The sequence below is a fragment of the Callithrix jacchus genome, chromosome 3 (genome assembly GCF_049354715.1).
Source record: "Callithrix jacchus isolate 240 chromosome 3, calJac240_pri, whole genome shotgun sequence".
NCBI classification, from domain to species: domain Eukaryota; kingdom Metazoa; phylum Chordata; class Mammalia; order Primates; family Cebidae; genus Callithrix; species Callithrix jacchus.
The window spans coordinates 72,759,775-72,831,863 of record NC_133504.1 but is presented as its reverse complement, the minus strand read 5'-3'; the positions used below and the strand labels follow the sequence as shown (position 1 = coordinate 72,831,863).

General features: G+C 36.2%; 1 long non-coding RNA gene across 1 annotated transcript; it reads left to right on the top strand.

Moving 5' to 3' along the window:
- The first annotated feature begins 43,090 nt into the window (after positions 1 to 43,090).
- On the top strand, positions 43,091 to 56,319 carry LOC144581871 (uncharacterized). The gene is made up of 3 exons (XR_013533286.1): positions 43,091 to 43,482; positions 55,630 to 55,884; positions 56,220 to 56,319. It is a non-coding gene; the product is annotated as an uncharacterized LOC144581871 (long non-coding RNA).
- The last annotated feature ends 15,770 nt before the right edge of the window (positions 56,320 to 72,089 follow it).

Genomic DNA, 72,089 nt, shown 5'->3' with positions numbered 1-72,089 from the left:
ACCACCAGTGTAAAAATGTTCCTATTTCTCCACATCCTCTCCAGCATCTGTCTCCAGATTTTTTAATGATTGCCATTCTTACAGATGGTATCTCAATGTGGTTTTGATTTGTATTTCTCTAATGACCAGTGATGATGAACATTTTTTCATATGTTTATTGGCTTCATAAATGTTTTCTTTTGAAAAGTGGCTGTTCATATCCTTCACCCACTTTTGAATGGGTGTTTTTTTTTCTTGTAAATTTATGTAAGTTCTTTGTAGATTCTGGATATCAGCCGTTTGTTAGATGTGGTAGATTGCAAAATTTTTTCCCATTCTGTTGGTTGTTGATTCACTCTGATGATTGATTCTCTTGTTGTATGGAAGCTCTGGAGTTTAATTACACCTCATTTGTCTATTTTGGCTTTTGTTGCCAATGCTTTTGGTGTTTTAGTCATGAAGTCCTTGCCTATGCCTATGTCCTGAATGGTTTTGCCTAGGTTTTCTTATAGGGTTTTTATGGTGTTAAGTCTTTAATCCATTTGGAGTTAATTTTAGTGTAAGGTGTCAGAAAGGGGTCCAGTTTCTGCTTTCTGCACATGGCTAGCCAGTTTTCCCAATGCCATTTATTAAACAGGGAATCCTTTCCCCATTGCTTGTTTTTCTCAGGTTTGTGAAAGATCATATGGTTGTAGATGTGTGGCATTTCCTCTGAGGCCTCTGTTCTGTTCCATTGGTCTATGTCTCTGTTTTGGTACCAGTACCATGCTGTTTTGATTACTGTAGCCTTGTAGTATAGTTAGCCTTGTAGTCAGGTAACATGATGCCTCCAGCTTTGTTCTTTTTGCTTGGAATTGTCTTGGTTATGTGGGCTCTCTTTTGGTTCTATATGAAGTTTGTGGTTTTTTCCAGTTCTGTGATGAGGGTTATAGGTAGCTTGATGCAGATAGCATAGAATCTATAAATTACTTTGGGCAGTATGGCCATTTTCACGATATTGATTCTTCCTAACCATGAGCATGGAATGTTTTTCCATCTGTTTGTGTCCTCTTATATCCTTGAGCAGTTGTTTGTAGTTCTCCTTGAAGAGGTCCTTTATATCCTTTGTAAGTTGTATTCCTAGGTATTTTATTCTCATTGTAGCAGTTGTGAATGGGAATTTGCTCTTGATTCGATTTTCTTTTAGTCTGTTATTAGTGTATAGGAATGCTTGTTATTTCAGCATATTGATTTTGTATCCAGAGACTTTGCTGAAGTTGCTTATCAGTTTAAGGAAATTTTGGGTTGAGATGATGGGGTCTTCTAAATACACAATCGTGTCATCTGCAAATAGAGATAATTTGACTTCCTCTTTTTCTAATTGAATACCCTTTATTTATTTTTCTTGCCTGATTGCTCTGGCTAGAACTTCCAATACTATATTGAATAGGAGTGGTGAGAGAGGGCATCCTTGTCTAGTGCTAGATTTCAAAGGAAATGCTTCTGGTTTTTGCCCATTCAGTGTGATATTGGCTGTGAGTTCATCATGAATAGCTTTTATTATTTTGAGATATGTTCTGTTGATATCTCATTTCTTGAGAGTTTTAGCATAAAGGCTATTGAATTTTGTTGAAGGCATTCTCTGCATCAATTGAGATAATCATGTGGTTTTTATCTTTCATTCTGTTTATGTGGTGGATTATGTTTATAGACTTGCATATGCTGAACCAGTCTTTCATCCCCAGGATGAAGCCGACTTGATTGTGATGGATAGGCTTTTTGATTTGTTGTTATAATTGGTTTGCCAGTATTTTATTGAAGATTTTTGCATCTATGTTCATCATGGATATTGGCCTGAAATTTTCTTTTTTTGTTGAGTCTCTGCTGGGTTTTGGTAACAGGATGATGTTCATCTCATAAAATGATTTGGGAAGGGTTCTCTCTTTTTGGATTGTTTGAATTAGTTTCAGAAGGAATAGTACCAGCTCCTCTTTGTATGTTTGGTAGAATTCAGCTGTGAATCTATCTGGACCTGGGCTTTTTTTGGTTGGTAGGTTATTAATTGCTGACTCAATTTCAGCCATTGTTATTGGTCTATTCAAAGTTTTGACTTCTTCCTGGTTTAGTCTTGGGAGGGTGCAAGTGTTCAGGAATTTATCCATTTCTTCCAGGTTTACTGGTTTATATGCATAGAATTGTTTGTAGTAATCTCTGTGGAATCAGTGGTGATATCCCCTGTATTGTTTTTTATTGCATCTATTTGATTCTTCGCTCTTTTCTTTTTTTTTTAGTCTGGCTAGTGGTCTATTTTGTTGATCTTTTCAAAAAACTAGCTCCTAGATTTATTAATTTTTTTTTGAAGGGATTTTTTTGGTGTCTCTATCTCATTCAGTTCTGCTCTGATCTCAGTTATTTCTTAACTTCTGCTAGCTTTTGAATTTTTTGTTTTTGCTCCTCTAGCTCTTTCAATTTTGATAATAGGGTATTGATTTTATATCTTTCCTTGCTTCTCATGTGGGCATTTATTGCTATAAATTTTCCTTTAGACACTGCTTTACATGTGTCCCAGAGATTCTGGTACATTGTGTCTTTGTTCCTGTTGGCTTCAAACAATATCTTTATTTCTGTTTTCATTTTATTGTTTATCCAGTCAACATTCAAGAGCCAGTTGTTCAATTTTCATGAAATTGTGTGGTTCTGAGTGAGTTTTTTAATCCTGTGTTCTAATTTGATTGCACTGTGGTCTGAGAGACTATTTGTTATGATTTCTGTTCTTTTGCATTTGCTGAGGAGTGATTTACTTCCAATTATGTGGTCTATTTTAGAGTAGGTATGATGTGGTGCTGAGAACAATGTATATTCTGTGGCTTTGGAGTGGAGAGCTCTGTAGCTGTCTATTAGGTCTGGTTGGTCCAGATCTGAGTTCAAGTCCTGGATATCCTTGTTAATTTTCTGTCTCATTGATCTGTCTAATATAGAGTGTTAAAGTCTCCCACTATTATTGTATGGGAGTCTAAGTCTCTTTGTAGGTCATTAAGAACTTGCTTTATGTATTGGGTCACCCTGTATTTGGTGTGTATATATTTAAAATCCTTAGCTCTTCTTGTTGTATTGATCCTTTTACCATTATGTCATATCCTTTGTCTCTTTTGATCTTTGTTGCTTTAGAGTCTATTTTATCAGAGACTAGGATTGCAACTCTTCCTTTTTTTTTGCTCTCCATTTGCTTGGTAAATCTTCCTCCATCCATTTATTTTGAGCCTATGTGTGTCCTTGCATGTGAGATGGGTTTCCACAATACAGGACAGTGATGGTTTTTCACTTTCTGTCTAATTTGCCAATCAGTTTCTTTGATGGGGCATTTAGTTCATTTATATTTAAGCTTAATATTGTAATGTGTGAATTTGATCTGCCATTTTGATGCTAGCTGGTTGTTTTTCCCATTAGATGATGCAGTTTCTTCATTGTGTCGATTCTCTTTACCATTTGGTATGTTTTTGGAGTGGCTGGTACAGGTTCCTTTCTATGTTTAGTGATTCTTTCAGGAGCTCTTGTAAGGCAGGCCTGGTGGTGACAAAATCTCTCAGCAATTGTTTGTTCATAAAGGATGTTATTTCTCCTCCACTTATGAAGCTTAATTTGGCTCGATATGAAATTCTAGATTGAAAGTTTTTTTCTTTAAGGATGTTGAATATTGACCCCCACTCTCTTGTAGCTTGTAGGGATTCTGCCGAAAGATCTGCTGTGAGTCTTATGGGCTTCCCTTTGTGGGTAACCTGACCTTTCCCTCTGGCTGCCCTTAGCATTTTTTCCTTCCTTTTGACACTGGTGAATCTGACAATTATGTGCCTTGGGGTTGCTCTTCTTGAGGAATATCTTTGTGGTGTTCTCTGTATTTTCCTAGACTTGAATATTGGCCTGCCTTGCTATATTGGGGAAGTTCTCCTGGTTAATATCCTGAAGAGTGTTTTCCAGCTTGGATTCATTCTCTCTGTGTCACATTCAGGTACACCTATCAAACGTAGATTAGGTCTTTTCACATAATCCCATATTTCTTGGAAGCTTTGTTAATTTCTTTTCACTCTTTTTTCTCTAATCTTGCCTTCCCATTTTATTTCATTGAGTTGATCTTCAATCTCTGACACCCTTTCTTCTGCTTGGTTGATTTGGGTATTAAAACTTGTGTATGCTTTGCAAAGTTCTTATGTTGTGTTTTTCATCTCCATTAAGTCATTTATATTCTTCTCTAAGCTGTTAGTTCTCATAGCATTTCATCAAATCTTTTTTCAAGATTCTTAATTTCTTTGTATTGGGTTATAACATGTTCTTTTAGCTCAGAGAAGTTTGTTATTACCCAGCTTCTGAAGCCTGTTTCTGTCAGTTCATCAGACTCATTCTCCATCCAGCTTTGTTCCTTTCCTGGTGATAAGTTGTGATCCCTTGGAGGAGGAGAGGCATTCTGATTTTGGGTGTTTTCATCCTTTTGTGCTGGTTTCTTCCCTTCTCTGTGGATTTATCTACCTGCAGTCCTTGTAGTTGGTGACTTTCGGATGGGGTCTCTGAGTGGATGTCCTTTTTGTTGATGTTGAAGTTATTTCCTTCTGTCTTTTAGTTTTCCTTCTAACAGTCAGGCTCCTCTGATTTAGGACTGCTGGAGGTCTACTCCAGACCCTTCTCCTGGGGATTACCTGCAGCAGTTGCAGAACAGTAAGTGTTGCTTCCAGTTTTTTCTTCTGTTATTTTTGTCCCAGAATGATACCCGCCTGATGTCAGCCTGAGCTCTCCTTTATGAGGTGACTCTTTGGATCTGTGGGGGTCAGGGAGCTGCTTGAGGAGACAGTCTGACCCTTATGGGAGCTCAAGTGCTGAGCTGTGAGCTCCATGGTTCTGTTCAGAGCTGCTGGGCAGGTACATTTAATTCTGCTATAGTGGAACTTAACTGCCTTTTTTCCCAGGTGCTCTGTCCTGGCAAGGTGGGTCTTCATTTATAAGTTCTTGATGTTCTGCTGCCTTTATTCAGAACTGCCCTGCCCAGCAAGGAGGTAGCCTAGTCACAGTCTACCAGCATAGGCATTGCTGAGCAGCTGTGGGCTCTGCCCAGCTGCTGTGTGAATTTCCTTGTGGTTTTGTTTATATAGGTGTAGTTAGAGCTGCCTTGGTAATGGCAGTCTGCCTCAGTAGTGGCGGACTGCCTTCGTAATGGCAGATGCCCTTCCCCAACAGAGCTGGACTGTCTTGGGTCCAGCTGTGCTTGCTGAGAAACTCTCATTCGAGAGCGTTTCAGATTGCTGGTCTTTGTGGGGGGTGGGTCCCGCCAAGCCAGATCACCTGGCTCCCTGTTTCAGCCCCCTATTTTTCAGCTCTGTCTCCCAGGCATTCCAGGCACCAGTTGAAATGGCTGTCCAGATTTTGGTAAGTTTTGTATGGAGACTCAGTGCACCATGCTGGAAACTCATGGCACTTTTCTCCTGGAAACCTCCTGGTCTGTGGGCAGTAATAACTTGTTTGGATATGCGGTGTTCACTCTGCCTCTGCATTGTTCTCGCTGGGAACTGTGCTCCAGAGATGTTCCTATTGAGCCATCTTGGATCCACTGACTGATAATATAACTGTTTATGTAGAATTCTACATAAGTTGCCTCACCTCTACTCCTGCGTATTAACGATTTTAGCCTGGTGTTCTGTGTAGTCTGTTGCTACTGATAATGACTTAATACAGTCAATCTAATGGCAACTTCTTTTTTCTTATTGGTAGCATTTAAAATTTTCTTTTTATCCTTGCATTCTCCAGGTCTGTGATGTGCTAACGATGGTATTTATTTTTCACTCTGCTCAGCACTTTCAGTCAAGACTTTCTTTTTATTATTTTGCCTTTCTTTAATTCTTAAATTCTTAGCCATTTAAAAAAATATTTCTTCTCTGTCATTTCTACTTTCTTCTCCTAGAAATCCTGTAGAGTTATGTTGGAGATTATCCTACTTGTTTTCTAAATGTGTCTTTTTCAGTTGTAGTTTTTTTATATTTTATTTTTTTTTTGGTCTCCTTCTGGTAGAACTCTAGAGTAATATGTTCTAATTTTTGATATCAACATGTGGTGGACACAACCCAATTTGGCACCCTGAAAGATGTTCTATTATTTGCATCTCTTGACTGTGGGCAGAACCTGTGATTTACTTTTAACCAATTGAATATGACAAAGGTGATGAGACATAACTCCCTTGATTATGTTTTAAATAAGACTGTCTTTGAAGACTGGAATAATAGACTATCCTACATGCCTTGAAAAGTAAGCTGCCATGTTCTCATCTGCCTGTGGAAAGGACTACATATCAAGGAACTGTGGACAGCTTCTGGGATCTGAGGGCTTCAGTTCTACAATTGTAGGGAAACGAATTCTGCCAATAACCACATGCACTTGGAAGTTGACCTTCAAATACAGAGAGGACATAGCCCAATCAGTACCTTATTTGCAGTCTTAATGAGTTCCAGTTAAACCTTGCCTGGACTTGTGACCTGTGGAAACTGTTAAATAATAAATGTTTGTCATTTTCAGCTGCCCAATTTGTGGGAATTGGTTACGTAGCAACATAAAATTAAGACAGGCCAGGCACAGTGGCTCTTGCCTGTAATAGCACTTTGGGAGACTGAAGTGGGTGGATCACCTGAGGTCAGGAGTTCAAGACCAGCCTAGCCCACATGGTGAAACGCCATTTCTAATAAAAATACAAATTAGCTGAGTATGGTGGTGCATGCCTGTAATCCCAGCTACTCAGGAAACTGAGGCAGGAGAATTACTGGATCCTGGGATGCAGAGGCTACAGTGAGCTGAGACTGCATCACTTTACTCCAGCCTGGGTGACAGAGTAAGACTGTCTCAAAAAAAAAAAAAAAATTAGAACTAAGACAAACTGTTTCCTGCCTAAAGTTTATTTTTTGTTTGCTTTTACTTTAGTGGGTATATTTTCTTTGTAAAAATTTCTAATTTTATTTCAATTTTACTGTAAGCTTTTTAGATTTTCTTTCATTTTCATTTATCTTAATGAGGATATTAACAATATATACCTTAAAATCTATATCAAGTGTTTTATTAAGATAGTTACATCTAGAACTGAATCTTTCAGGGGGTATTTCTTGATATTAGATTTCATGTGCTTTGGGATTTTCGTTAGCATGCTTATCCCATATGTGGTTTGTTCTTGCTGTTGTTAATATTTCCGCTTGGTCGTATGTTTGGCTTTGGCTGTCTCCATCCAGATTCTCCTGGAGCTGTAACTCCAAAACCAAGTTTTAGTATGGCAGTATCAGGAGTTCTGCCATAGATGATTTCAGAATGATCACAGATTTTGTTACCAAGTCAACAGTGGCTTGGCTCACTTTCTAGTGGAAGGGCTTCGTTTGTAAGCTCCCACCTTCTTAGGCATGCTACATTTTCTTAAACAACAACAGCAACAAAAATCCCATAAATCCTTTATTTTCTATGGGAAAATAAAAAATTTTCCCATAGAAAATTTTGTATGAAAAATTTTCCTTTTCCTAAAAGGAAAATTGTGCCCTGACCTCTGTCAGCAGTGAGTGGAGTCCAGCCTCTGCAAGTGTGTGGAAGCTTTTAGTCCCCTTCATCCCAGTGCAGCCAAACACCTGGTGCTTCTGCCCACTTTTCTCAGTCAACACAGGACTCCAGTAATATTTGTTAATTGATGTTTCTGTTTTTCTGATCTACACAAAAATTTATCTTGTTTTCATTATGACTTTTTAGCTTTTGTATTAGTTTGCTACAGCTGCCATAACAAATACCACAGACTGGGTGGCCTAAACCAGGAGTCCCCAACACCTAGGTCATGAATTAGTACTGATCACTGGCTTGTTAGGAACCGGGCTGCACAGCAGGAGGTGAGAGGTGGGCAAGGAAGCATTACCACCTGAGCTCTCCCTCCTGTCATATCAGCGATGGCATTAGATTCTCATAAGAATGAGGATCCTTTTGTGAACTGCACATGCGAGGAATGTAGGTTACATGCTCTTTCTGATAACCTGGGGCCTGATGATCTGAGGTGGAGCAGTTTCACCCTAAAACCTGAAACCATCCACCTCCCCACCCACTGCCAGTCTGTGGATGACTTGTCTTTCACACATCAGTCCCTGGTGCCAAAAAGGTTGGGGACCACTGGCCTAAACGATGGAAACTTATCTGCTCATGATCTGAAGACTGGAAGGCTAAGATTAAAGTGTAGGTAGGGTTGGTCTCCTCTAGGGCCTTTCTTCTTAGCTTGGAGATGGACCTCTCCTCTGTGTTTTCACATGGCCTTTCATCTGTGCCCATGTCCTTTTTTTATAAGGAAATTGGTCATATTGGATTATGTTCCATTCTAATGACCTCTAAGTTTCGTTTTTGAAGGCCCTGTCTTTAAATACAGTCATGTATGAGGTAATGGGGACTTCACTATATGAATTTGAGAGGACATAATTTAGCCTATAATAGTCTTTTTTTTTTTTTGGAAATGATCCAGCATTGTTAGAATATTGAATGTACTGTGGTGGGGATGGGAAATGGAACATTTTATTTACCTATTGCATGTAGTATAGCGGTATATAGTTCTGAGTGAACTGAAAATCTATTTCTTCTTTTTTTTTTTTTTTTGTTGAGTAAGAGTTTCGCTCTTGTCACCCAGGCTGGAGTGCAATGGCACGATCTTGGCTCACTGCAACCTCCGCCTCCTGGGTTCAGGCAATTCTCCTGCCTCAGCCTCCTGAGTAGCTGGGATTACAGACACGTGCCACCATGCCCAGCTAATGTTTTGTATTTTTAGTGGAGACGGGGTTTCACCATGTTGACCAGGATGGTCTTGATCTCTTGACCTTGTGATCCACCCGCCTCAGCCTCCCAAAGTGCTGGGATTACAGGCGTGAGCCACCATGCCCGGCCTAAAAATCCATTTCTTTTGAGATCTACTTATTTCTTTTCCCTAACTTAAAACATATAATATGTATCTGTTTATTTTTATACTTCTGATTAATAGGTTAATATCAAATTTATTATTCTCATTGCACAAGCTTGTTGTGTACTGTATAAGATTTGGAATGGTAAAAACTGATCATACGTTACATAAGATAAAATAATCTCACATTGTGCCATGTGGCCTCTTTTTTAGGGAGTATAATCACTGGGGCTTGGGGTTTGACTAAGAATAGGACATGGACTGCAGCCTACCCTCCTCACTTACTCTGAAGCTGGATGGAACTTAAAGACTGCTTTGGACCACCTCCATTCTAGTTTGCTGCACCTTTAACTTTGAGCTTCTTCTTCTATTAAATAAAAACACAATTGAAAAATTAACTATAACATGGTGTCCTAACTTCTATCTTCAGCTATTCCTGGGTGATTAGAGCAAAGTATTAATGCAGTACTTCTCCAATTATTACAATGAAAGTGAGAAGTGCAGTTAATTACAAGGCTTCTGAATTTTTATAAATCGCCGACTTTTCAAATTTCTCCACTGGTTTTGCAGAAGAAGCATCCAGTACACTCCCAGCACTTGTCTGATGTCTCTTCCCAAGATGTTAGGCGCATTGCTGCCACTGTGTTCTCTACCCATAGGTGCCGAGGAGGCTGAGACTGGTGAAAGCTGTACCAAAGAGTAGGAAGGACGATCAAGTGCCAAGAAGCTCTTCCTTCTCTTAACCTTTCCAGTGGTTAGCAGATTACTGTTTACCACTGCCCTTTTAAAAAAGTGTATTCAGTTACATCTCTATCAGGATGTATCAGTGTCTTGCAGTTATTGTTGGCAGTTGTGTTGCATTTGGCATCACAACAAATGTCTGCTTCTCATCCTCCACTTTTCTGAGTTTGCTTTTTCCTTTAATAGCTGAAGAAAATGGCTCTAACTCCCATTTGTCACACTGTGTGGAAACAAGAGCTACAAAACTCTCCTTTTCCTTTCAAATGAAAGGACAGAGATTATCTAGAGGGTATACATTGTTTAAATCATGCTTTTACCACTTCTCTGTCATCTAATCCAAATGTTGCTTGTGACATTAGAGATTTTTTTTGAAAGATCTTCAGCATTTCCTACACATAAAAAAAATACTGCTAAAATAAAGCTAATGTTTAAAGTAGACATTCAGTAAAGTTTTTGATGTAAAAAAAATCAGTTAAAACAACTAAAGTAAAAAGTAACAGCACAGATCCTCCAATCTTTTTTCTTAACGGAATTGCTAATATGTGATGTATTTCCATAGCCTTTAGCTGGGATTTTCCCTTTTCCTTATCCTTTATGCTAGGACTTGGTCCCTTCTCTAGGTACTAGCAAACAGCTCTAAAGCTCTTGTTATTTGCTGTCTAGAGTGACTTAATTTCAAAATAGAAATCCAAATAGCACCTTTTTGACTATATCTGATAATAAGGAAGTCGTGCCTCTTTCACCTTGTTACCCAGAACAAAGCATTTGCTTGCCAAAAGAATCCTCTCTGTTGGAGACAAATTCTTGCCACTCTTAGAAAGCATATGAAACTGAAACTGTTTTGTTCTTTTTAAAATACCTATTTTTTTCCCCTTAAATTTATCTCTATAGACACAACTGCTTATAGACTTACCTCTTGGTTGCCCTGTCATTAGTTATCTCGAACTACAATGTTTAGAACTCAGATTGAAACTGTTAAACTGAACTTACCATAAAGACCTTCAAAGCTTGCTGCTCTTGTTGAATTTCATCTCAGTGATGAGCACTCATCTAGTTGTCCAGGTTTGTTATCTTAGATTTCATCTTAGATTTCTCCTGATTCAATCCCCAGATTCAGTTACTATATTCTACATGCTAGAAATTTCTGGACTCTGGAAAACTTTTTCAAGTCCCCTGTCTTAGTGTAGGTTAGTATCAACTATACATCTTGACTCCATCTTTTCATAATTTTTTTCACCTCAAGTGAGGGTCTGATGGGTAGAGTTTAAGGTAGTTCCATGACTGCCACCTTCTAGAGTCAATGCCTGTATAATCCTGTCCTCTTGGATATAGGTGGGAATCTGTGATTTGCTTCTATTAATAACTAATAGAATTACAAATATAATGGGATTTTACTTCTGTAATTATGTCATATACAACCATCTTTCAAACACACACTCTGTCCATTTCTGGCTAGAGTGAAGCAATCTGCCGTGTATTCTACAGATACAAAGAAGTGAATCCTGGTAGCAACCTGGGGAAGCTTGGCAGAGGATCTTTCCCTAGCTGAGCCTCTGATGAGAACCAAGTCCTAGTAGACAGCTTGACTGAAGACTTGTAAAATCATAAGCAGAGGACCCAGCTAAGCCATGTCATGACTTCTGAGCCACCGAACTATAAGATAATGTGTTGTTTTAAAACACTACGTTTGTGGTAATTTGTTACATAGCAATAGATAACTAAGAGATTCCTTACATAAAATGTGATTATGTTACTACTAAGCAAAAAAATAAATAAAAATAAAGCCTATTAATGTCTGTTATGGCTTGAATGTATGGGGTTCTAACACATGAACCCCAAAGTTCATGTGTTAGAAATTTGATCCACCATGTGGGGGCCTAAAGAGAGGTGTTTGGGTTATGAGGACACCTCCCTCATAAATGGATTAATACTGTTTTTGCAGGAGTGAGTTTGTTGTTATTGCAGTCATGGGTTAGGTCCTCTCTTATTCTCTCTTGTCCATGTGATGCCTTTGCCATGTTATGATGCAGCAAAAAGGCCCTGATCAGATGCTGCTGCTTTGATCTTAAACTTCCCAGCTTCGAGAACGATAACCTGATAAATTTTTGTTTCTGTAAATTACCCAGCCTTCAGTATTCTGTGATAGCAGCACAAAGAGAATAAGATAATGACTTAAAATTTTCCCCAGGGTTGAACAAAAACTCTTTTTCTTGAGTCAGTCTCACTTGGTCGCCCAGGCTGGAGGGTAGTGGTCCGATTTCGGCTCACTGCAACCTCTGCCTCTTGGGTTCATGTGATTCTCCTTTCTCAGCCTCCTGAGTAGCTGGAACTACAGGAGTGTACCACCCCATCCAGCTACTTTTTTGTGTTTTTAGTAGAGATGGGTTTCACTGTGTTAGCCAGGATGGTTTCAATCTTTGACCTTGTGGTCTGCCCACCTCAGCCTCCCAAAATGCTGGGATTACAGGTGTGAGCCACCACACCCAGCCAAACCAAAACTCGTAACAAGACCCTTTACTCCACCACCCTTACTTAAATTTCCATCGTTGTTGAAATATTTTTCAGCTTATCAGATGAACCATTCTCTCCCTTTCTGCTCCAGATGTTTGTACATATTCTTTATACTTTACATTCTTTTCTGGCTGCTTGTCTCTTCCCAACATCTTCTCTTCTTTTAACTAGTTCTTACACATAAATTTAAGTCCTAATTTAGATCTGACTATTTCTGGGAAGCTTTCCCTGCAGTTGGGTTAGGCGCCTTATTATTTTTTCTCTCATATTTCATTATAATTGCTTGTTTGTCTCTTCTTCTCAGTAAAGTCAATGAACCACGAGGGGAAAGATCGTATCTTTCTTGATGATAAGTATATCATCAATGTCTGACCCTGCGTTAGGGCTCATTAATTATCTGTCTTATGCATAAATGAATGGTTTATGATAAATAGAAACTAAATTTGACACTTCACTTGTGGTGTCGATAACTAGAACCACAGGATTGTCTTGCTGGGGAATCACAGGAGTGTTCACATTATGCAGCTACAGGGTGACTTCTAAGACTCAGGGTGCTTTTCCCATTCTCTTTCTGTTCTCACAACCTCAACTAGCTTTTGTCCTTCCCCTATAAAGATTCTTGCATCTACTTTATTTTTTGATATTCTCACCGTCAAGATAGTATTTGTTTCTTCCACAAAGTCATGTTTATAATCCTTTTCTTTTAGGAAGGCAATTGTTCATAATAACAGAAGTTGAAGAGTTAAAAAAAAAATCACATTTACATAGCTCATACAGTCATGGTCCAAGATCAAAATGTACTGACTCCTTTTCAAAAAGTAACTGAAAGTCCCCTTTAGACTTCTAACTTTTGCATCTATTTTCAAGGACAATACTCAATAAAATATTCATCCTTAAATTCTGACTTAGCAGTAAAGATATACTTATTTCTTTCTTTTCTTCTCTTTCTAATAAGAAATCAAGGTGGAGCCATACGTATCTTGACAAAAATGAAAATCTTACTCATTTGCATTTCAGAAGATTGCCATTTTTATCAAGACTTTTACCCAGAACACATCTCTCGTATCATTTCCCTTGGAAATTCCATGGAATTACTTCTAAAATTTATTAATAGCCTGTCTAATCAGGATGTATCTAGAACACTTTGAATAAACTTACTTTGGTTGTAATATGTAGATATTGTGATGATGAAATAAGAAATACTGAAATTAACTAGCATAATTAGGGATTCATGAAAATTGTTAGTCAAGCTTATGACTTTTCCCCTAGTAGCTAGAAACTAAAAAAAACTGTTGAAATAATAAAGTGGTCAATTCACATTAGAAAAGAACATACTCTTTCACAAAGTATGTAGGAAAATGACATTTGTGTTATTTGTGCAGAATAAACTGTTCACCATGAGGTAACTAACTACAATGGTATTATAACTCAGTCAGGTCTGGGAAAGAAATATTAAGCCAGAAGTAAATAAAAGCCTATGAATAAGTAATTCTCTTTCTTACATGTTGTCTTGTGTTTGAAAAATAAAAATTATTTTAATTTTCTAAAGCATCAAAGGTTTCAAACTGTGAAATAAGCAAAAATGATATCCTGCTTTCATAAATATCATTTCTTCATTTGATAGCATTCTTGAACATTTTCTTTTTGACAGTTATTAATATCTAATAGCCTAGTTGGCAGGATGTTGTCTCTTTTTTTTCCTGCTTCAATGGTTCAATATAGAGATACATATTTCACTTTGCTCTTAATAATGAAGGCCCTTCTGTGGCATAATTTATCTCATATGTATAAAAGAGTTTTGGCCAGACCATGAGGATTAAATTTTTAAATAACAAAGGGATCAGTGTGAGTACCTCTGGTCTTCAGCTTTGAAAACAAATCATATGAGTCAGACTACTTAAACCACATGCTAAATTAAAAATATTGTGTCCTGGTAATACATATTAAATAGCTTATTGATTTATTTTCAACATTAGCATTTTTCCCAGAGGATTCAAACACCCTTAAATGTGACTTAGGAGAAATGTGCTCAAAATTGATTACTATTATTATCCACTATGCAGAGTACTTGAAAGTTCATTGTTTATCAAAAAAAACAAAACAAACCTTACCAGAGTAAATCTATATTTAGATTGTTATAATTTACTTTTAAAGGTAATCTTGAAATAATATATTATTTGTATATACAGTAGTCTTCTTTATCTGTGGGGGATACGTTCAAACATATTGCCATCAATCAAAATGTTTTCTGTTCATGTTTTTTATCCACAAATTTAAGGACTTATTTACTCTAAGTGCTTATTATACACTGTGGCTGTTAACTTTTGCTGAGGTGCACAGCAGAACTAACACAAGTTCATTTTTTCCTCTTTACAATTTTGCAATACATAAATTAAAAAACTCATTTGGATGACCTAATCCAGGATTTCTTGAGACTTAAGTCAAAAGAAAGTCATGCTTTCTACATGGTAAGAAATCACTGTGTTTTTATCTGTAAAATGCATACTTAAGCATAACCATAGAAATATTAACCAGAAACGCATTACTCTGTGGACCGATTGGGCACTTAGAAGTCAGGAATCTGGAACTCAAACCTAATTTTGAATTCAATTCCCACATCTTTCACAGATTCAATCTGACACCATGGCCCAATAGCCTCAACTTGGTTATTGTGGCCAAACCAAAATGTATGCCAACTGAACATTGATTTGAAGCCTGTTCATTTTAGTGGTTCCTCTAATAATCTTGTTGGGTTGAAGAAGAATACCCTAATATCCACACTTCTGATTCTCTTGTAGAGCTGGATAATAAATATCAGAACGAGGCAGAATCTTAACAAAGTTCTTTAGCTTTACTTAATGGATTAAGAAATATTTCACTGTCAAAGCACAAATATGACACTGTTTCCTTCTTCCTTCTTCCACCTTGAAGTTTTCTATGTTGTCTCAGAAAAACAAAAAAACAGTACTGTAATATCATGTAAACTGGCTTGTGAAACTGAAAGGATGTGCATATAAAAAATCCATCAAGTGAAAATGTTCACCAAATGGTCTGCTTTAAAACCATTTGATGTAAAACTGCCATTCTATAGTAAATTCTAAATAATTAAGAAGTTTTCATAACAATATAAAGCTTCTATTCAGTTTATGTTAAAATTATGGAGATGGATATGGTACTTGTACATATTACCTACCCCAGCTGAGATTTTTCAGATTTTAGAACACACTATTTAGAATTTTGTTTTTTAACTGAGATTTTACATTCATTCTATTTTTTCAGTAATCCATTATAAATTGTTCTATGCTACTTAACATTAATTTGTCAGGCGGAGATGTAAAAGCAAAGATTATGCTTCTGTAAACATTAAATTAGGAAACTCTGAGGAGGTCCTTTACTTTTGTCCCATTCTGATTTCTCCCCAAAATATCCATTTGGCTTTGGAATTTATGTGCTTCTCAGATATGGAAATAACTCAATTTGGCATGACAAATAATCAGTAAGCTACATTCTTATTACCTAGTGAATAACTCACTACAACTGAGTGGAAATTAAATTAATTGATTTCAGGATCCATGGATCCTTGATTATAATATACAACCTAATTAGCATTAGTAATTTTTATAGTGAGCTAGAAATATGTATGTTTGCCAAATAGCATATTCGTTCTTGACAAGTTATTCTCATGTAAAAGCAATACAGTTTAGAATGTATCACGTCCATAAAAATTCAGGTTTCAACCTAAGTAAATAGACTGAATGCTTCCACTGTCATCTTTTTTTATAGCAATTGCAACTAATAGGAAATAAGTTGCTATCTTCCATTTTACTCATTGTTACTACTTGGAGAATCTATCATTTGGGGATTATGACGATTGAGAGTCTGTAGTCTCAGAATATCCAGGTTAAAATTGATTAGCGGCCTAATTTTAGTTAGGAAACATCAATTTATATATTATTGGTTAACATTGTGATGTTCCCTAGGAAGAAATCCAAGCCTTATTTGTCTTTGTGACTCAAATCAGTGCTAAATCCAAGGCTTTTCATAACTTAGATACCTAACTTGAATATTCAAAATAATAACATCACACATGCTTAGCCTACTTCAAAACATTTCTGAACCCATATAGTCTCAAAATAAAACTGGCAATTCTTTCTAATCTGACACAACATTATGTAGAAAAATCTCAGTAACTACCAGTACTTTGAAAAGAAACCTCTTTAGAAATAAAATAAGTCTGTTCCACAAATGCAGTTTTCTGCTTCTTATGTTGCTGAATTTTAAAGCCTCACGAGAACATAGATTTTTTTCTATTTCAGAATAACAGGAGTGGGATTCTCTAAAGATCTGATTTAGTAAATTACTATACAGAGTAAGGGCTTGATATTGGCAGTGAAAATTTTTAAATTATCAATGGCCTAATGTATATATTAATTATAACCCATTACTCAGATGGTGACAAGAATTGAAAGATACAGTCTCTGGGATTAATAATGTTTATTGTAAATGTATGACATTTACTCATGAAGCCAAATTTGAATCTGGTTCAACATTGGCTTACTTATTTCAAATTTGCATAAAAATTTTAAACTTTAATTTCACCTGCATTTTATTGTTATAAATTGGTTGTATTACATTTCAAATTGCATGTGATCATAGCCCAGCTCAGTAGATAGAAATTTACTTAGAATTGTTATTTTATATTCCAAGGATAAATTATCTTAGAAAATATTAAGAGCATAGTAAGTAGTTCATTTGTAATCACATATTTTAATATTACTTCAGTTTAATATTAATCTAAACATACATTCTTTTTTACTTTTTAAAAAAAATTCATGAATGGTCCTATTGCAATATAAACACACATTCTTAAATCTGACTGTAAACAAAAAAGAAATAGTCCTTTCTGTGGAATTAGTAAGGAGAAGAGGTATTTTTAAGAGTCATTTAGTTGAAGGTAGCCTGTTTAGGAGTCACTAAACTTTAGGTTTCTTTGTCTGTAATTAATTTAAATAATGTGCTGGTTATTGAGTGGGTTATTGGTGTTAGAAATAGAGATAAGGGAGGCCGAGGTGGGTGGATCACGAGGTCAAGAGATCGAGACCATCCTGGTCAACATGGTGAAACCCCGTCTCTACTAAAAATACAAAAAATTAGCTGGGCATGGTGGCGTGTGCCTGTAATCCCAGCTACTCGGGAGGCTGAGGCAGGAGAATTGCCCGAACCCAGGAGGCGGAGGTTGCGGTGAGCCGAGACTGCGCCATTGCACTCCAGCCTGAGTAACAAGAGCGAAACTCCGTCTCAAAAAAAAAAAAAAAAAAAAATATATATATATATATATATATATATACATATAAATATTCCTGGGCTCAACCACATGCTCACACTATAGTGTGCATATTTACTCTGTTATCCCTACGATAGGGATATTTACCTACACATAACTTAATGAACAGGCACACTAAGTGCCTGATGGAGCTACAAAAAATATTGTGAAAGTATGATAGAAAAAAATATAAAACTTTTCCTAAGGATTAGGAAAGGCTTCTTGGGGGAGGTAGAATTTGAGTTTTAACTGTCAGTGGGGATAGGTAAATATATTAAGTAGAGAAAAATTGACCAAGAGTGAAAACTGATTCTGATTGAGGGAAAAAAAAGTGAATATGTATTTTTTAATTTGGAACAAACAGCAATAAGATATTCATATAAAATAATTTTTGTCCGGGCGCGGTGGCTCAAGCCTGTAATCCCAGCACTTTGGGAGGACGAGGCGGGTGGATCACGAGGTCGGGAGATCCAGACCATCCTGGTCAACATGGTGAAACCCCGTCTCTACTAAAAAATATACAAAAAATTAGCTGGGCATGGTGGCACGTGCCTGTAATCCCAGCTACTCAGGAGGCTGAGGCAGGAGAATTGCCTGAACCCAGGAGGCGGAGGTTGCCGTGAGCCGAGATCGCGCCATTCCAGCCTGGGTAACAAGAGCGAAACTCCGTCTCAAAAAATAAATAAATAAATAAATAAATAATTTTTACAAATCCAGTTTTTTTGATGCTGAAGCAGCATGATTTATTATTTTTCTAATCAAAAGAATTTGCATGTGGTTTTAGAGGGTAGGAGGAGAGAGTCGAGTACAATGTGTTTAAAACCCAATAATTTTCAATAATTGCTGCAATTTTCTGCCTGCTTAACGAATGCCAACTGGAATCAGCATTACCTATGAAACACAATGGTGGGTAATGTAGAGTGCCTTACCCTAATTATCATGGTTTAAGCCTTCAGATAAAAAATGTATTCAAGCAAGTGTGTTTTTTGCTGTGTACAGCCTATCAAGTGGAAAAGAGCATAGTTCTTAACAATTTGCACTATAGGAATTCTTACTAAGACTAAAATAACAAGCACGTTATTTAGTCAAGATAGTATTTTATCTATTTCCCTTGCTTTCAGAACTCATACCTCCCCAATTTCTAAGCAGACTTCCAAGAACTAAAATATTTGCCACTTATTTGACATTTTCCAGATTCCCATTGTATCTAAAGATTCATAAATTATTCCTAACTACAATTAGAATTATCTAAAGAGCAAATAAACTTCTTTCATTTATGCTGGATACAGAAGACATGATTGTTCAGTTTTCCTTGAACTTTAGCTTTTCATAATGCATAGTATTTGATAGTTTCACTAATATTAATAAACCTCACTCCCCAAGTAGAAAGTAAATATACCTACCCCACTTTAACAAACATGAAAATAATTTCAATTATAATTATTGAAAAATAATATTCAATAATGAATATTGTCAATATTTTAAAAGATCTCATTTAATCCAATTATGATTTATACATATAAATTTACATATATGTACATATGTTGGTATATGCAAATATTTAATGTAGGTAATGCAGCTGCAAATCTCAGTATTAAAAATGGTATTTGATGGCACAAAACCAAAGGTGTTAAATCAGCATCTCTCTATGTCTAATTTCAGGAAAATGTAAGTTAATACAGGCTAATTTATATAGGGTTTTCTTCCTGAAAGAGAAGTGTACTAGTGTCCCACAGTGCAATAATCAAAGCTTCATTCAGTATGGGTCAACTAGTTTTGATACACATTTTGACACTTTTAGTTGCATATGATTTCTTGTTATGAAAACTTCTATCTACTGAAAACTATTTATGACTGAAACGTACTGGCTTTCAACTTTCCCACTCAGACATACTACTCTTAGGTATTAGGATCTTCTGTGAAGTGTGTTATTTCTGTGAAGTGTGTTATAAGTAACATGCTATTAGTAGAAGTTAAATACTTACATATTTTATGGACGAGGTGCTATTCACTTAAGGTTTTCCCTAAATTAATGATCTGTTTACTTCCGTTTTACTATCCTTTCTTAAGTGTGGAGAAATGAGCAACAGAAACCAATAGGATGTAGTGTAATCATGAGATTGTCCTACTTATGACATAGCTGTTAATTTATCAAGTGCATCAGTAATAGCTTAACAATAGGGTACAGAATAAGTGCTATGTGGCACAGAGAAGAAAATATATTCTGTTGTTGCGTAGAAAGTTCTGTAGACAGCTAGCAGGCCACTTAACCCAGTGCTGAGTTTAAGTCCTGAATATCTTTGTTAATTTTCTGTCTTGATGATCTGTCTAATATTGACAGTGGAATGTTAAAGACTCCTAGTATTGTGTGGCAGTCTAACAGCAAAAGAAACTATTATCAGAGTGAATAGACAACCTAGAGAATGGGAGAAAATCTTTGCAATCTATCCATCTGACAAAGGTCTAATATTCAGAATATACAAGAAATTTAAACAAATTTATAAGAAAACAACTCCACTAAAAAGTGAGAAAAAAACATAAACAGACACTTCTTGAAAGAAGGTATTTATGTGGTCAAAAAACATACAAAAAAAAAAAAAGCTCAACATCACTGATGATTAGAAAAATTCAAATCAAAACCACAATGAGATACCATCTCACATGAGTCAGATATTAAAACGTCAAGAAACAATGCATACTGGTGAAGCTGTGAAGGAATAAGAACAATTTTACACTGTTGTTGGGAGTATAAATTAGTTCAACCATTGTGGAAGCCAGTGTGATTCCTCAAAGACCTAGAACCAGAAATGCCATTTGATCCAGCAATCCCCTTACTTGGAGTATATATGAAAAAATATAAATCATTCTATTTAAAGATATGCACACAGGTATGTTCATTGCAGCACTATTCACAACAGTGAAGACATGGAATCAACCCAAACACCCATCAATGATAGACTGGATTAAAAAAAATGTAGTACATATGCATCATGGAATACTATGTAGCCATAAAAAAGAATCAGATTATGTCCTAGGCAGGCACAAGAATGGAGCTGGAAGCCATTATTCTCAGCAAACTAACACAGGAACAGAAAACCAACTTGTAAGTGGGACCTGACCAATGAGAACACATGGACACAGGGAGAGGAACAACACATACCAGGACCCGTCAGGTTGAGGAGATTGCAAGGCAGGGAGAACATTTTGAAAACAGCTAATGCATGCTGGGATTAAATATCTAGGTGATGGGTTGACAGGTGCAGCAAACCACTGTGGCACACTTTTACCTGTGTAACAAATCTACACGTCCTGTACATCTATTCCACAGCTTAAATAAATAATATCATTGTGCTTTTAGTGTGCTATCTTTTTAAAAGCAGAAATATTATTTGAATTGTTGGTCTTTTATACTTTAGTCTCATTTTCCATTATATGATATAGAAATAATAGGTGGTCCATTTATTTTAAGGGAATGAGACAGAATGATCCTCATGCCACCAAGTGATTAAAGCTCCAAAACAAAATTGACTTCATGAAGCTTATCTCTAGGTGAATCGGTTATGGCACATTGTAAAGGGTGCTTTTATCCTCTCTGATAAAAGAGCACAAAAGGAGGCCATCTGTGTTTTGATTTTCCCCAGTACATTTGTTACTGGGTCATCTTTGGTCACCCTTACTAAGCGTAGTGATTTGCTAGCCATTGACACAATCTTCTTTTCTCATCGTGGGTGCTGCAGTCTTTTCTATATCCAAAATATTGTCAAAATGAAAACATAAATGTGTTCCCTCCTTGGAAATTATTGAATGATGATGATAATAATAATAATAACAGGGTTATATAAATCTGTCCAGATTTTCACTGAATTATGTGAAAACAATGTCTGATGGTTTTTTTTAAAGCATAGCTTAGGAAATATTTCATAAAAAGCAAACCAAACAATTTACAAAACCTCACTGTTTCCCAAGCCCTATTCTATAATAAATACATCTAAAAGGCAGTCAGATGAAGAAGAAATGGTTTTCTTGAAAGATTCCTTTAGCAAATGAAAAATAGAAAGATTTCTTTTTTGTGTGTATGTATGATCTTTTCTAGCATATTCACAGTATCCTAGATACAATTGATATTTCTATTATTCCGTCTGTCTCCTAGAGTTAAAAAATTGATCTAGAAACAGTATTCTTTTTTCTTAAAATTGTCATTTATTTCAAACTCATTCTGAGTTGTTGGTAAGTTCAGATTCATTAAGGAAACGTTTATTAAATGCCTTTATTTTTGTACCAGGGATTATTTGCAAGGTATTCAGTATGCATGAGAAAGATGTGATCTCTGTCCTTACTATCTAAAAAGCATTTAATTAAATATTTAAAAATTATAAAACTAAACATCTTACAAATCGAGTTCTGGAAAATGTTTGACTTACTTGCTGTAGTTTTATGATTTTCAAATAGGAGTGAAGGAGCCTTTAAAAATTGATAATTGACTGCTTTTTAAAGTAGAGATTTAGCAGAAATAAAACTATCCTTATGTTTAAATAACATTTCAAACAATTTAGCAATGACTCAACAGTCCCAAGGAAAGGCTAAATATTTCTCCTTGACACTTAAGGATTTTTAACTGGAATATCCAAATTTAGAAAGAAAAATAGTGCCAAATAGCACAGTTCTGAACACTGAGCAGATGCTCCATAAATAATTGTTGGAGCTGACTGCAAATAATTCGCTCTTAAGTTTATATGAAGACTTTTCCCCAATATGGTCCCAACAACTGTGTTTTATCTCTTCTATCATCTGTTTTACTTGGCTAAAACCATCACTATCATACAGGCATATACTTAAAATTAGGGGGTTTCAAAGACTGAAGGCACTCCCAATAAAAGTCCAAATGTAAGACTAAGGCATGGATGATCTATACCTTCCAATTAGTATATTTATAACACATCCTCAGATGTGTCTACAGTTATGATTTATGAAATAAATTTCGTATTATTAGATTTGTCCTTTTGTAAAAGTAAATAAATTTAACATAATTTCATATGGTTAAAAAAAGATGTATCAATATAGCCAATAAATGAAGTGAATTTGTAGTCCATTTTAGCTCAACTTTATTAGATACTTTACATTTAACAAAATTAGTATGACTACTATTTTCACCAAATTTCTTTCTACTTTTTTTCTGAATTACTTCTGTATATTTCTTATATATAAAAAATCCCACTCATGAAATGTGTGGGATTTCATTGTAACACCATTAAAAATTTTCAAAAAAGAGTACTGTGTAGTAAATTTCAAATGAGAATTCAGTTATTTGTAAATGTCGGTGTCATTGGAATACATGCCTAATGTATTCAAGTTATAAATGAAGGTAGGCTTTGTGGGGTTCTATGTGTGCACGTTGAATTTTATTACCTTGAGTTTTATTGTTTATAGAAAAGAAAAGAAAGTTTTTTTAAACAACAAAAACAACAACAAAACCCTTTGATTTCCAACCTCAAATTTGGATGATGAAAAATGCTAATGTCTTTTTAAAAGTAAACAAAGTCTTTATGAAATGTAATGGTAGATAATGTTTATCGTATTTCAGTTATGTTAATGATTCTATTGTATTGTTTGTTTTACAAATACTTTCAATAATTACAACAGGTAATTTTATCTCCAGTTTATCACTGTGTTCTCAAAGTTGTATGTGTCCTCATAAGTTATGTAAGTAGCCAAAAGAAGTAACTGACAGAGCTATTACTGAAATTTGGGTCTTCTTGTATCTATGATCCCTTTTTTTTTGAGGTATCTCATGTAGTCACTTGAAACATAAATATATCAACAATCAACAAACATATACTTAGTCATAGATCCTGGAGTTTCATCATCTGATTATATGAGCATGGTTTTCTGAGAAGACTAGAGTAGTGAGGATGTGAAGCAATAGAATAAGCAATAGATCCTAGAATAGTCTGGGATCTATATATGATGACAATTTATCAGCATAGCTGGAAGAAATAGAGGACCAACAGTGAAAATTATATTTTGAAATTTTGACTAAAATTCTTATTTGCCCGATGCCAAATTTTTTGATGGTCGAGTATGTAGACTTATGCTAACTTGCCTATCTTTTCTATTTAGCTTCCTTTCAAGAAAGAGAATTATAAGAGTAACATATCACTGAGATCATTTTCGCACACATACCATCTGGGAAAATTCATATATCAGCCTGTTTATTGCAAATGATATACCATATGTTAAAAAAACTGCTTTGAAATATACTGAGTGATTTAGCTTTCACATGGTAAAACATGATTACAGTTCATATATCATACATATATAATTCAGAGTTCTATTTCTGTCAGTTTTAATCAACGATGATTTCTTCTTACTGATTGGAATTGTGTCATCTAAAACTAAAAAAGAAATTCACATTCAAAAATTCCCTTTTTCCCACATGAACTGGAATATTTTAAATGTTCAGTAAATAGGTAGGTTTTACAATTTCTAAACTTTGCTAAAATTAGTCACATTTTCCATTTTTAAATGAGGTCTGAGTTCATGTTATTTTGCTATTACATTAGAAAATATTTTTCTTAGAGTCCATCCTATTTTTCTTGCAAGGAAGTACTTTCCTATTTTTTCCCCTGTTTTGCTAGAATCATTTTAAACCCCACCCCTTTCAGGAAATCTCTACCCAATTTCATTAATTCCCTTTTTATTTTCTAATTTCTCTAGTGCTTTGTTTGTCCTGTACTATCCAATTATTATGAACTACTTTTTAGTATACTGAATAGAGAAGTAAAATATTGAAATAATTTGACCTAATTAAAATAGCTTCTTAAAGATCTTTAGGATCAAGTGTGCTAGAAAGGGACTTTGTGGGCTAAGATGTGTATCATTAGCCTTTTGATGACTTTCCTAGTGTTCAGACTTCTTAAAATGCTATCTGTCCAGGAGATGGTGTTTAAACTAGAAAAAGACAAAAAGATACATTGAAGCCAGGTGCGGTGGCTCACACCTGTAATCCCAGCACTTTGGGAGGCTGAGGCAGGTAAATTACCTGAGGGTTGGGAGTTTGAGACCAGCCTGATCAACATGGAGAACTCCTGTCTCCACTGAAAATACAAAATTAGCTGGGCCTGATGGTGCATGCTTGTAATCCCAGCTACTTGGGAAGCTGAGGCAGAAGAATCACTTGAACCCAGGAGGTGGAAGTTGTGGTGAGCCAAGATCGGGCGTTGCACTCCAGCCCAGGCAGCAAGAGCAAAACTCCATCTCAAAAAGAAAAAAAAAAAAAGGAAAAATTTAAAAAGTCAAGGTAAATAGTTGTAGAGAGTAAAAGATTTAATAACTGGAGAACAAACCATTCTCCAGAGTGTTTGATTTAGATTATATAAAAGCGTGCAGTATTTTTGACTTGTTTCTTAATACTTCAAGAAAAGGTTATAGATTATACTGTGGAACTGGGCAGTAGGGAGGGGACACTACTTGAGGCAGATAAAATGATTGCAGAGAGGTCTGTTTGAAGTTTTGTGTTTTTTTTCTACATGTATCATGCAACTATAGAATAGTCTTACAGTATAATCTGTGATTCCAGTGATGACAGTTTTACAATGAATTCTAAGAAATGGTCTATTAAATTGTAATGGAACACTTAATGTTATGGCATTATTTAGATTACATATAATCTTAGCTATAATATTTTTGTGTTTATGACTCCCTACAATCTTGAACTACTATAGATTACAATTTTTGGTTTAAGGAAAAATAGCAGAGATATAATGGTTCTGAAGGCGATAGTATTCTTTCATAGAACCATAAAGATTTATTATGGTAACATGGTATTCCCTGGGTTATTCTAAGGAGATTCAAAAGTATTCCTGAGTTAATAAGTTCTGATGTAGCCCTGTAGGATGACTTTAATTAGCAATACTATATAGTTTCAAATAACTAGAAGGCACTATTGAGTGTTCCAAACACAAAGAAATAATAAACCTTTGAGATGATAGATATGATAATTATACATTACATATATCACAACATCAGTGTGTGCCTCATAATTATGTACAATTGCTATGTGTCAATTTGAAAAAAATTAAACATTAAAAGTGAAAATAAAAAGGTATCTCAGACTTTTGGAGTAACTCTGCTTCACCAGGTCGTTCAAGGGCTTAAGATTCCTCCATTGTGTTGTTCTGTCTATACATGGGCCATTGACACCTTCATATCCAGATGTGCATACAAAAATGGACCTCCAAAAAAAGTAATTTTTAAGCAGATAATGTGAGATGTGTAGGTATGACTTTCATTCACATTCCATTGTCAAGGTGTTAGGCATATGGCCACACCATCAAGGGAAGATGTAAAACACTTAGCCTGTAACTAGATGATTATGGGAAAAGGTGGCAAAAGATTTGGAAACAATTAACATTTTAATAAAAAAGAGACTGTTCATTTGTCTTCTCTCTTTATAACAAGCTATTCAAGTTATAGTGTTTGAAGATTGAATTTGACATTTCACCATGCTTTTTTCCTCGTATTCCGTTTTTAATATAAATGTTCAGGGAAATATATTTGATGTTTTTAATTATACATAACACATTTAACTATAGCAAGTAACTAGAAAAGAAAATGGTTACGGCCGGGCAGGTGGCTAACGCCTGTAATCCCAGCACTTTGGGAGGCCGAGGTGGATGGATCACGAGGTCAAGAGATCGAAACCATCCTGGTCAACGTGGTGAAACCCCGTCTCTATTAAAAATACAAAAAATTAGCTGGGCATGGTGGTGCGTGCCTGTAATCCCAGCTACTCAGGAGGCTGAAGCAGGAGAATTGCCTGAACCCAGGAGACAGGGTTGCGATGAGCCGAGATCGCGCCATTGCACTCCAGCCTGGGTAACAAGAGCGAAACTCCGTCTCAAAAAAAAAGAAATAAAATAAAATAAAATGGTTTCTTGGAATCCATAGGCTCTTAGATTTGGAATCTAAAATGATTTATATATCAATTGGGCAAAATAAAGTTCTTCTACAAGTTTTATTTACTAATATTTTTTTAGCTTGAAGGTAAACTAAAAATCAATGTTAAGGGATATCCTATAACATTGTGTTCAATTATAAAATAAATATAAGTTATAGAGTTATATTGGAGAAACTAACATAGGTAAATTAAATCATTCTAGAACATTAATATGTATATATTACATCACTATAAACCATAAAATCCAGTATATAGTTGTAGTGTTGATTTCTCACTTTCAACATGTATATTGGTTTAATAGAAAACATTTTGGATGTTCGACCCAATAAAATCTGTAACCATAGAATCTCTACGTGATTCTAGAAGGATAATGGTGGACAATAGATGGACTAAGTATACTGTCCTCATTCATGAAATACAATATAATACAATATAATAAGTAGTTGGAAATATTAAAAACTAAATGACTAATTTAAATATTAAAAACTTAATTTTAAAAATGAGGAAATGGTACTTAACCATATCAGGACAAATTCCCTACCTGTCCCTTTCTCACTTCCTTCAGTGTTCCCCCCAGGAACCTAATCCCATCAGTTAAGCCTCATTCAGGATATTAATTCTTTTTTGATTCCTCTCCCTCTGTCTTTTAATATGAGTAGGTTTCCTATTTTCTTAAAGTGGGAGACTTTCGCTGGATTTAAGCACCATTGTTTCAAGGACCTTGCCTGCCTTGTTCACCACTATGTCCACAGCACTCAGTGGCCCTGTTGGCTACTGCTCAATAAATATTGAATCAGTGATGTAATTTGACCAATGTCTTTTTTTTAAAAAAAAAATCCTCAAACATGTTCTGTACCTTCTGCTTCCACTTGTTCACCACCACCAATTCACTTTTGAAAGCCAATCTGCTGTTCCTGCTCACCACTCCAGGGGAAATGTGTTTTTGGTAGTCACCAGTCTTCATGAGTTCCAAAAGACTTTTTTCAGCTCTCATGTTTTATTTCAAAAGATTTTGCTAAATTTGTTACTGATTTTTTTTTTTTTTTAGATTTTCTACCTCCATGCTTCAACTACCATTCCTAATACATCAGTTTCTGATCTCTTGTTCTTTTCTCTACTGTAAAATAAGTCTCTTTTATGCAGTTGTCTGTCAAATATTAATTTCTTACTCTAGTACGAGTTCATAAAGAATTGTGCATTTATATGCATTTTTATTTAAAATGCTCTTTATAGCTATCATGAAAATTTCTGCTTCTTCATTAAGATTCAGATCAAATGATGAAAACATCAGTTTTCTTATGAAGCTCTTGCCTCACAGTTCTGTTCATTTTAAAATGTGTTGTTCTTTTATTTTTAGCTCAAGACACATTAAGTTGTTTCATCTTTTTCCTACCATATTAACTATCTAAATACCAAATATGTTATCCCGCATGGTTGTAATTATCTATTTACAGTCTATTTTCTGGAATAGTCACCTTCCTTGAGTAAAGCAAGAAGTGCCTTCCTAAATTCTGATTCTTTAGAATCTGGTTAATCGTCTAACACGAGTAGGTACTCAATATTTATTGAATAGAATTCTGATTGGATATCTAGTTGTCACTTGTCAGCTCAAATCCAACATGTGTGTAAATGGGAATTAATATTTACATCACACTACTTAATATCTCCCTATCTTTTTATTGTTATCATTCTAGTGACCTAGAATGAAATAAATGGCATCATCTTCCATCCATCACCTTTTGTTAATATTTATTCTCTTCAAATGAAATAATGGCATTTTCAGCAACCTGAATGGAATTGGAGATTATTATTCTAAGTTAAGTAACTCAGTGGTCTTCTCATTGCTGCTTATAATTTATCCATGTATTCAAGGAATTGCTAGTGAAATTAATGTATACCAGACATTGTGCTAGAGATACAAATTTCTTTCCCACCAAGCTTAGCTTATAGTCCAGGGAGAATAACAAGTGGCATGTGAAGATGATTTCCTAGAGTGCTGCTTGGTGATACACTTAAGAAAAATGTGTAATTGCTTACTCAAGGAGAACTGCCTAGCCAAAAGTAAGCATTCAAAAACATTTGCTGTATGGGAATAATTCATAATGTAAAAGGGAAGGTAGATATCAGTTATTATAAAGAATCAGAGGTTACTGATGAAGATGATTGGAAATAATAATTTCTCACACCAAGCAATAACTGTAGCTACAGCTCGCTTTCAGCACAGAAGAGAGGCCAGTTGATATTTCCTCTTCAAAGAAGCAGAGTTAGAAAATGCTTCTTATATTCACTGGTGTTTGTGCTGGATCTTAAAACATACGTAGAACTTCACAAAGCCTATGGAGTAAGAAAAGGCAGTAGGAACAGCAACAAAGACGATGTGGAGGTTTGAAATATAAATCACGTCATGTCTGGAATATTGACACAACCTGAGAGCAGTCACAGATAAGGCTAGAATTTAGTTTGTAGCCAGATTTTCAGCATCTGGAGTGTCTTGATGAAAAGTTCAGATTTACTGATTTGGTAATGGGAAATCTTCAAGGAGTTGAAGCAAAGGCTTGCATGATCACATCCTCTGCTTCCTTTTCCTATCCAAATATTTCTCTTCAAGTTTCACTTTCTCCAGGATGCATCTGCCAAATACTACAGCATTTTCCTTATCTGGAAATTCATAGCAGTCTGTCACTAATGTTCTTCAGATACATAATTACAAAAGATTTACATAGATTGTAGAGATACATGTCTTACTTTTCCTAGTGAATTAAGTTTGTAATTCTTTAAATAGCAAATTAGCTTATCAACTGTTTCTTCTTGAATAAGTTACTTAGTAAATGAGTGGATAAATGAAAATATTGGCTTTTTTATTACAATGAAATAAAACATTTGGTTTATGGATCTATTATGGATATACGTTATGGATATGAATCACTTCCTCAGAAATATGGATGCTAACCAGCTGTCCTGCCAACTCTGGGCTTATGCACACACAGTCAACTCAATCTTGTTTTCTCCAGATTTCTCGGGTGATGACAAAGAGTGAGACAGAACTACCTCCATGACTCAACTCACTCCCTACATGTCCTAATATCATTTTAACCAGCCAAGTTTGAGAGCACTCACATATATTTAGCCATCATCATTCATACCTGGCAGTCTTTGTTTTTCTCTCCATCATATAGATGACTAGAATATTGCCTAGGGTAGGAGTAAAATTTAGAAACACTCAGTATTCTGTAAAGAAAGATTTCTTGGCCTCCTTTATAGTGTAAATGTATTCATTCTGATTTTCAATTTTTTGTTATCACAGCTTCCATTATCAGAATAATTTAGGAATTTTGATATTTTAGTAAGAATTGAGAAAGAGTCTTTGCAGATAGATGTGTTGACTAATGTAATGGCAGAAATGTTTATAGATCTGGTTGGATCTGGGGAGAGTCAAGAACTGCTTGCCACAGTCATGGCTTCCTGACAAACTTTTTCTTCCCAGTAGACTTCCTGAAAGACCAAGCTAAACTCATGGCTACTTGGTACTTCTGCAGCTATAGCAAGAGCTTTGGGGCAATGACATGCTATGTGGCAAGGCTTTCTAGTTGTTTGAACTCTAATTCCTCCTCCCACCTCCTTTGCCTAATCCTGAATGTCTTTGTTCTCAATGACCTGTGCATGCCTTTGTTCTTAATTTTTTAAATCTTCCTCTTGTTCTCCTGTCTTCCTTGTACACATCTGTCTCCAAGTCCTGATTTTTTGCCACTGACAACCACCTTGATTCTGATCCCTAGTAACTAGAAGTTACTTAACTCTGTGAAATTAGAAGCTTACATATTTAGAGGCACCAGGCTGGTGATAGAAGAAATGGGACTTTATTAGTCCGATATTACTGCCATGGCAAAATACAACAGACTGGGTGGCTTAAACCACAGAATCTTATTTAGTCACAGTTCTGGAGGGTAGGAAGTTAAAGAGTGAGGTTCTGTGCAATTCAGTTTCTGGTGACTGCTCTTTCTGGCTGGGAGACAGATGCTTTTTCCTGTGTCCTCATGTGGTCTTTCCTGTGAATGTGCACTAAGAGAAAGGACCAAGCTCTTTGGTTTCTCTCCTAGTAAAGATGCTATTCCTATTGGATCAGGGCCTCTTATTATTTTATGTAAGTTTAATTACTTTCTAAATACCGTGTCTCCAAGTAAAGTCATGTTGTAAGTTTTAACATATGAATTTTGAGGTGACATAAACATTGTCAGTAATAGGACCTGAATGAGAACAGCAGAAAGCTGGAGAGTGAATGATTCAATTTATTTCCACTTGATGGTTGCCATTTGGGAATATAAACCAAGTATATAAAATTAAAAAGGAGTCTTAAAAACTCTATGCACCAATCAGAGTATATCTCTGGACATATTTGGATAATAATGTGTCTTTATTTTTGTTTTGGTACTCTGAGTTAATCCTTAAACAACATCAATTTCAAGTGCAGTGGTTCATCTCTAAATGCTAACTTTATTTTTGCCAATTCTCTTAACTTTATGGAGCTAGGCAATGGGGTTTCTATCTCACTGCTCAAGAATATTTTTACTTCCATATTAGAACATTATTATATGTCCAAATCAATTATTATGTACGCTAAATAAAATAAAGTTTCTAAGCTCTTTTATGTGCACCATTTCATTTAATTAACGTCAGCTTTAGTAATAGGTAATACAATGACATTTTCTAGATGGGCAAGGGCCTCTCCCAGAGTCACAGAGCTGGAAGTACTAAAGCATCTCATTGGAATCAGGGCTCTGAATAAGCTCTTCTGTTTCTGGTCCAATGAATATGCTATCATGCCAGTAGTTTTCTCAGTTACTACTTTCCATAACGATTTATCTTTTACTTAAGTTCTAGATGTTTATAATGGAGCTCTGTCTTTTAATTCTCACATTTAAAAAAAAATCTCAAAAATTCCCATTGCTAGTCATAAGCCTAACATTCCTAATGATATTTGTCAATGACCCTGGAAATTAGATGGGGTTCTCCCATCTGACAAGATAAGTCAAAGACATGACACATGAACATGTCCTTTGCTTGTGTGTTATGAGAGCAATTTTTAGTTAGTCTTTCATTTATAAAATACTATATTAGGATGATCTTTTAAAATCCCTAGCCAATGATAGTAAAGCATTAGTGGAGAGCCTGTTCTGTGCAAGAAACATGATAGGTACTTTATGTAATTATTTTATCTTCATAATAACTTGGTTATTTAGGTATTGTTATTTTACCTATAAAGAAATAAAGACTGAGACTTAAAAAGATATACAATTTTCCAAAAAGGATTTTTCAGTACCTAGAATTAGCCACACTTGAGGTTAGGTGCACAGTTCTCCAGATTATCAAGTCTCTCCACAAATCTGACACCAACTGTAAGTTCATCAGTTTCCCAAAACCACTCTCAGTTTTGATCATTTGCTAAAACGTCTCACAGAAATCACTTGAACCAATTATATTTACAGTCATGTTTATTGCAAGCAAAGGATACTCAGTAGGAGAGATGCATAGGACAGAATCTGAGACTGGCTTGGTTTTAAATGTGAAACTTCTCTGTTTCAAGGTTATGTTATTCTCTTAGCATGGAGTACTGCTGACTCAGGAAGACCACCTGAGCTTTAGTATCTGTACGTGTATTGAGGTTTCATTACATAGATATCATTGATTAAATCATTGTCCAGGTTGTTTACCTCAATCTGCAGCCTCCCTCCTCTCTGCATAGATTGAACTGATATTAGCTGGCTCAAAGCCCAACCTTTAATGACACAGTTGGTTTTTCTGATGTGGCCAGCCCTCATCCTGAGTCATCTCATTAGCATAAACTATTTAGGAAAACACCATGAATCATTTCTTTAGCATAGACTATGAGGTATATCTCAGTGACCCACCATGAAAGACAATTTTATCACTTGGAAGTGCCAAGGGTTTAAAGGCTACCTCTCAGGAACTGAGCACAAAGCCAGTCAAATTCTTTATTATGCAGGTATATTAGTCCATTTTGATACTGCTATGAGGAAATATCTTAGACTGGGTAATTTATAAGGAAAGAGACTTAATGAACTCAAAGTTCCACATGCAGGGGGAGGCCTTACAATCATGGTGGAAGGTGAAGAAAGAGTAAAGCCATGGCTTACATGGTGGCAGGCAAGAAAACATGTGCAGGGGACCTGCGCTTTATAAAACCATCAGATCTTCTGAGGCTTATTCACTGAGAACAGCATGGAAAATCTCACCCCTATGATTTAGTTACCTCCCATGATGTGGGAATTATGGGAGCTACAATTCAAGATGAGATTTGGGTGGGGACACAGCCAAACCCTATCAACAGGTAATAAACATCAGAATCAGACTCTGATCAAAAGCTTGTTGAGATCCAACTATTATTATGTGCATTTTCTACTTATTTGCTTAGCACAGTATTTAACAAATAATTGTCAATGAATCATAATTAAATGAATAACCTAGAACTTTATTATTCTGCACAGATAGAGTAAAATTTTATGGTAATGGTTGATACATCTAAGGACTGGGTAATTCTGTCATTTTATGAGTGAATTAAGCTCTCAGAGTCATGTGCTAAGTATAAAACATTCTAAACCAGCTTTTATTCTGAAAACAGCTTGATATTATCATACAGAATTACCAGGAAGTAAAGGAGGAGTTTGTGGTATAGAGGAAGAATAACCATTTTTTTTTTCCTTCAACAAATGTTCTTAATTCAAAAGAAAAACAGAAGTTTATTAACATGTACTTTTCATATATACATGGGAGATATCCAGAGAATGAAAAGTTCTCAAGAAAGTGGCTTCAAATATTAGTTTGCATAACAATTTCAACAAAGAATAGTACATTTTTAGAGAAGTGAAGACAAAGGAAAAGGACTTTGGGTCTTTACAAGCAGCAACTTGGAGGGAAGGCAAATAAATGGCAGATAAAGTCTAGTGATTATAGTAAAGCTTGTTAATGCCAATTCTATTGGCACCTTGTTTTCACCAGTGAATGTATAAAGCTCTTTTTGGTGGTTTACCTTTGCTCTCCCTGGTGTTGTGTGTGTGTGTGTGTGTGTGAGTGTGTGAAACAAAACAACTTTTATCTTTATAAATCTGTATTTTGCTTTCAGAGCTTCCCAACATATGCTACTGCTTAATTATCTTCAGCTCAACAATCCTTCATATTTTGGGGTAGCATAGTAGTCTGATCTCCCACAGGGATATAACACTTGTAACTTAGGTAATTACAGATGAGACTTAATATAAATTGGTTTGAAGCTATTCCTTGGTGTAGGAATATCTTTTTTCAGGATATATTATTTTTTCTGAGAAATGTTTGAGTATAATAAGTTGAGATTTTCTTTCAAATGCTGTATAAATTCCACCATGTGTTTCAAAAGGTTTGTTCAGCAAAGTATGATAAAAGCCACTTTACAAATACATTATGAGTCTGGGCGCGGTGGTTTGTCGCTGTAATCCCAGCACTTTGGGAGGCCAAGGTGGGCATATCATGAGGTCAGGAGTTTGAGACCAGCCTGGCCAACATGGCGAAACTCCATCTTTACTAAAAATACAAAAATTAGCCTGGTGTGATAGAACATGCCTGTAATCCCAGCTACTTGGGAGGCTGTGCGGCAGGAGAATTGTTTGAACCCATGAGACAGAGGTTGCAGTGAACCGAGATGGTGCCACTGCACTCCAGCCTTGGAAACAGAGCAAGACTCTGACTGAAAAAAAAAAAAGACATTAGGAAAGGCAAAGTAACATTCTGCCAATCTGTGGGTGTGTGTCTGTGCACACACAATGTACAATGGGGAAATATAGATGAGAAGATAATTTTAGGCAAGAGAAATCAGCATTTTTTTAAAATACCAATTTTAAATATACTTAAAATGAGGGTCTGATCAAAGTTAATTATAAATCTCTATTAAGTTTAGTCAAAAGCAGATCATAAGGAAGTATGATTTCCTTTGATCCTTTTTCTGCGAAGTCTACTGTTCTTTTAATTTTTCTGAATATTATACCATCAAAATGCAATTAAAGGAAACAGCCTACCCCATAATTCAAAATGGATGGCTTATTTTTAAAGTAATCTCTGTCAAAGGAGAGAGAAGAGATGTCATTTTAGTGTTATATATTCCTGGAATCTTTTTTTTCTGACTATATAAGCACTAACATGGACACTTACAGAGACAGTTATCTCTTTGGGTGTATTCCAGGACTTCTGAAAGCTATAGGATTTTTTCTTATTGAAATATTTTATGTATGCCTTCGTGTTCTAGAATGTATCTAAATGTAAAGCTAAACTACTGCTACTTGTTTTGTCCTACAATGAAGAATCAAAATTTGAAATATTACAGTTACTGTGTCATATCCCTGATACGGTTCACATAATTGTACATTAAACTATTTGTGCCTTTACAGGCACAAAAATGTAGTAATAGGATATTATTAGATGGGAGTGAATTTATAATGCCAAAAAAAAATCTTAATCATCTAAAATCTCATGTAAAGGCAGATTTCAAAAGACCATATTCATATGTACAACAATAGTAGCTTTTGGGGCCTTAAAAATGCAATCATAAGACATATAACATGGCAAATTCTCATCATTTTAACCAAGATGAATCCATATTCCTTTAATGATCAGTTTATAAATCTGGGAACAGAGAGGCTTTGTGCATACATATTCTGGTTAATCCAGAACCCAGTTTTCTTTCAGCATTTTGTTGAAATGCAGGAGCCTAAAAAAGGATATGTGACTTTCTTAGGGGAGATTTAAGGAGGGTAAAGGGGTGGGAGGCAATAAATTAAAATTGCTAAGGTCTTTCTGAGTTTAGATGGAGGTGAGTAACTGCTTCAGGCATTAAATTTAGCCATTCAGTAGGTCTTCCTTTTTCTTCCAGGTTAACTGTTATCAGAGCTTAATGTCCACACCTGTAAGCAGATGACCTCTGGGTGTGCTTCTCTTTCAATCTTCTTATGCCCCAGAAATACAAATCAGTCTAGTCCTGGCCTTCTAAAATGGCCTCCTACTTGGTGTCTTTCAATACACATACCTTCCACTTTCCCACTGCAATGGCTTTATAACTAGGCCCATATTAAAAAACTTTTAGTGGAGGAGGGGACTCAAGATGGCGCTGTGAGAACAACCCAGGATTGGAGCCCGCGTTGAATTCGCAAACGGTGAGTCAGTGCTGCATTTCCAGACTGATCTTTGTTGCCCACAGAACGGGGAAACTCCCAAGTATAAAAAGACACGGGACGCCAGGCAGTAGGTCGGCCTGGCGAAGCCGGCAGCCGGGGCGGCGGCGGCCGGCCCTACCCAGCAATCCCCACAGGGCGCGCTTGTCCGGCTGCCTTGTTGAACCGGCAACCTGAGACTTGAGAGGGCTGGATTTGAGACTGAACGAGACTTGCACAGTAGCCCAGCCCAGGGGATTGCAGGGACAGATCGCTTGGGATACCCAGTGGGACGAACAAAACCGCGATTTCAAACTATCCCGGGCAGACGGTCCGAGACGCTCTGTGGGGGAGGGGCGTCCACCACTACGGAGGCAACCTGCCCCAACTGATATACACGCCCACTGCTGAGGCAGCCAGCCGTTGCCGAGGCAACCCGCCCCAACTGAGATACACGCCCACTGCTGACGCAGCCAGCCGTTGCCGAGGCAACCCGTCCCTACTTAGATACACGCCCACTGCTGACGCAGCCTGCCGTTGCTGAGGCAACACGCTACAATGAAGAGACTCCGCAGCAGGGCGTGGCGGAGACCACAGCAGAGCCGGCAGGAACAGCGCGAATCACACAACAGCAGGGCGGAGCCTCGGCAGCCAAACAGTGGCTAGTCTGCCTTCGAGCTGGGCAGGACACCTGATCGGACATCCAAAAATAAAGCCCAAACCCCTCAACACAGAGCATTTGAGAAAAAAAAAAAGGGTTGTTTAATGAGCTGTGTTGCAGCAGAATCAAACATAGCAGCCTAACAGCCCTGAATGAACAACAGAGCTCACAGCTCAGCAATTAAACCCCTATAAAGTACAAACTGTCTCCTCAAGCAGCTCCCTGACCCCTCTATATCCAAAAGACTGTCATTAGGCAGGCATCATCCTGGGACAAAGAGAGCAGAAAAAGAAACTGGTAGCATCCCTCACTGTGCCACGGCTACTAGAGGTGCACCCCAGACAAGCAGGGTCTGGAGCGGACCTCAACAGTCGTACAGCGAAGGGGCTAGACTGGTAGAAGGAAAACCAAGCAACAGAAATACTTCATCATCAACATTCTGGGTGTCCACTCAGAGACCCAAACGAAAAGTCAGCAACTACGCAGACGACCAGCAGACAAATCCACAAAGATGGGAAGAAACCAGCGCAAAAAGGAGGAAAACACCCGAAACCAGAACACATCGCCTCCTAGAAAGGACCAAGACTCCTCACCAGCAAGGGAACAAAGCTGGACGGAGAATGACTGTGACGAAATGACGGAATTAGACTTCAGAAGATGGATAATGAGAAACTTTTGTGAGCTAAAAGATCATGTATTAAATCAATGCAAAGAAACTAAGAACCTTGAAAAAAGATTTGAAAAAAGATTCGAGGAAATGATAACAAGAATGGATACCTTAGAGAGGAATATGAATGAATTAAAGGAGCTGAAAAACACAATACGAGAACTTCGCGAAGCAAACGCAAGTTTCAATAGCCGAATTGACCAAGCAGAAGAAAGAATATCTGAAGTCGAAGACCAACTCAATGAAATAAAACGAAAAACCAAGATCAGAGAAAAAAGTGCAAAAAGGAATGAACAAAGTCTCCAAGAAATGTGGGACTATGTGAAAAGACCTAACCTACGTTTGATAGGTGTACCAGAAGGGGACGAAGAGAATGAATCCCAGCTGGAAAATACTCTTCAGGACATCATCCAGGAAAATTTCCCCCACCTAGCAAGACAAGCCAACACTCAATTGCAGGAAATACAGAGAACACCACAAAGATATTCCGCAAGAAGAGCAACCCCAAGGCACATAATAGTCAGATTCAACAGGGTTGAAATAAAGGAGAGAATACTAAGGGCAGCCAGAGAGAAAGGTCAGGTCACCCACAAAGGGAAGCCCATCAGACTCACAGCAGATCTCTCGGCAGAAACACTACAAGCCAGAAGAGAGTGGGGGCCAATATTCAACATTCTTAAAGAAAAGAACTTTCAACCCAGAATTTCATATCCAGCCAAACTGAGCTTCAGAAGTGAAGGAAGAATAAAATCCTTTGCGAACAAGCAAGTACTCAGAGATTTTGTTACCACCAGGCCTGCTTTACAAGAGCTCCTAAAAGAGGCACTACACATAGAAAGGATCAATCAGTACCAGCCATTCCAAAATCACACTGAATGCTAAAGAGCTTCAACATAATGAAGAATCTACAACAACTAACAGGCAAAACAGCCACTTAGAATCAAAATGGCAGTATCAAATTCACACATAACAATCTTAACCCTAAATGTAAATGGACTAAATGCACCAATCAAAAGACACAGACTGGCAAATTGGATAAAAATCCAAAACCCATCAGTGTGCTGTATCCAGGAAACCCATCTCACATGCAAGGATACACAAAGGCTCAAAATAAAGGGATGGAGGAAGATTTACCAAGCTAATGGAAAGCAAAAAAAAGCAGGAGTTGCAATTCTCATCTCTGATAAAATAGACTTTAAAGCAACAAAGATCAAAAGAGACAAAGAAGGCCATTACATAATGGTAAAAGGATCGATACAACAAGAAGAGCTAACGATCCTAAACATCTATGGACCCAACACAGGAGCACCCAGATACATAAGGCAAGTTCTTAATGACTTACAGAAGGACTTAGACTCCCACACAATAATAGTGGGAGACTTTAACACTCCACTGTCAATACTAGACAGATCAACCAGACAGAAAATCAACAAGGATACCCAGGGCTTGAACTCAGACCTGGAGCAAGCAAACCTGGTGGACATTTACAGAACTCTCCACCCCAAATCCACAGAATATACATTCTTCTCAGCACCACATCACACCTACTCTAAAATTGACCACATAATTGGAAGTAAAGCACTGCTCAACAAATGCAAAACAACTGAAATCATAACAAACAGCCTCTCAGACCATAGTGCAATCAAGTTAGAACTCAGAATTCAGAAACCGACCCAGAACCACACAGCTTCATGGAAACTGAACAACTGGCTCTTGAATGTTGACTGGGTAAACAACGAAATGAAGGCAGAAATAAAGAAGTTCTTCGAAACCAATGAGAATGAAGACACAACGTGCCAGAACCTCTGGGACACATTTAAAGCAGTCTCTAGAGGAAAGTATATAGCAATAAGTGCCCATATGAGGAGAATGGAGAGATCCAAAATTGACACCCTATCGTCAAAATTGAAAGAGCTAGAGGAGCAAGATCAAAAAAACTCAAAACCCAGCAGAAGACAAGAAATTACTAAGATCAGAGCTGAGCTGAAGGAGATTGAGACACGAAAAACCCTTCAAAAAATCAATAAATCCAAGAGCTGGTTTTTTGAAAAGATCAACAAAATAGACAGACCACTAGCCAGATTGATTAAAAATAAAAGAGAGAACAATCAAATAGATGCAATAAAAAATGATAAAGGGGAAATCACCACAGATTCCACAGAAATTCAAACCATCATCAGAGAATATTACAAACAACTCTATGCACATAAACTAGTAAACCTGGAAGAAATGGATAAATTCCTGGACTCCTGTGTCCTCCCAAGCCTAAACCAGGAGGAAGCTGAAACTATGAATAGACCAATAACAAGGTCTGAAGTCGAGGCAGCAATTAAGAGCCTACCTCACAAAAAAAGCCCAGGTCCAGATGGGTTCACAGCCGAATTCTACCAGACACACAAGGAGGAGCTGGTACCATTCCTTCTAAAACTATTTCAAACAATCCAAAAAGAGGGAATCCTTCCCAAATCATTTTATGAGACCAACATCATCCTGATACCAAAACCCGGCAGAGACCCAATGAGAAAAGAAAACTACAGGCCAATATCCATGATGAACATAGATGCAAAAATCTTCAATAAAATATTGGCAAGCCGATTGCAACAGCAAATCAAAAAACTTATTCATCATGATCAAGTAGGATTCATCCCGGGGATGCAAGGCTGGTTCAACATACGCAAGTCTATCAACGTAATTCACCACATAAACAGAACCAAAAACAAAAACCACATGATTATCTCAATTGACGCAGAGAAGGCATTTGACAAAATTCAACAGCCCTTTATGCTAAAAACCCTCAATAAACTCGGTATCGATGGAACGTATCTCAAAGTAATAAAAGCTATTTATGACAAACCAACAGCCAATATCATACTGAATGGGCAAAAACTGGAAGCAATCCCTTTGAAATCTGGTACTAGACAAGGATGCCCTCTCTCACCACTCCTATTCAATATAGTACTGGAAGTTCTAGCCAGAGCAATCAGGCAAGAAAAAGAAATAAAGGGTATTCAAATAGGAAAGGTGGAAGCCAAATTGTCTCTATTTGCAGACGACATGATAGTATACCTAGAAGACCCCATCGCCTCAGCCCAAAAACTCCTGAAACTGATAAACAACTTCAGCAAAGTCTCAGGATATAAAATCAATGTGCAAAAATCACAAGCATTCGTCTACACCAATAACAGACTTAAAGAAAGCCAAATCAAGAGCGAACTGCCATTCGCAATTGCTACAAAAAGAATAAAATACCTTGGAATACAACTCACAAGGAACGTAAGGGACCTCTTCAAGGAGAACTACAAACCACTGCTCAACGAAATCAGAGAGGACACAAACAGATGGAGAAACATTCCATGTTCATGGTTAGGAAGAATTAATATCGTGAAAATGGCTATACTGCCCAAAGTAATTTACAGAATCAACGCTATCCCCATCAAGCTACCATTGACTTTCTTCACAGAACTGGAAAAAACCACCATGAACTTCATATGGAACCAAAAGAGAGCCCGCATAGCCAAGTCAATTCTAAGCAAAAAGAACACAGCGGGGGGCATCACACTACCGGATTTCAAACTATACTACAAGGCTACAGTAATCAAAACAGCATGGTACTGGTACCAAAACAGAGATATAGACCAATGGAACAAAACAGAGGCACCGGAGGCAACACAACATACATACAACTATACAATCTTTGATAAACCTGACAAAAACAAGCAATGGGGCAAGGATTCCATGTTTAACAAATGGTGTTGGGAAAACTGGCTAGCCATGTGCAGAAAGCAGAAACTGGACCCCTTCCTGACACCTTACACTAAAATTAACTCCAGATGGATTAAAGACTTAAACATAAGACCTGGCACCATAAAAACTCTAGAAGGAAATCTAGGCAAAACTATACAGGACATAGGAGTAGGCAAGGACTTCATGAACAAAACACCAAGAGCATTGGCAACAAAAGCCAAAATAGACAAATGGGACCTAATGAAACTCCACAGCTTCTGCACGGCAAAAGAAACAGTCACTAGAGTGGATCGGCAACCAACAGAATGGGAAAAAATTTTCGCAGTCTACCCATCTGACAAAGGGCTGATATCCAGAATTTACAAACAACTCAAGCAGATTTACAGGAAAAAAACAAACAAGCCCATTCAAAAGTGGGCAAAGGATATGAACAGATACTTTACGAAAGAAGACATATATGAGGCCAACAATCATATGAAAAAATGCTCATCGTCACTGGTCATCAGAGAGATGCAAATCAAAACCACATTGAGATACCATCTCACGCCAGTTAGAATGGCGATCATTAAAAAATCTGGAGACAACAGATGCTGGAGAGGATGTGGAGAAAAAGGAACACTTTTACACTGTTGGTGGGAGTGTAAATTAGTTCAACCATTGTGGAAGACAGTGTGGCGATTCCTCAAGGCCTTAGAAATAGAAATTCCATTTGACCCAGCAATCCCATTACTGGGTATATATCCAAAAGACTATAAATCGTTCTACTATAAGGACACATGTACACGAATGTTCATTGCAGCACTGTTTACAATAGCAAAGACCTGGAATCAACCCAAATGCCCATTGATAATAGACTGGATTGGAAAAATGTGGCACATATACACCATGGAATATTATGCAGCAATCAGAAATGATGAGTTCGTGTCGTTTGTAGGGACATGGATGAATCTGGAGAACATCATCCTCAGCAAACTGACACAAGAACAGAAAATGAAACACCACATATTCTCACTCATTGGTGGGTGATGAAAAATGAGAACACATGGACACAGAAAGGGGAGTACTAAACACAGGGGTCTATTGGGGGGAAAAGGGGAGGGCCAGTGGGAGGGGGAGGTGGGGAGGGATAGCCTGGGGAGAAATGCCAAATGTGGGTGAAGGGGAGAAGAAAAGCAAAGCACACTGCCACGTGTGTACCTACGCAACTGTCTTGCATGCTCTGCTCATGTACCCCAAAACCTATAATCCAATAAAAAATTAAAAAAAAAAAAAAAAAAAAAAAAAAAACTTTTAGTGTCATTTCATTCTATAAGAAATTGCTCTTAGAAAAGCCCATGTCTCTCAATGTGGAATTTATTAAATAATAAGCAAAAAATACCTAGTCGTAAAATATCATTTTAATAATTCCCCAAATTACTAATTTATATAACGTTTCAAATGACTGCTACCACAGTCATAATCAGGAACTTACTGCATTGTGCTAGACATTTCAGGGTACTTAGAAAGATCTGTTTCCTGAAAATTAGAAGTTTGCTAGGTTTATTTTGCTAATATATATTGGTCTTCACTCTAAATGCAAATATGTAAAGGTAAATTCTTACTGGGATTGACATGTAATTTAGTGTAGGCAATATCTTGGACGAATTTTGGAGGGAGGTGTATTTTGGCAACTGGGAATATGGAACTGGTAGAATTGTTTAATAGTTTGCAATTAAGAGCATAACTGTGGCCCAAACATGCTTATCAGAGTTTAGCTCATCTTTGTTTACTTTGATTTTCACAAGAGGTAAAAGATTTTTATCTCATCTTATTATAAGTATGTGTAGTGTCCATTACATTTATTGGAATCACTTGAAAGTGAATGGAACAATTTTGCTTCTATACAGTTGAATATATATATCAAAATGTATACAGCAGAGTGCTACAGTGACTAATGGCAACACATAAATGTGTGTGGCAAAGAGAAAGAAAACAGCTTGATATGTTTTACTGCAATATCGAAAATATATTTTATATAAAACATTCAGAGTAGTGTAGGATTGTATTGCCAAAATCCATGCAAACAAAAACAAAAGCAATAAATCATGTTTAGAAAATCACAAAAGAGAATGACAGTTTAGAGTTTGCTGTTATTATTGCAGTTTTTAACTGTCATCTTACCAGTAGGAGTAATGAGAGTGATGAATATTGCTATTGAGACAAGATACAATTTTTGTTGTGTTAAATGCATATTCTACATGTTCATCAGACCATATTAAGTCTGTTCCCTGGTGTTTCTGCTGTAGTGCTTTTTTCCCCCATTATTTTTCTGTTGCTAAGAAAACACATTCCGTAACTAAGGTCTCTTTATGACCACTGGCTGTCAGTGCTGATTATAATTTAAATAGCACAGGCAAAGAAAATTTAAATTTCAACCAGAAAATAGCTGTCATCAACACATTACTAAAACAAAGTCATCTGGAGGACCCAGTGAAGTATATTAGCATTCAGACTCTGCAGGCTAAGAATGAAAGTAGGCTGCATTTAAAATAACATTGTTTTTTAGTAAATCATGATAAATGTGCTTCTAAATAAGATAATTAGGCTGTGATCAATAAAAGACAGTCAGCCCTGGCATAGAATACATTAAGGTATGAAAACAGATTTAAAATGGAGATATTAAAAAAATGTGAATTAATTAGTTTAAATTTCAGCAAACAAAGCTCAGCTCCTTTAGATACAAAAACAGAAACAAAAACAACCCCAAAACCCCAACTACTGGTTTCACCAACAAAGAGGATGCTTTCAATCTATCGGTAAGTATACCTTTTGCATAGTTTGTCTAGTAGGAGTGGTGAATTTGCATTTATCATCCCCAATATCAGCTGATTTCTTCATATTCAGGAACACTGACCATAGACACTGTGTATGGACAATGAAGATCGTGAATAGGTTGAAGTGTACACGGGGCATGTGTAAAAGAGTGGCATTAGTGCTTGTCAGGGAGGAGGGAAGAGATTCATCAAGAAGCAGCTGTCTATTCTGGGTCTTCAAGATTGAATAGGAGTTCTTCAGTAGCATATTAGAGAACATAAGGTAGGAAAAGCATGTTATAGCAGTAGGAAATAATAAAGAACCCCTAGTATATTTGAAGAAGGGTGACTAGAACTGAGGGTCTGTGGTGGGTATTGATAGTGTTTTGGGACTGGGAAGGTAAAATAGACTTATGGTTTATCCTTGCTCATTTACCAATGGGAAGAATGGGAAGGTAAGAAGATCTTTTGGCCACATAATATATGCAGGTGGTTATACATGTTTTAGATTTTTATACTATAACTTTAACATTTTATTATAGCTACATATATAAACAATTTCTAAGTGGCAATATTTCTGTAGAGCTGGTAGCAATAAACAAAAGTTCTTCTTTGTTTCATTGCTCTCTACTCTTTCTCCCCTGCCTGCCTCTATTCCCTAGAGGTAACTGCGTTTGACTCTTGTTTTTTTCCCCGCCCCCCTCTATTCCTTAGAGGTAACTCTATTTGACTCTTGTTTTTTGTCAAGTGTCCTGTGAATTCCTAACTCAAGTGTTTATGTTAATTTAAAAAAATTAGTTGCATATGTTAACTTTTGAATTTTACTACAAAAGATAGAAGTTTAAAGTTCTTAAAACCATATCCTTTTTACACATTCTGCCAATTAGTTTCACATTTTTCAGTACATTTAATTATAGTTGGTTATTGATTAAACATCTACATTATTGCTTACATTCACATGTTAATATAATTATTACATAATTATGTAATAAGGATATATCTATAATTATATTATTAACACTATAAAGTCTATATAAATATGATAGCTATGTAATGACTATTTTTCTATTTTTGTACAAATTTTGTCTTCCTTAATTTTATGGGAATCAATTTGCGTTTTTTTACTTGCTGGTTTTCTTTATATCTATCACTAAATCATCTCAGATACTCAAAAATATAAATAACCTCTCTCCTGCCTTCTTTTCCCTCTTTTTTTTGGTGAATCTCACATTTCTTCTAGAACCTTTTGACCTCTTGCCAATCTTGAATGTTCTCTTGTTAATTTCTTTAAGGAAATCATTTCTACTATAAATTAGACACTGTGCCAAAATTTGCAAATAAAAAGATAAGCAAGATAAATATGGACTCTGACGTCAGGGAGCTAATAGTTCAGTAAAGAAGAAAGCATTAAGAATAAAAAAAACAAACAATAATTAATAATTTTAAATGACAAATGGCCAAGTGCCATAAATGAAACACACAGGAACAGACAAAAAAAAAAATAAGAGATGGGAAGTGAAGATTTATTTTATATGAAGTGGCCTGGCAGGCTGTCTCTGAAGATTTTATTACCGTTTTTTTTTTTTTAACCTATGAGAGAAATAAATTTCTGATCACATGGAGTGTATGGTGAGAAATGAAACCAACATACTAGGACTGCGTATACTTTCCTGTCCCTGTGTTAAATAATGCCAGGAATGTATTTTCCTATCTCTATTTTAACACTGTTTACACCAAGCAAAAATAACTTCAGTGCTTACTCCAGCAGATACCTGCTCCTGGAAGAAAAGACTATGAACTAAGAGAAGCATTGCCTTTATAAAGATGACAACTTTTTTTTTTTTCCTGAGACAGGGTCTCACTCTGTTGCCAAGACTGGAAGGCAATGGCAAAATTATGGCTCACTGCAGCCTCAGCCTCCCAGACAGGCACATGCCACCATGCCTAGCTAATTTTTCTATTTTTTGTAGTTAAAGGGATTCACCATGTTGTCCAGGTTGGTCTCAAACTCCCGAGCTCAAGCAATTCACTCACCTCAGCTTCCCAAAGTGCTGGGATTACTGGTGTGTATTAGTTTGTTTTCACGCTGCTAATAAAAACATACCCCAGAGTGGGTAATTTATAAAAAGAAAGAGGTTTAATGGACTGACAGTGCCACATGGGTGGGGAGGCCTCACAATCATGATGGAAGGTGAAAGTCACTCCTTACATGGCAGCAGGCAAGAGAGGGAATGAAAGCCAAGAGAAAAAGGAAACTCCTTTTAAAATCATTAGATCTCATGAGAGTTATTCACTACCACAAGAATAACATGGGGGAAACCACCCCCATGATTCAATTATCTCCCACAATACCCGGAAATTATGGAAGCTACAATAAGATGAGATTTGGGTGGGGATACAGCCAGACCGTATCAAAGTGTCAGCCACTGTGTCCAGCCAAGATAACAACTTTCTTATTAGGACTTACTTCAGAACCCCTTGCTTTCTGTGCCTACCAATTCCAAGCTGTTAAATGATAAACTCTACCTCAACTCAACCAATTCTCACCTCATAAGGCTCACTCAGGTTAAGGTCCTAATTTATCATAGTAATGTTATAGTAGGTAGGTAGTCAGACAAGAGCAGGGCAGGAGAGGGCTCACTCATCACCAGGAATGTCAGGTGACTATCAGGTGATGGTCAGGCAATTGTTAAATTGTTTCTTTAAAATAATTGGCCACAGCCAGTACCAGAGAAAGGCAGTCTCCTAACAGAGAGAAAACACCTGAAACTGGTGATCTGCAGCTTCCCAGTAAGATCTCAGAAGCTGGGCAAGTAGGCTTAAGCATGCACATTAACAGACAAAATGGTGGCATTTAAGTGGTATATGGCTTTCTAGGGACATTTGATGGGCAAGGGAATAACATCTCAAGTGAGCACATGTACAACTCCAGTAAATTCACTGTGAAGTTCACCTCCTAAGGGCTTGCAGGTCACTATGCATGTGGACACACCACCCCAAAGGAAAGAATCAGGGGGAAAAAGGTGAGACCCCAGAAGTATGCCAACATATAAAACTCCAAGTCAAAGATCAAACAGGGCACCTGATCTCTCAAGTTGCCTGATTGGCCCTCTTCTAAGTGTACTTTACTTTTATTCCTGCTCTAAAACTTTTTAAATTTATTCTTTATTTTTTGCTGAGACCGAGTCTCCCTCTGTCACCAGGCTGGAGTGTAGTGGTATGATCTCAGCTCCCTGCAACCTCCACCTTTCCTGTTCAAGCGATTCTCCTACCCCAGCCTCCCGAGTAGCTGGGATTACAGGCACATGCCACCACACCCAGCTAATATTTGCATTTTTAGTAGAGACTGGGTTTCATCATGCTGGCTAGGCTGGTCTTGAATTCCTCATCTCGTGATCCACACACCTCAGCCTCCCAAAGAGTTGGGACTACAGGCATGAGCCACCGCGCCCAGCTAAAACTTTTTAATCAACTTTCACTCCTGCTCTAAATCTTGCCTCAGTCTCTCCTGCCTTACACACTCTCTCTCGAATTCTTTCTTTTGAAAAGGCAAGAAGTGAGGTTGTTGCAGACTCATTGCAGATTTGCCACTGGCAACATTAAGACACTTCTAAAGAGCTATCAGGGTGGTACTTCCTCATGCTGAAATAATTCTAAAATCCTTAGTTTTGCTGGCAGAATTTTGGAAAGTCAACAGATGACAGTGACATGCCAATAATCACAAAAATAGTAGTAGAGAGCCCAATCTCCACCCCAGAATTATGAATCAATAAAGTATATCTTCTACTATTACATTCAGCCTCAACCAAAGTGCAATATTTGCCTTTTGCTACCCTATCGTATTATACATTTCTTCCACCTCTAAGACAGCAATGCTCCTCTAAAATCAACCTACTGCTTCAGCTTTTGATACCATCTTTTCCCAATTCCTGAGGAGACCTTTCATTGATTTTAGCATCTTCAATTAAATTAAAATTTAAAAAATGCATTTCAAAAGCATAAATCCTCTTTACTAAAAGGGTGTATAGTAAAATCTCATAGAATGAAGTTCAAATTTTGTAGCTTGGTAATTGCGTAATTGGCCTTTCTATAACATCTTAGAAATTGACCTGTTCTGTGGCTTTGTCGTACTTGAATGCCTTTTGGGACTCATCAGTAAACACAGATCGCTAAAACTGGTTGAGTGAAATAGGAATGAGAGGAAATTGTGGATAACTGCAGAATAATATTCCATCTAAAAATGGACAACCTCTACTTGGCTCCAATTGTTTTTTGCCATGTGAGAATGGGGGCAGATTGTGCTTGTTAAAATCTCCATTATAAGAATTTTAATTATTAATTTTTTTTAATGTTGTCAACTTAGAAAACATTTGAAAAGCATTCTGCTTGCTAAACAATACTCAGTGGTACAATCTACACACCTGCTCAATTCAAGTAGATTTATTGCCTTTTCTACAGGCAACTTATTTCATTTTTTTTTTGTTTTTGAGACAGTCTTGCTCTGTTGCCCAGGCTGAAGTGGAGTGGTGCAATCTTGGCTCACTGCAACCTCTGCCTCCCGGGTTCAAATGATTCTCCTGCCTCAGACTTTCAAGTGGCTAGGATTACAGGCGTCCACCACCATGCCTGGCTAACTTTTGTGTTTTTAGTAGAAATGGGATTTCACCATATTGACCAGGCTGGTCTCAAAATCCTGACCTTAAGTGATCCTCCTGCCTTGGCCTCCCAAAGTGCTGGGATTACAGGCATGAGCCAAGAGCCACTGTGCCATGTCTGGCAACTTTTCATTTCTGACTTAAAGTCTTTCTCATTACGCTTGCTTAAGTTCTTCTCTTTGCTCTGTACCTTATTTAAACACACTCTTCTTCAAATTGATGTCAATCTTACCTCTTCTTTTCTGTATTTTCTGTATCAATATCAGCCTCTTCTGGGATAATGTACATTTATTACCTGAATACCTAATCTGTGACTTCATTGTATACTAGTTTTAATTTTTTGTTAGTTCTGGCAATACATTTTTTAATTTTAATCAAAGATGAAACTTTTATGAAAAAACAAAAAAGAAAACCTTGAGAGTTTAGTCCAACCCCTTAATATGGAAAGACTTGGAAAGGTTAAGTAAATCCCTTAACATAATATTGTTAGTTGACGATAGATTCCACAGATTTTTAAAAATTGCCTTAAGTGCGGTAGGTATTGAATACATACATAGATGTTGATTTATTTTTAAATGTCTGGCATTTTAACACCTTCCTCGGCTTTTGTTACAATTTCTTAACATTTAAACATAAAATTCTGGATTCAGCAATAAAATTTATGTTTTATAGAGTATATAAATTGTAATCTTCCTAAAAAAAAGACATTTTTCTCAAAATAAACCTTCTCAAACTCAAAACAATGGTATGTGTGTGCATTCCCTGTTAAGCTGAAGAAAATAAGTGTGCAAGTTGCTTTTGTTTATAAAACGCAGCTGTGCCTCTGATTAATTTTAGAGGCCGTTTAAACTGGATTAACCATTCTTTCCTTTCCTCAGAATTTTAAGGTTGCTTTCCTATTAAGAATGTTAGTATTTATTTTATTTCCAGGTGCATATTTGATAATGGAAGATTTTTTTAATTAAAAGGATTTTGAATTTTTAGGAAACTATTAAATTTTTAGGAAGGCCAAGGCAGGCAGATCACTTGAAGTTAGGAGTTCCAGACCAGCCTGGCCAACATGGCGAAACCCTGTCTCTACTGAAATACAAAAATTAGCTGGGTTTGGTGGGAGGCACCTGTAATCCCAGATATTGGGGAGGCTGAGTCAAGAAAATCACTTAAACCTGGGAGGCGGAGGTTGTAGTGAGCTGAGATCATGCCATAGCACTCCAGTCTGGGTGACAGGGTGAGACTCCATCTCAAAAACAAAGAAACAAACAAACAAAAAAAACCAGATTTTACATAAAGAATTTGCAATATATTTTCCAATCTGGAAAATTTAAGTAGACATTGTCATTCTAACCAGTACTGTCCTCCTGAAACATGTAATATGATTAACATAGAAATACTGGCCATAAAGTTTAGTCATGAAAGATTGGGTCTAAAGAAATGATTATACTAAAGGCAGGCGCAGTATTATAGGATTCTCCATCTTTAAAATAGGAATGTGATTTCTCAAAATATTAAATACTTAGTCCTCAGTTCACAGTATATTATCATCATTGTATTTTTCTAGACCTTCTTTTATTTAATCTATGTAATATGGTTTGGCTTTATGTCTCCACCCAAATCTCATGTTGAATTATAATTCCCAGTGTTGGGGGAGGTGACTAGATCATGAGGTGGATTTCCTTCAAGCTGTTCTCGTGATAGTCAGTTCTCATTAGATCTGATGGTTTAAAAATGTGTGGCACTTTCCCTCGGCTTGCTCTCCAACATGTGAACCTGCTCACTTCCCTCAGTTTCCTGAGGCCTCCAGGCCATACTTCCTGTACAGCCTGTGGAACTGAGAGTAGATTAAACTTTTCTTTATAAATTACCCAGTATGAGGTAGTTCTTCATGGCAATGCAAGAATGGACTAATATACTATGTATTTCCTTTTATTTTCAAATCCTACTCCCATTTCTCTTCCTCTATATATAGCAATGGCTGAATATAGATGACTTTAAATACTTTAATATCTGTCTCATCAAAAAATGAGGTCTGTTTTCCCTCACCTTGAATCTGAGTTCATCTATGACCATCTATGTGATTCTAATGATGATGAAAGTGATGCAACAGAAACTTCAGGACTAGACCTTAAGAGTACTGGCAGTTCCTGTTTCGATTACCTTTATAGAGAAACCATATAGACAGGCCTTGAAGATACATGGAGGAGAGGGTCCCAGCTGAGCAAAGCCTTTTAGTATCTCTGCCAAACTGTCAAACATGTGACTGGAGAGGTCTTAAACATGACAAGCTAATTCAACTACCACTATAACACATCAGATGACCTCTGTAGATACCAAGTAGGAAAGATATCACCTTTCTAGCTACGCGTGAATTCTTGGCTTATGGATCTGTGAGCACAATGAATTTTTGTTTTATATCAAGTTTTGGAGTTGTTTGTTACTTGTTGAAAGATAGTGGGAACAATAGCGATTCTATTGTGTTTAATTTGTATCTTTTAAAAATATGTGTTCTTAAAGAATGTGTGTGTTTTGTGTATAGGTACTTTGATTTATTTAAATGATATTACAAAAACTCCTGTTTTTAACTAAATACCTTATTTTTGAGATCCATTTATGTCACAGGTATGTATTTATTGCTTCCATTTGTTGTGTAATCTCATGTGTTCATCAACTACACATTTTACTTATTAATTTCTCACAGTGATGGATACCTAGGTTGCCTCCAAATCCAAGTTGCTACACACAATGCTTTGATGAATATCTTAGAAAATTCCCTTTAACTACTCATGTGAGAATTTCCTTGGCTTTATAGAAGCACAATAGCTCTATCATAGGTTATACTTATACCTTATTTGCTTAAGTAATGACACACCTGTTCAGGGTAAATGTACCTGTCCACCCTTCCACTAGCAATGCAGAGCATTCTTAAATCACCACATCCCTCCAAGAACTGAAATTATTCAGATTTCTCATTACTATATTATAGTTAATAACAAAATCTATTTTAAATGCATTTCTCTGACAATTTTGAACTTCACTTTTTGTGCCTATTGGCCTTTTGAGTTTTCTCAATTATAACTTACCTGTTCATAGTTGTTGCCACTTGTCAATTAGGGTTGCTGTCTACTTTTCATTATTTTTAGAAGTTTCTTATATATTACAGAGATTATTCACTTGTCTGTTTGAGATATTACAAATATGAACCCATTCATTGGTCTATTCATTTTTTCTCATAGTATCTTTCCTTGAACAGAAATCCACATTTTAGTTTAATTAAATTGTTTAACTTTATCACTTATATACTTAAAAAAATGCAGTTAGTTCTATTGTTTTCTTTTTTATTGGGATATACTTGACAAAAATTGTACATATTTAAGATGTACAACATGCTTTCATATATGTATACATTATGAGAGGATTACAAGCTAATTAGCATGTCCATCAGCTTACATTAACTTTTTTTGTGATGGGAACATTGAAGATCTAATCTCTCAGCAAATTGGCAACATTTAATGTAATATTATTAACTATAGTCACCATGTAATATATTAGATCTCCATAACTTATTTATCCTGCTTAACTGAAACTTTAACACTTTGACCAGTGTCTCCCTATTTCTCTTACCACCCAACCTCTGGCAACTATTATTCTATTTTCTGCTTCTAGGAGTTTAAATTTTTTGGATTCTACGCTTAAGTAAGATCATACAGAATTTGTTTTTCTGTGCTGGACTATTTCACTTAGTAGAATGTCATCCAGTTTCATCCATGTTGCGGCAAATGACAGGATTACCTTCGTTTTAAAGGCTGAATAATATTCCATTGTTAAGTGTATACTACATTTTTAAAATTTATTTGACCATATATACTTAGGTTATTTCTTTATCTTGGCTATTGTGAATAATGCTGCAATGAATATGGGAGTGCAAACATATCTTTAAGATGCTGATTTCATTTCCATTTAATATATAGACCAAAGTGGGATGGCTGGAGCACATGGTAGTCCTATTTTTAATTTCTTGTGGAACTTAATGTTTTTCATGATTATTGTACCAATTTACATTCCCACTATCAGTATACAAAAATTTAATCTTTTTTTTTTTGCATAATTCATTGTTAGTATGTGGAAATACAACTAATTGTTGTATGTTAGCTTTGTATCCCAAAACTTTACTAAATTTGTTTATTATTTCTGACAGCTTTTTTTTCTGTTGAGTCTTCAGTATTTTCTATACATGAGATTATGTCATTTGTAAGCAGAGACAATTTATTTTCTTTCTTTCTAGTTTAGATGTCTTTTACTTATTTGTCTTGCCTAATTACCTGGATGAGGGCTGATTAAAGAAGATACTTGATATCACTTCCATCTTCTTAAATTTGTTAAGCTATGTGACCTAACATGGATCTATCCTGAAAAATATTCTGTGTGCACTTGGATGGAATGTTTTGTATGTGTCTCTTAGGTCCAAATAATCTATACTGTTGTTCACATCTGTTTCTTATGAACTTTCTATCTAGATGATCTATCTATTGTTGTATGTGGGGTATTGAAGTTCTCTACTATTACTATTTAAGTTTATTTTCAGTTCTATTTTGTTTTATGCATTTAAATTCTCCAATATTGCCTGCATAAATATGTACAATTGTTATTTTCTCTTGATAGATTGACCACTTTAACATTAGGTAGTATCTTTGTCCATTGAGATAGGCTTTGACTGAATGTATATTTTGTTTACATTTGTCTGTATAAGTATAGCCACCCCAGGTCTCAAAATTTTGTTATCATATGCATAGAATCTCTTTCTTTGTTCCTTCCAGGCTGTGTGTGCCTTAAAGCTAAAGTGAGTCTCTTTAGGCAGCAGATAGTTGGATCTTGTTTTTTTTTGTTTGGTTTTTCTTTTTTGTTGTTGTTGTTATTGTTGTTTTGTTGTTGTTGTTGTTGTTATTGTTGTTTTGTTTTTCTTATTAGATCCACTCAGCCAGACTTTGTCTTCTGATTAGAAAACTTAATCCATTTACATTTAAAGTAGTTATTCATAGGTACAAACTTACTATTGCCATTTCATTGTTTTCTGATTTTTTTTTGTAGTTCTTTTGTTCTTTTCTTCCTCTCTTGATATGTTTCTTTATGATTTGGTTATTTTCTATAGTGGCATGCTTTGATAGCTTTCCATTTCTCTTTTGCATGTCTACTAGATTTTATTGCTTTATTGTTACCATGAGGTATACAATGATATAGCTCTAAACTCTGTTCTTTTCCACTGGTTTATTTTTCTGTTCTTTATCTTTTTCTTAAGCATTGATTTACTTACTGCTGGAAAAATATTCTTGTGTATAAAATTTGGAATAAATTTATTTTTTGAGAAACTTGATTAAAATTTTTATTTTTATTATATTGGATTAACATACTTAATTGACATCTTTATAACTCTAAGTCAAGTGTGAAATGTCCTCCATTTCTTCAGAACATCTCTGTTCAAATATTTAAAAATTTTGGTGAGGGTTTTATAAATTTTTTTGCAAGTCAATATGAGTAATATCTTAGTTATTACTACACTTTCTGAAGAGTGTATTGGAAATATCTAAGGGCACATAGTATGTGTTTTTTTTCTCACTCATGTGTGTAATAATTGGCTTAAATATCCTGCTCAAAATGTCTCATCCTTGGGTCTACCCAGAGGAAAAGGTCTTTGTGGGGCATGATCTTCTTATAGTGGAGGTTGGAAGCTTTCAGATAGGTAAGTAGAAACATGCCATGCTCAGAACTGGCACACACACTGTCACACATGTTGCCACTTCTGCCATATTTCATTGGCCAAAGGATACGATATTGTCTAGCCCAGTATCAATTGAGTGGGAAAGTATACTTTTCCCATGTAGGTGGTTTAGTGGGAATGAAATTTTACTGAGCAATTACTGTCTACCACAACTAGCCAATTAGCCTTCTAAACAGGTGAATGAGCTGGTGTCATCATGCTGTTAATTTAATACAAATTTTGTTTGAAGGAAAATGTTGGATTCAAATTATTCTAATTCAAAAATTTGATTTTTAAAAATGTACACATATAATTACATGCATTAATTTTAATTGTAAGCTCTATTCTCAAAAGTGTTTTCAAGCTGGGTGCAGTGGCTCACGCCTATAATCCCAGCACTTTGGGAGACAGAGGTGGGTGGATCACAAGGTCAAGAGATCAAGACCATCTTGGCTAACATGGTGAAACCCTGTCTCTACTAAAAATACAAAAATTAGCTGGGCATGGTGGCACATGCCTGTAGTCCTAGCCACTTCAAGGAGAACTGCTTGAACCTAGGAGGTGGAGGTTGCAGTGAGCCAAGATCATACCACTGCACTCCAGCCTGGTGACAGAGTGAGACTCCATCTCAAAAAAAAGTTTTTATTTTTAAACATAATATTACAAACATTGTCTCAGCTTAGAACATGGAAAAAGTAATTTTATGAACCCATCAATTGTTATGACCTACTTTTATATGGGCACATTACATTATTTTAATATTTGCTGCATATTTTAGAATATTTTACACTATGCAGTATTCAATTTATATATGAAGTAAGTCATTGAATGTCATCAATAGATTCTTGGAAATTGTAACTTTAAGTAAAATGATGTATAATAAAACCAATATTATCATAAATGGGAAGAATATGTAATTTCACACCAACAGTTGCCCTATCTGAAAATTGATTTTTTTCTTATCAACATTATAATGACATTGAACAAAATGACATTATTTGAGGATCTGTTTGCATGTTGATCACATATATATACATATATATGTTTTGTTTTTGGTGAATGTATCTGTCATCTAACATAGAACCTAAGGGGCCAAAGCTTTCTCAGTTCTATGTTAGGCAACTTAATGGACAGAATTATGTCATATATTTTCTTGAGTTTCAGCAAGTCTACATATTATTGATTATAAAATACTACATTTTAAATTGAAATAACCTAGATAGGTCAAAATCTTAGTAAAACTAATTATAGCAAATGTTCTTATATGTAATGTAATAAAATTTTGTCTTATACTAAACCACAGTAGGAAAGTATATCTTGACTTTACTGTTGAATACTTAATACATGATTGCATCTTAAATACTGCTGCATAATGCAAATCAATGTGAGTTATCTTGTTTGATAAACTGTCTGAACCAAATTCCTTAGTGTAGTCTAACATTGTTTTATACTTAACTTTAAGAGAAAGTAATTACTTTATTAGGCAATATACTGGTTTGAAAGACTTTGGCCAAAACAGACTGTTTTGTTTTATTAATTTTTAAAAGTCATATTTATTTTTATGAATAGATATAATTACATTTACAGACACATGAAAAACTCTTGATTCAAATTAAAATGTATTTGGTAATATATTTTAGCATATATTAATAGAGAATTAGAGGTCTTTTCAAATATATATTTATATAATTAAATTTTTATATATATATAATCAGGAAAATTAGGCTTAATTTTTTTTTTTTTTAGGTGGAGTCTCACTCTGTTGCCAGGCTGGAATACAGTGGTGCGACCTGGGCTCACTGCAACCTCTGCCTCCTGGCTTCAAGCGATTATCCTGCATCAGTCTCCTTATTAGTTGGGACTATAGATGCGCGCTACCATGCACAGCTAATTTTTGTATTTTTAAATAGAGTTGGGGTTTCACCATGTTGGCCAGGATGATCTCAATCTCTTGACCTGGTGTTCCTCCTGCCTCAACCTCCTAAAGTGCTGCGAATACAGGTATGAGCCACTGCTCCTGGCCAATCATGCTTAAATATTATGGAATAATGATTTTATGTAGAAAAAAGTGAAACATCATAAAACAACAGCACATAATTTTAGTCACAGTCTTGAACAACAAGAACAAAACAAAATCTGTCATTGAACTGTCAGTTAATTTTTATAATAATTGAGGGACATTTGAGACACAACCTAAATCCATTTGTTTTCAGCTAAGCAAGGCATAAATAAAAGCACAAATTCTGGCAATTTGATTAATGTATTAATAGTAATGCTAGCCTGCCAATTTCAAAATGCCCTAGAATCTTTCCTAACATTGAGATTTTGTACTTCAGAAGTCCCGTCTGCTATGGCAAATGAACAAACAGTGTTCCTAAGTCTGCATCCATTAATCTGGAGAGCTGAAAGAGAGAAATTGGGGACATGTGGACCAAGTCTTATGTTATCAAAAAATTTTCCATTGTAATATCCTTCAAAGGTACAAAAGATTAAATGTGGTTTAATCTTAATATTACATATTTGCTTTACATTGGAAAGAAAGAAACCCCCAATATAATTCTTTTATGGTACCATCATTGAAAAAATAGTATTCTTTTAACTATTTTTGATGGCTTTCATTTTTTCCCTAAGAATGATGATGATTGGTGACAATGAATGTTAATGATGACAGAGACCAAAAAGCTCTTCATTTTTTAAATGGGTATAAATGTTTTTACCTAGGTTAAAGAGTGTATTTTAGATGGATTTTGGTTTAATTTGCTACAGTATTCCTCCTTAATGTTTCTGTAAGATTTAATACCAAATTGAAATCAAGCTAGTGATAAACAACCTTTTCTTATTAAAAATTACATTAGCATATCTTCAAGCTTGTGCCGAGGCTCAACAAATGACAAGAAACTTTAAGATATACTTTCCCTTCCCCTGGAAACATATGACTTTAATTCACATGTATTTTTGCACATTGCCACTGTTTCTTTACTTCATCAGCAGCATTCCAAGAGAGCATTAAATTATAGGATTTTTGTTTTACCATTATTGGCAGGATTAGAATTAAATAATAGTACAAATGTTCTATATATGGGAGTTACTTCAACAACCAGTTTCAGATTGTAAAAAATTCTCTTCAAATTTGTAAAATAGTGTTATTTATTGTTTCATAATGTTGTACGTTTTGTGAGTAACTGTGATTTTTTCCCCCTTTGCTTAGAAGAAATCCAAACCAAAACTGGATTTGTTTCAACACTTCAAAAGGAGTTCTACCAAATGAAATATGAATTGAATTGCTTTCAGAAATAAAATCACTTAGCGGCCTTGAATCACAATTTGAGATTTTAAAGGGCGAAGAATTCTGATAAATGTGTGTGTGTCAGTGTTTTCTGTCTTGTGTTCCTGCTTAAGTACCAGGTGGAAGGATAATAGACTACTGACTGAACTCTGAAATTCACTTAGAATTCCACTTTTGCTAAAGTAGATTAGTTTTCTTAGCCATAACTGATTTCAACAGTGAGGTATTAGTGTGTGATACTTTATATGATTTTCCTGTCTCCACTAATTGGCTAAGCTTTACTCTAATACATATTATATTATCATAGGCTGAATATATTTGAAATCTTTTAGGATGCAAATAACTTCAAGTATTTATTATTCATTCTTATTCCATATCTTATCCCCACTTATGCCTTCGTTTCAGATATTTAAGTAAGCAAGTGTTACTTACACTTTGGATTATCAAATTGGTTTAAACATATATTATCCCAGAATTTGGGAAGCACAAATTCTATTATCCATGAAATATCTGTATATTATATTTTAAATTGCTATTCTGAGAGTGAGTTGTAGAATAAACACCTAATCTTTGTAGCAATTGAAGTTTCCATTCCATTATACTGTCCTTGAAGGTATTTTTTTTTTTTCTAATTTTTCCATCCTCTTTCTTGGAGAAAGATTGAGCTAAAACATTTTGAAGAGGCTGTGCAACTTCCATCAGATTGTTGTCTGGGTAAATTGCTTGAACTCTCCAAACCCCTAGTATCTGTCAAAAACACATTGCAAACAGAATTAGGTACTTCTAAATTCTTAGCATTCATTTCAAACATGTCCTTCTTTGTTATTGTCCAAGTAGCTTTGTGTGCTTTGTTTTCTGCATTTACTTTTCAGATGATGAATTACTTACAAATATTGTTTCATTCACCACATGGCAAGATTCTGTGGTAGAATTCTTAATTTTTTAATAATGTGATGTGCTTGGAAAATGTATATATAGTCATATGACATATAATGTTCCAGTCAATCTTGGACCACATGTACAAAGGTGATCACATAGGATTATAATAGAACTGAAAAATGTATATTGCCTAGTGATGTTTTAGCTGTCCTAATGTCATAGTGTAATGCATTTCTCATCTATTTGTTGTTATGCAGGTATAAACAGAACTACTGTGCTGCGGGTCATATAAAAGTATAGCACATACAATTATGTATAGTATAATACTAGATAATAAATGACCATCTTACTTGCCTTACTATGCTTTTTATTGTTATTTTATAGTTCCACTCATTTATATATAAATAACAAGTTAACTATACAACAGCCTTAAGAAGCTCCTTCAGGAGGTATTCCAGAAGAAAGCAATATAATAATAGGAGAAGACAGGTCCATGAATTTTACTATTTCCAATGAAGACCTTCCAGTCGAACAAAATACAGAGGTGTAAGACAGTGCTATTGATGACCCTGACCCTGTGTAGGCCTAGGCTAATATGTGTGTTTGTGTGTTAGGTTTTTAAAATAATGTTTGATAAGTAAAAATAATAGTACAAAGCTTATAGAATAAAGACATAAATTAAAAAAATTTGTATAGCTATACAATGTGTTTTAAGCTAAGTTTTGTTACAAAAGACTCAACAAGTTAGATTTAAAAGCTCGTAACAAAATGTTACAATAAGCTAAGGTCAATTTATTGTCGAAAAAAGACTTTTGAAATAAAATTAATGTAGCCCAAGTGTACAGTGTTTATAAAGTCTGCAGTATTGTACAGTAATGCCCTAGGCCTTCACTTTTACTCACCACTCATTGATTCACCCATAGTAGCTTCCAGTCCTGCAAGCCCCGTTTATGGCAAGTGACACAGGAGTACTATTTTTTTTTAAATTTTTTAAACTGTATTCTTTTCTTTACCTTTTCTAGGTTTTCATATGTTTAGATACATAAATATTTACCATGGTTTTCAGTTGCCTAAAGGATTCAGTAGAATAACATGCTGTCCAGGTTTATAGCTTAGGAGCAATAGGCTACATCATATAGCCTAGGTGTGCAGCAGCCTGTACCATCTAGGTTTGTGTACATACTCTCTATGATTGCAAATGGCAAAATCGCATAACAAGACAATACTCAGAATGTATTCCCATCATTAAATGACATATGACTATATGTGTGTTTATTCTTTTGTATGTTTTTGCTTTTTAACATAAAAAATGACACATCAAAACCAGTAGCTATGTAAAATGTATGTATGGTCACGTTCTACAGTGAATTTCCAAGATGATTATTTTAAATTACTTTTGTATAAAGCAGAATAGAGCAAAACAAGAAAGACACAAAGCATAATTTTAATGAAATTTTAACATGTACCAATGCTTTTACAAACTCAGTATTATCTCTTTTGCATTTTTTATAACTATCTTGAAGTCCAGCAACTAAATAACTATGGTCAAACCAGTCTCTCTTATCTGATTATTGTACATAGCTGTACTAACTAATGTTGGGTTCTAGCTTCAAGTTGATTAGGTGTAATAAAAACACCTTGGCTCATACAGTTTTTACTTATTTGTGTATATAATTGCACCTGTAAATCTCCCTAAAGTATTCAATCTTGGCTTTACTTCTCTTGCAGTTATTACTATATTTTTCCACTTACTTTATTTTTAAGCTGAAGTGGCCTTCAGGCCCTCCACTTCAATATTTTTGCCATCAACTTGCCACATATTCCAATTATCAAGGGAGTAACAGATGATTACTGATTCTGCCACTCACTTGAAATTCCACATTCGCTGAAGTGGACGGTTTCTTTTATCTCTGCCATGATTTCAGGGAATTTTCCTGTGACTTCTAAGTTGTCAAATTGATGACATATAGTTAGTTGTTCATAATCTCTCCTTTTCAAAAAATATCTATAGAATATGTAGCAATATCTCCTTTTTTCCTGATATTTGTAATTTGTGGTTTCTCCTTTTCTGCTCTGATTAATATAGATAAAAATTTATAAATACTATCAATCACATAAAAATAGGCTTTGGTTTTTATAATTTTCTGTATTTTTTGGTTCTTTGACTCTTTATTTTTCATAAGGCATTGGGGTACAGGTGGTATTTGGTTGCACAAGTAAGTTATGTTGTGGTGATTTGTGTGATTTTGGTGCACCCATCACCTGAGAAGTATACACTGCACCATATTTGTAGTCTCCCATACCTTGCCTTCCCTCATTCTTCCTCCCAAATCCCCAAAGTCCATTGTATCATTCTTATGCCTTTGCATCCTCATAGCTTAGATTCCACATTCAGTGAGAATATATGGTTGGTTTTCCATTCCTGAGTTACTTCACTTAGAATAATAGTCTCCAATCTCACCCAAGTTACTAAAAATGCTGTTGATTCATTCCTTTTTATGGCTGTAGCATTCCATCATATATATACTACAGTTTACTTATCTACTCATTGCTTGATGGGCATTTGGTTTCATTCCATGATTTTGCTATTGTGAATTATGCGGCTATAAACATGCATGTGCAAGTATCTTTTGTGAATAATGACTTCTTTTCCTCTGGGTGGATATCCAGTAGTAGGATTGCTGGATCAAAGAGTAGTTGTACTTCTAGTTCTTTAAGAAATCTCCACACTCTTTTCATAGTGGCTGTACTAGTTTGCATTTCCACCAGCAGTGTACAAGTGTTCTCTGTTCACTGCATCCCACCAGCATTTACTGCTTTTTGATTTTTCGATTATGCATATTCTTGCAGGAAGGTATGGCATTGTGGGTTTGATTTGCCTTTCCCTGATAATTGGTGATGTTGAGCATTTTTTCATGTTTGTTGGCCATTTTATATCTTCTTTTGTGAATTGTCTATTCATGTCCTAAACTCACTTTTTGGTAGGATTGTTTTTTACTTACTGATTTGTTTGAGTTGATTGTAGATTCTGGATATTAGTCCTTTGTCAGATGTATAGATTGTGAAGATTTTCTCCCACCCTGTGGGGTGTCTGTTTATTCTGCTGACTATTCCTTTTGCCATGCAAAAGCTCTTTAGCTTAATGAGGTCTCAACTATTTATCTTTGTTCTTATTGCATTTGCTTTTGGGTTCTTGTCATGAAATCCTTGCCTAAGCCAATGTCTAGAAGGGTTTATCCAATGTCATCTTCTAGAATTTTATAGTTTTAGGTCTTAGGTTTAAGTCCTTAATCCATCTCAAGTAGGTTTTTGTATAAGGCAAGATATGAAGATCCAGTTTTATTCTACACATGGCTGCCCAGTTATCCCAGCACCATATATTGAATAGGGTGTCATTTCCCCACTTTATGGTTTTGTTCCCCTTGTTGAAGATAAGTTGTCTATAAGTATTTGGGATTATTTCTGAGTTCTCTATTCTGTTCCACTGGTCTGTGTGTCTATTTTTATTGCAATATCACACTTTTTTGTTGACTATGGCCTTATAGTACAGTTTGAAATCAAGTAGTGTGATACCTCCATATTTGTTCTTTTTGCTTAGTCTTGCTTTGGCACTGTGGGATTTTTTGGCTCCATTTGAATTTTAGAATTGTTTTTCTAATTCTGTGAAGAATGATGTTGGTGTTTTGATGGGAACTGCACTAACTTTTTAGACTGCTTTTGGCAGTATGGTCATTTTCACAATATTGATTTTATTCATCTATGAGCATGGGATCTGTTTCCATTTGTTCATGTTGCCGATGTTTTCTTTCAGTAGTGTTTTGTAGTTTTCCTTGTAGAGGTCTTTCACCTCCTTAGTTAGGTATATTCCTAAGTATTTTAATTTTTTTGCAGCTATTGCAAAAGAGATTGAGTTCTTGATTTGATCCTTTGCATGGTCACTATTGGTGAATACAAGAATTACTGAATTGTGTACGTTAATCTTATATCCGGAAACTTTGCTGAATTCTTTCATCAGTTCTAGGAGCTTTTTGGAGGAGTCCTTGGGGTTTTCAAGGTAAATGATCATATCGTCAGCAAACAGTGACAGTTTGACTTCCTCTTTACAGATTTGGATGCCCTTGAATTCTTTCTCTTATCTGACTGCTCTGGCTAGGACTTGCAGTATTATGTTGAAGAGAAGTGGTGACAGTGGGCATCCCTGTGTTGTCCCAGTTCTCAGAGTGAATGCTTTAAACTTTTTCCTATTCAGTATTATGTTAGCTGTGAGTTTATCCTAGATGGCTCTTATTACATTAAGGCATGTGGCATTTATGGTGATTTCACTGAGAGTTTTAATTATAAAGTAATGCTGGATTTTGTCTAATGCTTTTTCTGCATGTATTGAGATGATCGTGTGATTTTTGTTTTTAATTCTGTTTATGTGGTGTTTCACATTTATTGACTTGCGTATGTTAAACCATCCTGTGTCCCTGGTATGAAACCCACTTGATCATGGTGAATTATCTTTTTTATATGTGGTTGGATTTGGTTGGCTAGTATTTTGTTAAGGATTTTAGCATCTATGTTCATCAAGAATATTGGCCTGTTGTCTTTCTTTTTTGGTTGTGTCCTTTCCTGGTTTTGATATTAGAGTTATGCTAGCTTCATAGAATGAATTAGGGAGGGTTTCTTCTTTCTCTATCTTACAGAATGGTGTTAAAATGATTGGTGCCAATTCTCCTTTGAATGTCTGGTAGAATTTTGCTATGAATCTGTCTGGTTCTGGACTTTTTTTTTTGGTAGTTTTAAAATTATCATTACAATCTTGCTGCTTGTTATTGGTCTGTTCAGGGTATCTAATTCTTCCTTATTTAAGCTGGGAGGGTTGTATTTTTTAAGAATTTATCTATCTCTTCTAGGTTGTCTAGTTTATGTGCATAAAGTTGTTTATAGTAGCCTTGAATGATCTTTTGTAGTTCAATGGTGCCAATTGTAATATCTCCTGTTTTGTTTCTTAGTGAAATTATTTGGATTTTCTCTCTTCTTTTCTTTGTTAATTTTTTTAATGGTCTGTCAATTTTATTTATCTTTTCAAAGAACCAGAGGTTTTGATAGGTTGTGTCATTATTGTCATTCAGTTCAAAAAATTTTTTAATTTCCATCTTAATTTTGTTTTTGACCCAACGGTCATTCAGGAGCAGATTATGTTATTTCCATGGTTTTGAAAATTCCTTCTGGAGTTGATTTCCAGTTTTATTTCACTGTGGTCTGAAAATGCTTGATATAATTTCAATTTTCTTAAATTGATTGAGGCTCATTTTATGGCCTATCATATGGTCTATATTGGAGAAAGTTCTATGTGCTGTTGAATAGAATGTGGTGTATTCTGTGGTTATTGGAGGAATCTGTATATATATATATATATGTTAAGTCTATTCATTCCAAGGTATAGTTTAAATCCATTATTTCTTTGTTGACTTTCTGTCTTGATGACCTGTCTAGTGCTGTCAGTGGAGTATTGAGATCCCCCACTATTATTGTGTTGCCATCTGTCTCATTTCTTAGGTCTGTTAATTGTTTTATAAATTTGGGAGCTTCAGTGTTAGGTTGCATCTATGTCTAGGATTGTGATATTTTCATGTTGGACAAGGACTTTTATCATTATACAATGTTCTTCTTTGTCTCTCTTTCTTTTTTTTTTAAATGGGCAATATAGGCTTTTTTTCTTTTTATAGTACTTTAGGTTCTGGGGTACATGTACAGATTATGCAGAATTGTTGCATAGGTACATACGTGGCAGTGTGGTTTGCTGCCTCCATCCCCCGTCACCTACATCAGGCATTTCTCCCCATGTTATCCCTCCCTGACCTCCCCGTCCCTCTGCTGTCCCACACTTGGCCACCCCAACAGACCCCAGTGTGTTGTGTGATGCTCCCTTCTCTGTGTCCATGTGTTCTTATTGTTCAACACTCATCTATGAGTGAGAACATGCAGCGTTTGTTTTTCTGTTCTTGTGTCAGTTTGCTAAGAATGATGCTTTCCAGATTCACCCGTGTCCCTACAAAGGACATGAGCTCATCATTTTTTATGGCTGCATAGTATTCCATGGTGTATATGTGCTACATTTTCATTGTCCAGTCTATCATTGATGGGCATTTGGGTTGGTTCCACATTTTTGCTATTGTAAACAGTGCCACTATGAACATATGTGTGCATGTGTCTTTATAGTAGAATGATTTATAATCCTTTGTATATATAACCAGTAATGGGATTTCTGGCTCAAATGGAATTTCTATTTCTAGGTCTTTGTCTTTTTTTACTGCTATTGCTTTAAAATTTGTTTTGTCTGATGTAAGGCTAGCTACTCTTGCTCACTGTTAGTGTCCATTTTCATGAAATGCCTTTTTCCACCCCATTATTTTAAGTTTATGGGAGTCCTTATGTGTTAGATGAGTTTTCTGAAGGCAGCAGATGGTTGGTGGGTTCTTATCCATTCCGCAGTTCTGTATCTTTTAAGTGAAGCATTCAGGCCATTTACATTCAATGTTAGTATTGAAATGTGAGGTATCATTGCATTCATCATGCTCTTTGTTGCCTGTATACTTTGGGGTTTTTTACTTTTGTTTTTTAACTTGTATTTTTGTTTTATAGGTTCTGTATGATTTATGCCTTAAAGAGGATTGTTCTTTAAAGAGGATGCCTTAAAGAGGATGTGTTTCCAGGATGGTTTCAAGATTTAGAGCTCCTTTTAGCAGTTCATGTATGAGGCTTGATAATGGTGAATTCTCTCGGCATTTGTTTCTTTGAAAAAGACTATTTTCCCCTTATATATGATGCTTAGTTTCACTGGATACAAAATTCTTTGCTGATAACTGTTTTGTTTGAGGAGGGTGAGATAAGGCCCCAATGCCTTCTAGCTTATAGGTGTTCTGCTGAGCAAACTGCTGTTAATTGAGTAGGTTTTCCTTTATAGGTTACCTGCTGCTTATGTCTCACAGCTCTTAAGATTCTTTACTTCTTTGTAAATTCTGGATATCAGCCCTTTGTCAGATGGGTAAACTCCAAATTTTTTCCATTCTGTTGGTTGCCAATTCACTCTAATGACCGTTTCTTTTGCTGTGCAGAAACTGTGGAGTTTGATTAGGTCCCATTTGTCTATTTTGACTTTTGTTGCCAATGCTTTTGGTATTTTGGTCATGAAATCCTTGCCGACTCCTATGTCCTGAATGGTTTTGCTTAGATTTTCTTCTAGGGTTTTTATGGTGTTAGGTCTTACGTTTAAGTCTTTCATCCATCTGGAGTTAATTTTAGTGTAAGGTGTCAGGAAGAGGTCCAGTTTCTGCTTTCTGCATATAGCTAGCCAGTTTTCCCAACACCATTTATTAAACAGGGAATCCTTTCCCCATTGCTTGTTTTTGTCAGGTTTGTCAAAGATTGTATGGTTGTAGATATGTTGTATTGCCTCCAAGGCTTCTGTTGTGTTCCATTGGTCTATATCTCTGTTTTGGTACCAGTACCATGCTGTTTTGATTACTGTAGCCTTGTAGTATAGTTTGAAGTCCGGTAGTGTGATGCATCCTGCTGTGTTCTTTTTGCTTAGAATTGAATTGGCTTGCAGGCTCTCTTTTGGTTCCATATGAAGTTTAAGGTGTTTTTTTCCAGTTCAGTGAAGAAGGTCATTGGTAGCTTGATGGGGATAGCGTTGAATCTATAAATTACTTTGGGCAGTATGGCCATTTTCACGATACTGATTCTTTCTAACCATGAACATGGAATGTTTCTCCATCTGTTTGTATCCTCTCTTATTTCGTTGAGCAGTGGTTTGTAGTTCTCCTTGAAGAGGTCCTTTACATTCCTTGTTAGGTATTTTATTCTCTTTGTAGCAACTGTGAATGGCAGTTCATTCTTGATTTGGCTCTCTTTAAGTCTGTTATTGGTATATAGGAGTGCTTGTCATTTTTGCACATTGATTTTGTATCCTGAGACTTTGCTGAAGTTGCTTATCAGTTTCAGGAGATTTTGGGCTGAGACAATGGGATCTTCCAGATATACAATTATGTCATCTGCAAATAGAGACAATTTGGCTTCCTCCTTTCCTATTTGAACACCCTTTATTTCTTTTTCTTGCCTGATTGCTCTGGCTAGAACTTCCAGTACTATACTGAATAGGAGTGGTGAGAGAGGGCATCCTTGTCTAGTGCCAGATTTCAAAAAAAATGCTTCCAGTTTTTGCCCATTACAGCTTTTATTATTTTGAGATACATTCCATCAATACCTAGTTTATTGAGGGTTTTTAGCATAAAGGGCTGTTGAATTTTGTCAAAGGCCTTCTCTGCATCTATTGACAAAATCATGTGATTTTTGCCTTTGGTTCTGTTTATGTGGTGAACTAAAACAGATTTACAAGAACAAAACAAACAAACCCAGTTAAAAGTGGGCAAAGGATATGAACAGACACTTTACAAAAGAAGACATACATAAGGCCAACAAACATATGATAAAATGCTCATCATCACTGGTCATTAGAGAAATGCAAATAAAAACTACATTGAGATACCATCTCACACCAGTTAGAATGGTGATCATTAAAAAATCTGGAGACAACAGATGCTAGAGAGGATGTGGAGAAGTAGGAACACTTTTACACTGCTGGTGGGAGTGTAAATTAGTTCAACCATTGTGGAAGACAGTGTTGCAATTCCTCAAGGACCTAGCAATAGAAATTCCATTTGACCCAGCAATCCCATTACTGGGTATATATCCAAAGGACTATAAATTGTTCTACTATAAGGACACATGCACACGAATGTTCATTGCAGCACTGTTTACAATAGCAAAGACCTGGAACCAACCCAAGTGCCCATCAGTGATAGACTGGACAGGGAAAAGGTGGCACATATACACCATGGAATACTATGCAGCCATAAGAAATGATGAGTTCGTGTCCTTTGTAGGGACATGTATGAACCTGAAGACCATCATTCTCAGCAAACTGACACAAGAACAGAAAATGAAATACCACATGTTCTCACTCATAGGTGGGTGTTGAACAATGAGAACACGTGGACACAGGGAGGGGAGCACTACACACTGGGGTCCATTGGGGGGAACAGGGGAGTTGGGGAGAGATGGCATGGGGAGAAATGCCAAATATAGGTGAAGGGGAGGAAGGCAGCAAATCACACTGCCACGTATGTACCTATGCAACAATCTTGCATGTTCTTCACATGTACCACAAAACCTAAAATGCAATAAAAAAATAAAATTATTAATTGACAAAAGAAAGATTCTTGACTTCATCTTCATTTTGAATAAACTGATGACAGTATGCCTAGGTGAAGATCTTTTTGTGATGAAATTCCAGGCATTCTTTGTGCTGCCACATGCTGACAGAGGGAATGTCTAGTGCTGAAGGCACTAGATTCTTTTGTCCCGCATGGTGTTCCCTTGATATAGCACTCTCCCCCTTTTCCTATGGATGAGGCTTCCTGTGAGCTGAACTGCAGTGATCGTTGTCTCTGTTCTGGATTAAGCCACCACCCCTCAAGTCTACCTGCCTCTGGGCTGGTACTGGGGGTTGTCTGCACAGAGTCCTGTGATGTGAACTGATTATGGGTCTCTCAGTCTTGGATACCAGCACCTGTTCCAGTGTAGGTGACTGCTGGGAGGCGGGGGTGGGATGTGCAATGGACTCCATGAGGGTTCTTAGCTTTGGTGGTTTAATGCTCTATTTTTCTACCGGTTGGCCTCCTTCCAGGAGGTGGTGCTTTCCAGAGAGCATCAGCTGTGGTAGTATGGGGAGGAACGGGTGGTTGGCAGGGCCCTAGAACTCCAGAGATTATATGTCTTTTGTCTTCTGCTAGCAGAGTGGGTAGGAAATGACCATCAAGTGGGGGCAGGGCTAGGTATCTCTGAGCTCAGACTCTTCTTGGGTTGGCTTTGCAGCAGCTGTTGTGGGAGTTGGGGGTGAGATTGCCAGGTCACTGGAGTTGTGTAATTAAAAGAACTATGTATGGCTGCCTCTGGTGAGTCATGCATGTTGCCTGTGATGTGGGAGAAACCTGGCAGTCACAGCTGTCATCCAGCTCCCATGCAAACTGAAGGGCTGGTCTCACTTCTACCGTGCCCCTGCCAACAGCCCCAAGTCCGTGTCCAGGGGGTGGATGAGATGGGCTTGAAAATCTGCCTCAGGCTATCCACTTCCCAGCTGCCAAGGAAAAGGGTATGGTTCTTCTCCTGCTGCAGTCTGCACACCAGATCTGTGCCCTCTCCTGAGTTCTGGCCAAGAGGCTTCTCACCCCATTCAAATTATTACAGCATTCAGCTAGAGATTTCCTTCTACCTGTGGAGTTTTATTCCCTGCTCCTCTAGCCACCCTCTGGATGAATACCTGTGGTGCCAGCCAGAAATGGCCTCCTAGGGGACCCAGTGAGCTCCCAGAGTCTTTCTGCTGCTTATTCTACCACTTCTTTTACTTGGCTCTCCAAATCGACTCAGCTCCATGTGAAGTTGGAAACTTCTCCCACAGAGCTTCAGTTTCTCCAGTGAGAATATGTGTTCAGGAGAGGAGGGTCTTCTTTTCCTACTTCTGCAGTGGGGTACTCACAATATTTGGGGTATCTCCCAGGTCCTGCAGGAGCAGTCAGCTTTCTTCTGAGGGTCTGTGGGTCCTCTTGGGATTACTGGTTTGTTCTTGCAGTCAATCTGGAGCTAAAATTCAATATGAGCCTCTGCACACCGCTCTGTCCAAGTTGCAATCTAGTCCTGCCTCCCATCTGCCATGTTGATCCAATCATGTATTTTTTTCAATGTTATTAATTTGTTATCTTCATTATTTTGTTCCTTCTGCTTCCTTTGATTTAACTTTTTTACTAGTTTAAGTTGGAAGCTTATGTCATTTATTTTAGATCTTTTTATGTCTTGTAATTTAACCCTACAGTGCTATAATTTCACTCTAAACATTGCTTTAGCTGAAAATCACAAATTTTAATATTCTATTTCATTTTCATTCTATTCAAAATGTGTTATAATTTCCTTTGTGATTTCTGATTTGACAAATGAGATAGTTACAAGTATGTAACTTAATCTCCAAATATTTTGGGCTTTTTCAGGTATTTTTCTATTGTCCATTCCAAGTTGAATTTTATTATTGCCCAGTATTCTGTGTGATTTCTACTTTTAAAATTTGTTTAAAGTTAGTGTTACAGCATAGAATATAGTTCATCTTGATGAATGTTCCATGACCATTGAGAATGTTATGCATTCTCTCACTATAGGGGGAATTTTCTTAAGTGTCAATTAGATTAGTTTGGGTGATAGTGTTGTGCAGGTCTTCTGTGTTATTAATTTTCTCACTTCAAAATACAAGTTTTTGAATTTTTTAAATTTGTATGTGTACATAATACCTATATATTCATAGGACACATGAAATATTTGAATATATTGGCATACAAGGCATAATATCAGGGTAAGTGGGGCATCAATCACTTCAAGCATTTATCCTTTCTTTGTGTTACAAACATTCCACTTATACTCTTTTAGTTATTATAAAATGTACAATAAGTTACTGTTGACTGTAGTCACCCTGTTATGCTACTAAATACTGCATCTTCATTCTAATGATACCCATTAACCATTCCTACTTTTCTGTGACCACTATCCTTCCCAGCCTCTGGTAACCATCCTTCTACTGTCTGCCTCCATGAGTTCAATTCTCTTTATTGTTAGCTTCCACAAATGAGTACAAACATGTGATGTTTGTCTTTCTGTGCTTTATTTCACTTAATGACCTCCAGTTCCATTCATGTTGCAAATGACCTCTTATTCTCTTTTATGGCTGAATAACGAATGGATGAATGGATAAAGAATATGTTTCTTTAAAGAAACAACTGTTGATGGACGCTTCACTTAGGTTGCTATCAAATCTTGGCTATTGTGAATAGTGCCACAATGAACATAGGAATATAGGTATCTCTTTGGTACATTAATTTTCTTTCTTTTGGGTGTATATGTAGCAGTGGGATTGCTGGATCACATGGTACTTCTATTTTTAGTTTTTTGAGAAATCTCTATACTGCTCTCTGTAGTGGCTATGCTAATTTACATACCTAAGAAAAATGCACTGGAGTTACCTTCTCTTCACATCCCCGCCAGCATTCATTATTGCCTTTATTTTAGATGAAAGCCATTTTAACTGGGGTGAGATAATAATATCTCATTACAGTTTTGATTTGCATTTATCTGATGATCAATCATGTTGAACTCCTTTTTAAATGTCTGTTTTCCAGTAGCATATCTTATTTTGAGAAATGTCTATTCAGATCCTTTGACCATTTTTGAATTGGATTGTTAAATATTTTTCCCCATAGAGTTGTTTGATTTCTTTATATAGTCTGCATAATAATCTCTTTTCGTGCAGCTGATAAAGACATACCCAAGACTGGGAAGAAAAAGATTTAATTGGACTTACAATTCCACATGGCTGAGGAGGCCTCAGGATCATGGCGGGAGGCAAAAGACACTTCTTTTTTTGGTGGTGACAAGAGAAAAATAAGGAAGAAGCAAAAGTGGAAATCCCTGATAAACCCGTTAGATCTCGTGAGACTTTTCACTATCATGAGAATAGCACAGGAAAGACCTACCCCATGATTCAGTTATCTCTCCCTGGGTCCCTCTTGCAACAAATGGGAATTCTGGGAGATACAGTTTAAGTTGAGATTTGGGTGAGGACACAGCCAAATCATTATCAGTCTGGTTATTAATAACTTGTCAGGTGGATAGTTTGCAAATACATTTTCCTGTTTTGTGAGTTTCTCTTCACTTTGTTGATAGTTTAGTTCACTTTGATATGATTCCATTTTATCCATTTTTGGCTTAGTTTCCTCTGCTTGTGGGGTATTACTCAAAAAATCTACGGAGACCAATGTCTTGGAGAGTTTCTGCAATGTTTTCTGGTAGTAATTTCATAGTTTTAGATCTTAGATTTAAGTCTTTAATCTACTTTGATTTGATTTTTGTATATGGCATGACATAGGGGTCTTGTTTTATTTTTCTGCATGTAGACATCCCGTTTTCTCAGCACCATTTATTGAAGAAACTTTCCTTTGGCCAAATGTATGCTCTTGGCATCTTTGTCAAAAATAGCTACTCTTGTTTCTTTCGGTTTCCATTTGCATGGAATATCATTTTCCATCCTTTTATTTTCAGTCTATGTGTGTCTTTATGGGTGAAGTATGTTTCTTGTAGGCAGTATATCATTGGGTGTTTTTTTCTCCAACTTTTAAGTTCCAGGGTACATGTGCAGGATGTGCAGGTTTGTTACATAGGTAAACATGTGCCATTGTGGTTTGCTGCACAGATTGACCCATTACCTAGGTATTAAGCCCAGCATCCATCCTCCACGCCCAGCCTAAACAGGCCTCAGTGTGTGTGGTTTCCCTCCCTGTGTCCATGTGTTATCATCATTCAGCTACCACTTATAAGTGAGAACATGTGGTATTTGGCTTTCTGTCCCTGCATTAGTTTGCTGAGGATAATGGCTTCCAGCTTCATCTATGTCCCTGCAATGGAGATTATCTCATTCCTTGCTATGGCTGCATAGCTTTTCATGTGTATATATACTACATTTTCTTTATCTAGTCTGTGATTGATGGACATTTAGTTTGATTCCATGTCTGTATTATTGTGAGTAGTGCTGCAATGAACATATGTGTACATGTATTTTTATAGTAGAATGATTTATATTCTTTCGGTATATACCCAGTAATGGGATTGCTGAGTCAAATGGTATTTCTGGTTCTGTATCTTTGAGGAATTGCCACATTATCTTCCACAATGGTGGAACTAATTTACATTCTAACCAACAGTGTAAAGGCATTCCTATTTCTCCACAGCCTCACCAGCATCTGTTATTTCTTGACTTTTTAAGAGTTTCCATTCTGACTGGCATGAGATAGTATCTCACTGTGGTTTTGATTTACATTTCTCTAATGATCAGTGATGTTGAGCTTTTTTTCATGTTTTTTCATATGTAACATCCCTGCCTCCCTGCCTCCCTGCCTCC